Raw genomic sequence first — 72,089 nt, 5'->3', positions numbered from 1 at the left:
CTACACCATTTCCCAAGTTCACTATCCAGTTTCCTCCTGAGCTTCACATGCCCACAGTGACACCTTGTTTGACAATGCAAACTTTATTCATTTTCCTTCTTCCTGGTTTAAGTCACCCCATCTCCTATTATTCTTTACTAGGTCAACTTCCACCATATACTGTTATCCAACCCACACATGTGGATAAAAAGAATGAAATTTAGATGTTATCAATTTAAAATGCTAAAGTAAATCTCTAGAAGTAATACAGCATAGCTATGACTCAACTTTGCTCCATAAGAGGAGATATAAATTGAAACAATGCTTTGAAAGAGTCTTACAAAGTTTAGATCCAAGCCTGGAATGTAGCTCAGTATTAGAACACTTTGCCTAGCATGTGTGAAGCCCTGGCTTCAATCCCCATTGACAAAAAAATAAAAATAAAAAAAGTTTTGATCCATTATTGTTATCTAAGATTGCAAATGATGTCAAAGATATTTAAACTTAGGAAATAGTAGCGTTTGGTACATACTTACAACTTTTTAAATGGGAAACTATACAATGAGGTAAGGAAGACTTAATGTTTGGTGTCCAGAAAGAAAGGCTGTACATAGGATCTCCTATTTCATGGTTGTGACCTTAGGGAAATATCTGTTTCTGCATCTAAAGGATAGGGACATATATACATGAGAAAGCACTTATGGAAAAAGCAGGTATGTAAAGAAAGAAAGTACTTATATTTGGTAGATAGAAATTAATCAATAAATGCAAATCATCTTACCATTTCCCTTTTGGAATTTCTAAGGTTCCACTTTGCTATTCCACATCCTTTTACCCTTCTAAGAAAATCATGGGCTCTATAAATACTGCTGCAGAAATACACTGCAAAATTAGATGGCAGGAAGGAAGAAGGGTGGGGAATAGTGGGAAGAAGTTCTGAATTTTCTCCAACTGCTCATATTATTTTTGCTATAATAATAATTTTTAGAAAATTTGATAACACAGTTATATTCTCTTTATCCTCTGTGGTTAGCACTTGAGAAAAAAAAAAACGGTGTGTTTCTCTTGGCAATTTGATACCTCCCTCCTTATGTACATGGATTAAATCCACATATTTAACCTATGGGTCCAAGAGCAGAAAGTGACCAGCATGATCCAGTCTTAAAGAAAAACGATTTCTTTTAGGGGGACTGGCACACTAAATCTATCAGTTTAAGACTTTAAGCTGGCAGGTTTGGGCTAGAGTTGTCTTCACTTCTCTCCCACTCGTCACTTCTCCTTTAATCATTCGATTGATTAAAGCCTTTCTTCTTGTCCACCAATCTGCTCTGTACTCAGGAGACACAGTGAACATGTAAACAGTTCACCCATCTGCTGAAGTCCCCATTTTGGGTAAATAAAAGCCAAAGCACTTACATGACAGCTGAAGTCTGCAGGGTCAGACTGTACAATCTCCAGGTTTAACTCTCCCATGTACCTACTGCTATGGGTCCCCCCACACACACCTCTTAAAATTCACATTGAAATCTGATGGCCATTGTAGCAGTGTTGGGAAGTAGTGTCTTTAAGAAGTGATTAGTGATGAAGACTCTGTCCTCCTGGATAGATTAGTCCATTCATGGATTCATAGGTTACCATAGGATTGGATTTGTTATAGAAGTGTGCACTATGACATATGCTTACTTTGACTCACAGTGATGCTCTCTGCCTAGATGTATCTCACCGGTATCAGTGCCATGCTCTGGACTCTTCAGCCTCCGGAACTGTGAGATGAAGAAACCTCCATTCTACTCTCAGCAACAGTCTTACAGCAACAGAAAACAGACCAAGAGTCCCATTCTAATTCAGCCACTCAATTTCAGTGGAGATCTTCACAACCACGGAGCTAGCTAGTGTTAAGGACCTACATATGTACAACTTCTGCTCTGAATATATGTTCCCCATGGCATTCATACATCTGGTTTCTTGCCCTTCCGTCTTTACGCACCTCAAACCATCCTTACCGATCCACACTACTGAAGAGGCATCCTTTAGCCTTTATTCTCCATCATTACATCCTGAGGCCTTCACAGTGCTTAATGCATGTAAAATTAGATAATTGTTTATTTGCCTGCTTAGATTTATTTACCAAGCCATACTGCAGGCTCCTTAAGTGTAGAAAATGTGAACATTTTTTACACTTAGTATTGAGCATGACATGTAATAGGCATCACAATCAATATTTTTGAATTAATGGATAAACATGTAAATCATAAAGCAGTGGAGAGAAGGATTTCCAACTAAAAGTCATTAAGAAATTGAAAGGGAGGAATTAGTATGTTTTAACAAAAAACAGTATATGTTGCAAAGTCTTTTTCAAGGGTCTAGATTTTTCCAATGTGACCCTCTGACTAGTTTGGCAATATGAGGGGTTTTTTGGGCATGATGTAGCAAAGTGTTTCATGCACAAATTCTTTTTGATCAAAATATCATGGAAACTGTGCTGATTATGTTTTTATTATGTATGTATGTATCTTTGCTCAATGTATTTTAAAAAATCTTTCAGTTTGTATAGCACATGAAATTGGGTAAGGCAACCAATGACCTTGATTCAAAATAGTTTGACAGCAATGAAGTGCAATCTTATTTACTTTTGTTATCACTGCTATTCAGACTATCTGCACAATGCAGGACTGAGGGCATAGGGCAAATAGTTTTGAATTCAAACTGCATCATTTACCAATGGCTGACCTTGTACAAGTTACGTAACTTCTCAGGAACACCTTTATCGTAAGGTGTTTGCAAAGCCCGGAGTTCTGTAATTTAGATTCTAGTGCCATGTGGGTCCTGTAATCAACACTCAGTAAAATTATTTTTCTTACAATTTCTTTCTCTCTGCTTTACTGCTGTTTTCGTCTCTGCGTTATTGCCATGGTAATGAAATGATCGGGTAGGCTTTAGCAGTCTACAAGGGTATAAAGCTTCCCAGGTTTAAGGTGACCGTGATGCTTCTTAGTGGGTGGCAACCTGGTATATGCAGATACTTTGCAGTGGCAACAACAGCCCATTTATTTATTTAACAAATGTCTTTTGAGAATCTCCTCGATGCCAGGGACACTCCCAAGTGCCAAGGATACAAAAGTAAACAGAAAACTTAAAGGGCATACCTTCATCAAACTCAAGTCTATTTGGAGAAGCAGACAGGATACAATAATAAATGCAAATGGGCAAATGGCATGATGTCACATGATGCTTGTAATAAGACATAAATTGGGGTAAGGGAGCAGACAGTGAACTGGGTAGTGCCAGAAATTGCTCTTGGATGAGGTGATATTTAACATAAACCCAAGAGAAGTGATGTGAGCCCTGGAGATTTCTGAAGGAAGAGCTCTCCAGGCTATGATGCTGGAGAAGAAAAATGGCTGGAATATTCCAGAAGTAGCAGCAACATTGTATGGGCTGACGAGGAGCAGGTAAGAGTAATAGTGGACAGAGTCACAATCTCATTTTTGCCATGAGCATATGTTGGTCTATAAGAAACTTTAATGTGACCTGTTTTTTGTTTCTTCCAGTTAGAATGTGAAAACAAAGCTCTTATACTAAGAGTGAAAAATCATTCACAATCTCACATTATCATTATTTTTTGTGCCTAAATATATACTGAAAGTACTTACGGGGTGATTTATGGATTACTTCTCTCAGAAAATTTTCTTCTGCACAATTTTATAAATAGACAAGCAAAACTAAGATGATGTTAGTTACATTTTTTCAGGCAGCGCTTGATCTGTTTACTAAATTAGGATTCTTATTTTCTTATTTTATTTTTTATTTTTGTGTGCGGTGCTGAGGATCAAAGCCAAGGCCCCACAGAAGCTAGGCAAGCACTCCTCCAAGGAGCTATACACCCTAAGCCAAATGGGATTCTTCTTTAATTAAAACTTTCCATCCATGGGCTAGTTTTAACTTCAAATGTGGGTTTCTTGTAGGCGCTCTGTAGTACCTTGGACATCTGTGTTACCTGTATAATATTCTGGACAAATTATCTGACTTCCTGTCTTCCTCTGAGCAGTGGGACTGCTATTCCCTACAGGAGCTGACACACTGTGTGACAGAGTAGGCACTTTACAACTTTCTCTTCCCTCTTGAAATCTGCTCTTTTTCATTTAGTCCGAGTAGAAGGTTCTTGATCATGAATCACTACAAATATTTCCCAGAATTTGGGAATAGTAAAGCCAGGCCAAGGAGAATGATCGAGTATGCTGTAATCACTCTTGATTATCCTCTACTACCTGGAGAAATGTGTGTTCCGTATAGCCAGTGTCAGACAAAACATTTTGATTGAAGTCCTCGTCAGAAAGATCAGTACCTGCTTGAGAAATGAGCAGCAAATTGACTAGGAAGGGATGGAGATGGAGCTTTCCGTAGTGGCAATAAACCCCGTCCTTACAGTTCTGTAGCTGGACATAGCTCAGTTCTGACAGATGGTGCTGTGGGGAGTCCTTCACTGTTAAAAAAAAAATTTATTTATTTACAGCTATAGGCTGTAATTGAGGACATTTAGCCTTCTGGTCTCCAGTCCCCAGGAGAAAGTGGTTAATTTGCAAAGGGGGAGAGTTGGCGTTCCCTGTAACATTGGAACGAATACACTCTATCTAGGAAGAGATTGTGGTTCCAATCTCATTTCAGAGTCCTTTATTATGTACCTCATCCCCTACCTGACCTGCCCTCCTGTAAAACAAAAGGCTTATAGAACACATCTGTCTATAATCTAATTCCAATGCTCCATGTGTCTATAATTTACTTTAGAGTTACCCAGGTAATATGCAAAAATAATTTGGGATGTTCAACCCTGTGGTGACATTTAACATCTTAGAAATCCACTCTTTCTGCTGCGACATCTATCAAGAAACATGACAGCCCCGAACAGCAGTTAAAGTGAAAGAGAATTTATCAACCTTCCCATTAACTGCAAATTTATGGAATGTTTGAAAGTTGCAAGCGAACTCTTAGGGCCGTGTTCAGGGGGTGGCCTTTAACTTGAAATAGATCTGTGGCTGAACTGCGTCTTTGAGACTTGGTGTTTTAATGAGGTTTCATCTCTTTTGAGCAGAGGGAAGGCTAGCAAAAAATGCCACGTCTGCTAGACCCTTGATACAGTTTTCAGCCTTTGAGGAGGTGGTGCCTCTATGTTAAGAGCCCACAGACTTTTCGTCATCCTTCTGTCGCTTGCAGTACCCAAAGACTTTTCATGCACAGGTCAATTACCTCATGTTCTCCAATTCCCTCCTGGATCTAAAGATAAAGAGGTAATGGACATATCCAAACTTATGGCACCACATTACCTATTCATTTACTTTCCTGACATTTCAAAGTGATCCTCTACCTTTGTGACCTTTAGAACAATAGATTATTTATGTAGGTATTTCAGAAGATGTACAGAGCATTAAAATTACTGAAGCATTTTGTAGGCTGGTAGGGACATGGGAAGACTCAAGTGTAAGGGGAAATGATGTTCCCTCTTTTAGTTACTTTTGAAATGGCTTAAATCATCCCCAGAATAAAGGTTACACTAATAAATGTCTCATTTGTTTTAAATGCTCTGAAATGCGAACACTTCCATGGAACATATAAAATCATACACAGTAAATGGGCTGTGGTGCGATACTGTGAGTTGCAGTAATTCCTTTTTTGGAGGTTGCTCTTTTATTCTCCTTCCCCTTGAACCAAGTTCTACACTACAGCAGCAGAAGGGTAGGCAACACAATGTAAGGCAGATAAAGGTATTTTTGAGTTTGCAAATCAATGAAAAATGCAGTAACTAAAAATGTAGTTTCCACTATTAGTGTTGCATAAAAGGGATGCAGAAAGGGAACCGTGCTGTTCTAACATATCCTTCCATCCCTTCCTCCCTACCAATTACAAGTGACATCTAGCACACTATGCAGTACTCTCCAATATTTCATGCCTTTGTACATGAATTGTCCAAAATGTTTACCCCCCCCCCCTTTTTTTTTAACCTCATAATCTTCTCTTTTCCTTTGGAAAACTACTCTTGAAAAATCACAGCTGCACCATAATTAATAAAAGCCTTGAGTGTTTTCTCTGTATCAGGAGTTTATTTTCACAGGGTACATCCTAACATATATGCTCATTCTTTCTGAAGAATCAGTGTCAGACCACAAACACTGGCTTTTGTTTTGTGAACCCCTGTGTTTTAGGTACCTTTCTCATTCCTGGGACCAAAAGATCTAACAAGAATAATGTAGAAAAGGAAATGTTTATTTAGACTCATGGTTTCAGAGGTTCAATCCATGGCTGACTCCATTGCCTTGGGTGTGAAATGAGGCAGAACCTTACGGCATAAGGGCATGGCAGAGGAAAGCTGCTCAGGATGCCTGTCAGGAAGCAGAATGAGACAGAGCTCTGCTCACCAGGGCCAAAATATAATCCCCAAAGGCACACCCCGAGTGACCTACTTCCAGCGACACCCGCCTACAGTTAGTGCCCAATTAATACATACCATTGGATTAACTCACTGATTATGTTAAAACTCATACTCTGATCCTTCCACCTGACAACATTCTTGTATTGTCCCACACATGAGCTTTGGAGGGACACTTCCTATCCAAATCGTAACCCTAACCCTAACTTATATGAATCTTTTATCTAAGAAAATATGGAAGTGGAGGTGACGGTTCCACATGACATTTGTAAAGATTATAAAACATTTTAAAGCAGCTCTTGGTGTAAATTATCCAATAATATTTAGCTGCTTTCATCATATGTCTGTTAATACATGTGCAACATGCAACATGCAACTTAACTAGGATATCTAATACTGGAAATATTTCCCTCCTTCGTGTCTTGTCTGAGGTAACGATTATTCTTCAGCACAACTCTCATGTGGCTGGTCCTTTGGCCTCATTGTCCCAGCACTCTTAGCCTTCCAGTGCTCATCCATCCCTTCCCGGGAGCTGACGTGATTTCTCATTTTCTCATGCAAAGGTAGATTCAATTAGGGAACTATTTTATCTTTCTCTCCAAACATTACAAGATGCCATCTTGATTCTTTGGAATTGTTTTGGTTATTCTACAATTATTGTAGAGACAATTTGTCTATTTCATGACATTTGTCTCCTCTCCTAGTAAAAATAATTAAAACACAATAAAAACTCAGCCTGCAACATTTCTCATGAATACATCTGTTCAATAAATTGTTCACCATCGAGGCACTGCGCTAAAACAGCGACTCATGGCAGGTGCATGCAGCAATCCTGGGGCTGCTTATGGCTCCCTTTGGTGCTTAGTGAAAGTACCATTTTTAGAAAAGAAAACAGTAAATCAAAAAAGAAAGCTGATTTATAAGACAGAAAGAAAAAGAGAACTCTGAGGACATAATTTGAACACCTGGATACAGCTATGCAACTAGCCATCTTTATGATATATTAAAGAATGGCTCTTACTAGTAGTTCTAGTAATAGTTATAGTGCTTTTTTTTATATTTAGTTCTGTCTAGTTCTGTAAACTGGTGTTGGAAGAGCAATTTAATACTCATACACCAGATCAAGTATCCTCATGTGCAAAAGGGGCATGATGCCACATGGCAGTAGTGATGTCAAGAGTGGGTTCTTTTTCACGTGAGTTCTGAGGTGCTACCTGAAATATTGGGCAACAGTAGTTGAATAGCACAGGTAAGATCTGTGTTCTCAAGGATGTCATATATCTAGATGAATAACACAATCTACATGTCTGGATCATGGTAGAAATACAATGAAGACTTTCTTTTATGCCTTCTAACATCATCTGAGAACCCAATGCCTTTTTTCTGAATGCAAAGAAAATATAATCTGCAATAGATATACGAAAATGGGAACATTAGCTAAGAAGGTGGGAGATGTTCTCGAACATATCAGGTATCTTCAACTATTTGAGAAAATGCCAACAAGTAAGAAACAGTATGATCTTACAGGATTTTAAAGAAGACAATCGTTGACAGTTCTGAACACTCACCGTGGCTAAACGTAAGAAATTCTTTGTCACAGTCAACGACCACGTTTTACGTGGAGCCAGTAACCACACTTGTCTTATGTGGCCAAACTCCATGCTTATGACAGCAAGGATACATGCTATACTTACTGAACAAAATAATGAAGAATTTACTGAGTGAGTGATACTATCAAGTGTGAGGCCTCATATAAATGTATTTTCCCATTCATTTGAGCTTTTCTTAAGAATCTGAACAACTGCCTCTTAAAAGTCCCTACTCATTGGAATTTCGAATCACATAAGGACTAAGAGAACTTTAGGAATCCGTTTACCACTCGGCGCTCAGATCCTTTTTCTATGATTCCACACTTTATCGTGGGTTAATTTTTTTCGTTTCTTTCAATTTTCCAACATGGAGCTGTTCTCCGTTCAGTTCACATCAACATTACTGTGTTCTGCTCTATTAGTCTCTTAATCTCTTTGCTAATTCCCATATGTTGCTGCATCATTTAATTAAGGGCTACACTGCTGTGTGGCTGAGGCTCAGACAGTGTCCTTTCCTGCTGTGAGCACACCAGGCTCTGGGGAACATGGAGGGACTCACTCGCCTAGATTTTAGAAAACCTGACCTAGCTCATGATTCTGGAGAACTCTGTGAAAGATGTATGCTTTTATCAAAAGTAATCAAACCCCTACAACGATTGACATTTACTCCACAGTTTTTCAACAAGAAGTAAATTCTTAGTCTAAAAGATGAACACTACATAAATGCTTCAGAGGGCTAGAAAGCCATTATAACCCAACACATGGCTTAAATCATTATATAAGAATGGCAGTAGCCCCTCAAAACATCAGATTCCTTGCTGATGAAATGAGTATGAAACAAGTTATAATTAATTTACATACATTTATTTTTTTAAATTTATTTAGGTAGCAGGGATTAAACTCAGGGCATTGAATCACTGAGCCACCTCCCAGCTCAATATTGTATTTTATCTAGAGTCAGGGTTTCACTGAGTTTCTCAGCTCCTCACTGTTGCTGAGGCTGGCTTTGAACTCCTGATCCTTCTGCTGCAGCCTCTGGAGCTGCTGGGATTCCAGGCATGCATCACTGTGCCCGGCTTCCCTCTTAAAATTTTCAAACTACTTTGCAAAGCATTTTCAAAAGTAAACCTAACACTAGCTATCCTATAAGCTGTATTTGCAGTGTAATTTACAGAAGACCTGTTTTATAAAGTTGATTGGATTTTTAAAAATTGCATAATGCTCTATAAATTATTGAAAAAAAATAGATTTTTTCACATTCATTAGAATTACAAAATCCACACTTAACACACAAAAAAGAAACAGCTCTTGATTATACAGATATACTGAAAAAATGGATCAATAGTTCACAATTTTTCTATACAAATTAAGATTTTTTTAAACAGGATTCTCTGAGTACCTATAGTATGTCACTACTATTGTCAATGCTAAGGAAAAAAAAAGACAAAATGCAAAGACACTGAAACTGCTATCAAGGCATATTAATAAAGAGGAGGATCATTCTCTGTATTATGTAGACTATACCTGTAATGCTGTATACCAGTTGGGTTCATCCCAAATTAAGGGAGTGACTGTTCTTGGCTACTGTTCCCATGCTTTCAAAGGACCCGAAAATCATGAATAATAAGTATTTGCAAGAACTGGCGTTTACCCTGATGAAGGAAATAAGAAATCTCCAGCATGTAAAGAGCTTAGAAGTCACTACTTCCACTCCTGCAACAAGAAAAGGCTACAAAAATTTAAGAACAATATACTTAGGGACACTTGTGAACAGAGTTTGCAGGTCAGATCCACACTCTGAAATCCAGGGAGCTAGGCAGATCCAGAGACAAAACAAAATCTCCTTATATAAAGGAGAAGCAGCTGAAACCCTATACAGGTGGAAATGTCTTCATGGTAATATCGTAGACTGTGAGACACTGATGGTCTACCAGTCTTAGGGGATACCACACCTCCAGGGTCTTTACTTCCAGCAATGTCATCAAGTTCTCATGGTGAAAATACAAAAATATCCCTGCATGGTCTTACAGGGAAAAGGAAGAATAGTCATTGGTAACATGCACAGAACCATATCTACTATTCTCCAGGGATAAAATATTTACCATGGCCTTGTTCTAGAACATGGGAAAAGGGTACAACTCCCACGTGTAGTCTCTGTTACCTAAATGGGTTGAAGGAGGTAGAAAAGAAGAAACATTTGTGAGTCACGGTAAAGAAATGAAGATGCCCTAAAAACCTCAGATTTAACTGAAAGATACAACTTCCCTCCCCCCAAATTTCATCGCCATACCAGTAGAGAATAGCTGAAGTTACATAAAGCATTCTATGAAAGAGTACTTAGGGAAGTTGGAGGAATACTTAAGGAAGTTCAAAGTCAAGAAGAGAGATAAAAACAAAAGAGCACTAGAGGACATTATTGTTTTGTTCTGTGTGTAGGTTTTATTTTTGCCTTTTTTTTTTTTTGGTGCTAAATAACATACAAGTAAGTTAGGTAAATGCTCTAGCACTGAGTTACATTCTCGGCTCAGAGACTGATTTCTACAGCCCTGGTTAACATTAAACAAAGGCCATTTCCTAGCCAGATTAATGTAATTCCAACATCTGAGGGCCAAACTTGAGGTCTGTGGTGTTTGTTTCGTATTACATAATGCATGTCCAGCTTTTAATAGAAAATCACAAGGCCTTCAAAGTCAAAAAACAGTCTGAAGTCAGAAGAGACAAAGCAAACATCAGAACAAGAATTATATATAATGGATTTGAGAAATTACCATACGAGGAATGTTAGTGATTATGATTAATATGTTAAAGGCTCTCACAGAAGAAGTAGACAAGTTTCAAGAGTAGATGGGTAACATTGAGACAAAGAGACCACCCATTGGCAGCCAAGAAAAGGATCTCAGAGAAGAAAAGGAGAAAGATTAGGAAATCAAACTCTGACCCCAGCAGGTTTCAGCCACAAGGACAAGCAGCCCCTAGACATGACCAACTGCTTGTGCCAACAGATCCTCACCTCCATCCTTGTGCTAACAGAAGCTTGGAAATCACTTTTCTCTATATTTACTGAAGACTCACAGAATAGAGGTGATTGGCTCCCTCTGTGAATGCTACATCCACCCATCACTTGCAGAGACTGATCAAGGCCATAAAAAAACCCTGGACAACAGACACTCATTGTCATTCCTCTCTTGAGACCTTTCCCTTTTTTAGAAGCTTTGCTTTCTTTCTATTACTCAAATAAATCCTGTTACTTTCCTCTTACCCTTGTGTCCATGGATTTCATTCTTCAAATTTCAAAGACAAGGAACCCACCTGATGTCCACCCAACCTGTTACCAATAGAAACAAAAGAAATGGAAATTCTAATCAAGAATCAAAAGGAAATGGTGTAAGTCAACAACATGGTAACAAACATCAGGAGTACCTTTGATGGACTCATGGGCAAACTCTATACAAAGAAAGAATACAAGTTTGAAGATTGGACAAAAAGGCATACTCCAAATAGAAAAGGGAAAAATGAATGAAAAACTAAAACACCAAAGACTGTAAAATAATTTCAAAAGGTACAATACAGCATAATTAAAATATCTGAAGGTGAAGTAAGAGAAGACAGAGTAGAAGAAATATTTGAAGTAATAATGAATAACAGCAAAGAAGTCTTTAAAATTCATGTTCTGTAACTCAGAGAAGCTCAGAATACAAAAGAAGATCATATCCTCCTACCTTCAAGAAACCTATATCTCGGCATATTATATTCAAATGCACAAGATAATGCTGAAATAAATTGGCAAAAGGCAACACCAATAAGATGATCAAGGAAAAGATTCATAGCACACTTCTCATCAGAAATCATGCAAACAACATTACAATGGAGTAAAATATTCAGTGCTGAAAGGGAAAAGCACAAACCTAGAATTCTATATAAAGCCAAATTAGGCTTCAGAAGCACATGAGGAATGAAAGTCATCTCAATTTACCCTAGAACTCCAAAGCAATCACCATCGAATCCCGAAACATTCATTTGCAGATATTGATAAACTGGTTGTAAAGTTTGTCTGGAAAAGAGAAAGACCAAGAATAACTAACACAATACTGAAGAATAACAAAAAGTTAGGAGATTTATACTGCCTGGTTTCAAGACCTACAATAAAACAACAGCCAACTAAAAAGCAGACATTTGGAATAATGTTACAGAACACAGCCAGGAGAAACTCTCAAAAAATGGAGTCTATGTATCTTTGGCAAAAGAAGAAAGGTCATCCATGGGGAAACGGAGAGTCCTCACAACAAACAACATTTCCTAAAAATGTTACACAAAATAATAGTTATAATTATAAAACTTTAGCCAGACAATAGATCTTACACAAGAACTAATTCAAATAGATTAGGAGATGTAAATTTAATATGCAAATCTCTTAAGACTATATCACCTTGGGTTTGGTGGTCAGATTTATATTCAATACCAAGAAAAAGCTATGAGAAAAAGTTCCTAAGTTGAACATTAAAATTATGTTTTAAATAGTATCTGCAAAAAGTATTGCCAAGGGAATGAAATATGCTACAGACAGGTAGGAGACATTTTCAAAGAACATAACTGATGAGTGGGTTATATTCAAAATGGACATAGAACTCTTAAAACTCAATGAGAAAACAAAAATATTTTTAAACCAGCAAAAGATCTTAAGATGGCCCAGCAAAGAAGATACATAGCGACAAATGGAAGCAAATAAAATGAACTAATGTGAAAATATGCTCAACATCTTCGTCATTGACATATTATAAATTTTTAAATGAAATACACTCGTATGCTTGTCGAAATGGCTAAAATCCAAAAATTTGTTCATAGCATCTCCTGGTGAGCATGTGAAACAACAGGAATTCTTATCCATGGCTGGCAAGAATGAAAATGGTACAGCATTTTGGAAGACAGCTTGGCAGGTTTTTATAAAAATTAAACCGAGTCTTACTATATGATTCAGCAATCATACTCTTAGGTATTTATCCAACTAATTTCAAAATTTGTGTCCATATAAAAACTGGCACACAAATGTTTATAACAATTTTATTCATAATCATAAAAACTGGCAACAACTAAAATGTCCTGCCAAGAAAGAACTGGTAAATAAACTCTGGTACATTCTTATAACCGAATATTATTCAGAGATGAAAAGAAATGAACCAATAAGCTGTGAAAAGACCTGGTTGAATCTTCAGTGCATATTACCACACAAAATAAGCCATTCTGAAAAAGCTTTATACTGTATGATTCCAATTATATGACTGACTATCTTAAAAGGATAAACTGAGGTTCATAAAGAGATTAGTAATTTCCAGGAATACAGTAGGTAGGAAAAAGGAGAAGACTGAATGGATAAACCACTGAGGATTTTTAGGGTGGTAAAACTACTCTGTATGCCAGCTTAATGATGGATATAAGACAGTTAGTATTTGAGAAAATCCACATAACTCCATAGTAAAAGAATAAACATTAAAATATGCAATTTCTCCAATAAAAAAAGACCATTCAGGACACTGGAGAATCTCAGGAATATTATATGGAATGTGGCCCCCCAAATCATTACAAATACAATCTCACTGAACTGGATGGTGCAATAAGATCTGATCAAAGTAATTAAAAGGAAAAAGCATCTCTATAACTAAAGATTCATAACTACTGCATTCTAGTCGATAAGGTTGTTTTCCAAAGGTGTATGAGTTAACAACTCTAAATCCAGTGAACATACACATTGAAATGGAACAATAATTAAATTAACAGGCATAGACTGATCATCTCCATTGAAGAATGTAAAACAAATGTTCTACATAATATATTAGAATTGGAGACTTAAATATAAACTAATGTTTAACTTAATGTATCTATAGAAATAATTACAGGTATGTATCTCTCTCAGTTGAGAGATACTATAGGGAGGAGCATCCCAGTAGTAATGAGCGCATCTAACACCCAGAGGATGACTTCTATTACCATTCTGCATTAAATAAATGATGATTCTTTTGATTAAAAGAAAAATCATGTTTTTTGGGTACCAGGGATTGAACCCTGGGGTACTTAACCACCAAGCCACATCCCCAGTGCTTTCTTATGTTTTGAAACAGGGTCTTGCTTAGTTGCTTAGGGCTTCACTAAGTTGTTCAAACTGGCTTTGAACTTGTGATCCTCCTGCCTCAGCCTCCCAAGACACTGGTATTACCGGCATGCACCACTACACTGTGCTTAATGACTAATTCTAAGTCTGAGGCAAAGACAAAGCTAGAGTAATCTATACACATGATAAAGCAGTAATGGCTTACAATCTAAACTACAAGAATCCTGTCATTCTGTACTGACATAAATGATTAAATAAATAGTAAATGGAGAGATAGATAAATCAGATAAATCTCCAAAGCAGAAGAATTCCAATCTGTATTGACTTTGTACCTTTGACGTACAGCGCAAGTCCCTCATTCAAGTGTTGACTGCACATTGTAACAGCCTTCTTAAGAATACAGAAGGAGGGAGAACGAAAGGAATGATCTAATGTTGTCCACTAGAAAGTTATCAGGTGACCAATATTAACATCAACTATGCTGAAAATCTATGCCCTTGATATGATGAGAATCTTATTTTACCCAGGTCTTCTTTTGAAACTCCAAATCCCAGGATAATTATGAGAAAAGCATCAAACAAATCCCCATTGAAGCGAAGTCCACAAAATATCTGACCAGTAGTCCTAAAAACTGTCAAGGTCATCATAAACGAGGAATGTCAGAGAAATTGCCACAGGTGAGGGAAGTCGAAGGATATATGACTACTATATTCAATAAGATATCCTGGATGAGATCCTGGAACAGGAAAAAGGACACTTGGGGGGAAAATGAGGAAATCTGAATAATGCGTAGACTTGCTGATAATTCACCAACACCAGTACATTAATTGTGACAAAGTCCTGTAAAAATGGAAGATGTTGATAGTAGGGGAAATTGTGCAGGATATAGGGGAAGCCTCTGTAATACCTTCAAAATTTCACCCATCTGAAAGTATTCCAAGTTTATTTTAAAATGAAAGGATATGGCTGCCACCTCTACTATAGGAAGGGATCTAAGAAGAATGCACTTGGCTACTTCAGTGTAATTACCACACGAAATCTAAACCAGTGTGTGGTCACAGTCTAAGCCTTAACTCAAAGTGGAGAATAACAAAGTATCAACACACACACACACACACACACACACACACACACACACACGGCACTATTTACAAAAGCTTGACTCAGATGAAATATCTAAAAAATTCAAGAGACGTCTGCATGACTAACAGGGATGCTATACCATAATTCTAGCAGAGCATGGATGTTACATTATTGACTCCTGTGGCCTCTGGGCTAGCCATCTGTTTCTGCAAACGAAGTTTTATGGGAACCCAACCATGCTCATTTGTTTATGTTTTCTGTGATTGCTTTCTGGCTATAAGGGCAGAGTTGAGGAGTGGTAACAGAGCATGGCTTTCAATCCTAAAACACGTATTGTCTTGCTCTTTCTAGAAGAAGCTTGCTGACCCCTGCATTAGGCAGCATCACCACCCTTTTGAGCCCTTCAACACTATGATTCCCCATTCTCATCTTCTCTGTAAGAGCCCAGGTTATCTGCTTTCAGTGTTCATCCACATCCACTGTATTCAAAATGCCACCTAATAAATTGTCCTCTCCAGCCTGTCCCATCAACTTAACCAAAGAGAAAGCAAACATTGCTCCCAAATAAGCAATGATGATCATACAAAAGCATGACATCAAATGTCGCATTGATTTGGTCCCCGAGGACAGGTGTAAAAAGCGAATAACCAGAAACGCAGCGAAGCATACAATATTAGTGTACGCAACATTACCTGCAGCACATTGTTCTTAATCCATTTCTGCACCTCTCACCCTAGACTTCATGTCCTATCAGTGGCAGAGAGGTGATGTTAATGTTATCAGACATTTGATTTCACAAGCTCAGAAAGTGTGAGCTGCTCATTCCTTGCTTCCCATTTCCTATTAGAAACCTTTCTTTAATCTACTCCCTTCCATCCTTCCTTCTTTCCTTTCTTCCTTCCTCCTTTCTTTTCAATTCTCCTTAGCCCTTCTTCATTCATTTAAGAATGTACTGTATGTAAAAGTGGCATCTAGGGTCAAGAGATACAATTTCCAAAGGAACTCATCTTGGTTTCAGATAGTCTGAGAACAACTCAGAGATATACTGTGACTTATTAAATACTAGAACAAAGGTACAAATAAGGCTGTTGAGTATCAACAACTCCTAAAGGAGTCAATGCCGGGAACATTCTTCCTCCTACCAGGACCAGATGTAGAAGATCTTTGCTACCAGGACCAGATATGGAAGATCTTGGGTCCTTAAGACTTAACACTGGGGCATTATGACTCACAACTTGAAGGTTGTTACAGAAATCACAACCATAAAGAATGTTTTTTCCTTACTTTTTGTATAGTTCATAGTTCACAAGTCACTTTAACATTGAATGTACTTCAAAGAGAGGCTTGTGAAATACAAAGGACCTATCAGCCAGGAGAGGCGATGTGTGCTGTAGATGCATCCCTGCTGCCATTTTATTCCCAAATCTCTATTCCAGGATGCTGTTTCCCACTGAGTCTATTCACCACTCACATTTCTTCTCAGTAGGAGGCCTGACAGCCCCACAAGATCTGACATGCTGGTTGAAAAAAAAAGTGTGCAAAACTTTCTGTAAATTACGACACCTTAAAAATAGGAAAGCTATTCCACAATGGTGCCTGTGACTTGGGGAGTGTAATAAAGTGAGAATGAGTAAAAGAGCGCGAGTGAGGTTTATTACTCTGGGGCTTTTCATCGTAATTCCTAGAACCCCACTTTCATCAGACAGGTTACCCCGAGGGCAGTGATTACATCGTACTCATCTTTGGTCTCCCATGCCAATCACAGTGTACAGTACCCATGTGCTCAAATGACTGTGGCTTGATTGAATGAATTTTTCTTTCCCTTAACAGTGTCAATTCTCCTCAGGAGTCACTAGTGACTATTCCCTGGTGACTACTGATGGCTTGGGGCCTTTTCTACTTGCTCTGTATTTGCTAAAGCTAAATCCTGTGGCTGGAATGGTTGCGAATTTGATGCCACTGGTGTTTTTAAGTTACGATGCTGGCTCTGTTTGTCCTTTCTGAAGTGGGCTCACTTTAGAAGGGAATAGGATGGGGTAGGTTTTTTCAATGATTATTTTCTTTTTTCTTGCTCTTTTTTTTTTTATCCATTGATGTTTATCTGTCTAGGAAAAAAAGATCACCACCCTCAGGGTTAAAAATCTTCTGACTGAGTCCCAAAGATAGAAACTTCTCTCTTTTAGGATCTATCTCACTCTGAAGTCAAGAGTCACATTTACTCACAACATATGTATCTTTATAATTTTCATGTGTGCTTCCCATGCGAACCTCACAATACCTTTCTCTTCTTCCTTCTTTTTTAATTCTCTCTAAAAAGAAATGTAGGAATACACAACTCTGTACCTGGCTCTTTACCAAACTTCTCTGTGAAGGTTTCCATTCTCAAATAAGTTGGTATACCCAAATCTGGACAACTTTCACAATATGTACCATTTCACAAGATGTAGAAGCCAAATAGTTCCTCCCTGCCCAAGAGCCATTTTTGCTCCTTCTAATAATGGACTGAATTAATACAATATTCTAGACTAAGACGGGTATTTTAGAAATACATTTTCTCCATATCCAGTACACTCCCAGACAGATCAAAGGTGACTGACTCTCCTCCTTCCCAAGTGCTCCTATCCAGCATGAACTACCCTATATAAATCACCCAAACTATCTCTCTAGGAAAAATCATTTGAAAATATAATATCATTTTAGTAATTAGCTCTGCCCTTATATTTGTGATTTAGGATAACTAAGGCCAGTTCACAGAAGTTTTATGGGGGCCTCTCTGCTTCTCACAATTATAAATGTCGACGTCGATAAGAGTCCCATGAAGATCAATATCATTTCAAAAATTTTTTATCTAAAGATATCTCTAATTCTTTTATTATGTCCCACTGTGACCTTTGCAACATCATAAATTATCTCACTCTCAGTACTTTCCTTATAAAAATAAGGATCATCATACTTTCTTCAAAATATTAGTGAAAAAATATGAAGAACTTTCAAGAAAAATATTGGTCACAGTGACTACCAGTTAGCAGGGATTCCACAGAGGTTAACTGCATGGAATAATACAGACAGTATGAAGATAGTTATTAAAGGAACAATGGATCTTTTCTACATACAGATGAGGATGAGAAAGCTTCTTTATCACCCTAGCATATTACATAAGTAAATGGACTTTCCACTTAGCCAAGGAAAATACCCTTTTGTAGAGAGCTAATCAGACATGGAAGGTGACTATTTTCCACCAAATGATGACAGGATAAAATTTACTTCATGAAGGAAAGCTGCTTTGAGTATGTTACAGTTTCTCAAGTTCTCTCATGTTCGTTCTTCTCTGCTCACCCAAGTTGCATATTTCAAGATACCTAAGTGCCCTGTGAAATGCAACACTTATATATTATTTCTGTTAAAATTTTTCTCATTAAAAATCTTTAGGAGCATATTTGATTTTTCTGCCCATCACTGTATCAAGGAAAAATCCAGAAGAGTCCGAGTCTCCTGAAATGCATATTGTAGGGGATATACATTGAAGTTGATTACACTTTCCTGAAAGGGAGTCTCCTGGATAGTCTCTCAAACTATGTACTCCTAGTTTGACACAATTGTAATAGTTGCTATTTCACGGCTCAATTTATAAATTATTTCTGATATCAAAATAAAAGTGTCAGTTACTAGAGATGGACACATTAAAAGATGAGGAAATTAAAAGTAACAGGAAATTAACAGATAACACAAAAATAATCAAAAGAATTTCAATTTGAGGGATACTGGGAGAAGAAACACTAAATAGTTCAATACTACTTTTACTCTTTAAGGAAATAATAACACGTTACTGTTGTTTAATTAAAAGCAACAGTTTGAAGAATTATCCTGGGTGAGTTCAGCAAGATGGCAGAATAGGAGCCTCTGGACTCTCCCCCCACCCACCCACAGATGCACTCAACAAACAGCCACAAATGGGTTGATTATCTGAGAGAAATCCAGAAGCTGATTGAGAGCCCCTTTACCATAAAATGCTCACATCAAAATGGGTAGAAAAAGCTGAAATATACTCTTACTACCAACTCGAAGCACAGCGCCATACAACTGGGAAGGAACCTTCAACTTGTAGCTTCTGCCTAAGGAGCAAACCATTTCAGAGGGCCTATCTAGCACCTTTGACCTTTATGGCTGCTACCCAAGGGCATGACTCCTGACACACCTCTCTCTCGAAGCTGGTATGTCTCAGCATTCCTAGTGCACATGGACCACATAGAAAAAAGAGATGGTTTTAAACACACATACATACACACACACACACACACACACAAACTTCTCTTGGCCCTTTCTCCTGGCTCATCATAGAAACAGCTGGCAATAAAGCCCAACTCTACCTCTGTTTCTTGACTTGTTCAGCTACTGCCAGAGGAGCTGGCTTCTCATGTTCCTGTCTATCAATGCTGATAGGGCAGGCAGTCACCAGTCCCCTGAGAATTAAATAGGCAAGTGGATACTTCATGTGTCCTAGAGATTTATTTGGCCATCTGGGCACTTTTCAGGGACTCTTACCCTAGTTTACTTCAGTAACAGAAGCATCCAACTTCTCGCTAGGAGGAGCGGGACCCCCAATTTTCTAGCTGCTACCAAAGGACTGGCCACTAACCTGGCTGTTTCTGAGAGCTCATGAAGCCTAGCATTTGCTAGGGCCATGGGGGATGCCCGAAAACCAAGCCATAGTTTGAAAGAGACATGATCTTAATGGAACTACGTGTGTTTTCCACCACCCTTCTCCCTGTCTCAGTACAGAGCAAGCAGGTGACAAAGTTGAATTTCTAGCTCTTCCCCAAGAGAAGGAACTGGACCACATATTTGCAAATCTTGGAGTGCTAGTAGACATACAGATTCAGGACGACCGAAGGACAACAAACAACTTGGATCCAAAGAGACCATGACTAGACCATGACTGTACGCCTGAACTGTCAAAAAATAAGCACAAAGAGAAAATTTTGAAAACATTGACAGAAAAGCAATTTGTTACCTACAAGGGAACTCCAGAAGACTTGCAGAGATTTTCTTTTTGTCACAAGATATGTCCCATGCTTGTTTAACTATGTCCAAATGGATTCTACTGTCATGCATAACTAAAAAGAACCTTAAAAAAAGAAGACAACTTGCAGACTATAGACAACTGAGCTGATGTATTCCAAAGTATTGAAATTAGTTTCAGCAAGTAACATTTATCCCTGGAACTCAGACTTGTTTCCATATGTAGTAATCAATGTGGTATGGAACTTTAACAAAATGAGAAATAAAATAACCACATGATCATCAATAAATATGAGAACATCTCATCAAGTTCAAAATCGAATCATGGTTCAGAACTCAAGAGAGTAAGTACAAAAGAAACCTAACACAATGAAAATCATTTTTGAAAAGTCCACAATTGATATAAACATCAGTAAAACTAAAATCTTTTTCCTCCTAAGATCCAGTACAAGCCAGGATGCCAACCATCACCACTTCTATTTAACATAGAAATGACTAGAGCAATTTGAGAAAACAGGCAAATAATAAAAGATATCTATCCGCAGAAAACATGATCACATGTGTAGAAAACACCAAATATATTCCATAGAAATTTTGGGGCTTAATAAATTCAGTAAAGTTCAAAGATACTAAATCAACATACAAGCATCTGTAGTACTTTTTATACTAATAATAAACTATTTTTCAAAAAACAATTATATATATTTTTATATGTAGCAAAACATGTAACCAGAGAGGTGAAAGAAAAGATTAAAAAGTATAAAATGCCAATGAAATAAATGCAAGTAGACACCAATAAAGTAAAAGATACACAATATTCACAGATTGGAGCAGTAAATGCTGTTCAAGTGTCCATATTAACAAATTGGTAATATACACAATTCAATGAAATCCATATCAAAGTTCCAATTCCATTTAAAAAAAAAATAGAAAATACAGCTGAAATTCATATGGGACCACAAAAAAAAAAAAAACCACCACAAATAGCTAATTTTGAGCAAAACGAACAAAGCAGGAGGTATCACACTTCCCGATTTCACACTACATAGCAAAGCTATAGTAATCAAAACATGATGGTACTAACATAAAAACAATCATATTCTAGTGGCACAGAATTGATAGCCCTTAAGTAAATTCATTCATGTATCTTTTACAAGGCTACTAAGAATTTAGAATGGGGAAAGTACCATTTCAACAAATGGGAAAGGTAAAATTAAATAGTCCAGAAGAAAAAAATTAAACCCTATTTTACACCATATATAATAACTCAACATAGATAAAAGATTTAAATGTAAGACTTGACACTGTAAAACTCATTAGAAGTTTACTTGGGAAAACAGAGAAAAAGTTCTTTCACATTAATCTTGACAATTACTTTTCCAGATATAAAACCAAATTGGCAACAAAACAAACAAGAAAGAACAATAAGAAACTAAGAATTTATGCACAGCATGGAGAAAAATTAACAAAATGAAAAGGCAAGCTACAACTGGAAGAAGGTATTTGCAAACCTTATACCAATAAGGTTTTAATGTCCAAAATATTTAAGGAACTCATAAAACTCATTACCACAAAAACACATAAACATTTGTCCATTTAAAAAAAATGGGTTATCTTCCACAAATAAGTAGGAAGCTATAGTATTTGCACATGTATTTAATTGTTCAAAAATACATATTATATGTACACATATGTAACTAGCAAATGACTTGAATATATGTATCTCATTAGAAGACAAATAGTCAAAATATATATATTAAAAGGTGTTCAACAACACTAATCAAAGAAATGCAAGTCAAAATCACAATATCATCTCACACCTGTTAGAATGGTCATATCAAAAACTAAAAGTGTTGATTGGCAAGGACATTGAGAAAATGGGACCCTTATGCATTGTTGGTCTCATTATAAACTGTTACAGCTATCAAAGTTCCTTAAAATTTTAAAAATAAAACCAGCAGATGGCTTTTTATGATTTTATTTTAAAATAATACAGACTTTACCACAAAACTAAAGGAAGGGACACACATTATAAACAAGACTAGCATTCAAATTTATTTTAAGACAGATTTTTTGTTAACCTCAAGACAAAATATCTTGTCGACTAATTACTAAAGATGGAATTTGCCCAAAGGGTATGTGCTTCTAACTTGGATGTATTTTTCTAGTTAGTCTTGCAAGAAAATTTAAATGGCCTTTTCAAAAATTAATTTGAAGTATATCTTACATTAATGGATACTCACTTCTAAAATACATTCCTTTTGACTTATCACTCTAATAATTCCTAGAAAGAAGGGAGTGTTGATTTAAGACCCAAAGTAATTGCTGTCAGGCCAAGGACCTAGATTCCTTTTTTTTCCAAATGTCTTTGGCCAAGAATTAAACTATACATCTACTCTACACACTGAGAACTATGTAAAAAAAATTTTGCTTAGCTTTAAGATAGGGGAATAATTGTAGCCTGCATTACAACCAATCTGTATATTGGATCCTTTTCAATGTGTGTGGATCTTCCCATCAAGAAGTAGAATTTGTGTGCCATCATGTTGATTCTGTACTGTCCATGTGACCCATGTTAACAAATAGAATGCAATGGAAGTGACATCAGGACAGTTCCATGTCAGAGAATCAGCAGCTCATTCTTGCAACCTTGCCCGCGCATCACAAATTGGGCAAACCTGCTGGATAGCAAGAGATATGTGGCTCAGTTTTGCCTCCATCAATGGTGAGTCGATCCTTAAATGAAAGTGGAGCCACAGTAAACCCAGCCAAGTCCAAAAGACACCATACCAACTCACATTGCCCAACTACGGAACCAAACTTATAACTACTATTTTAAGCACTAAGTTTGGGGATGTTTAACAAGAAAATGATACGTTCAGTATCGTTCTCATAACATTTAATTTTTTTTTAAGGAGGAGAAAAAACTCCTATTGCTAGAAGACGGATTTTTTTTTTCTTCTGTAACATGTGGTTGTTGGTCTGATTCTTCAAGGAGAGACTAAAATTGAATGCATAACATTTACAGATGAGTAGTCCAAGCAAGCAGAAGAACCATCCCATAGTGATCAGTTTGGGACACGATTAGAGGCATGTTTTGTTAATGACGTAGGGTTATGGCACTTACAGAGTTATTGTAAGGCTTAAACAAATCAAGATACAAAGCCCCCAGAACACGTACTAGTTATAGGAAGTAGCTGTCTTGGATGGTACGTTAAGAGTTTGATTTGTTTTGTTTACCTACCAGGTTATTTTGTGCTGTATATGCACATATCGATGTGTATTTAAATACATAAGCACAGAAGACAGGAAAATGGAATTTCCAGGAAAGGCAAAAATATGACCCTAAGAGTGGCATATTTGGGCTATTCCTCTAAGTATTAGTCCTTTTACAAAGAATTTTAATACCATTTCTTTTTGGTCCTTATCCACAGCAGACTGAATAATTAGCACATATTTACTGAGTAACTTGTGTTTTAAGCATTGTTTTAGACCCACTTAAATAATGGAGGAGCAACTGTAGGTAACATTACATTTAAAGACCTTGAAAAATTCTATGTCTCAGCAAGATTCCCTCTTAAAACAGGGTCCTAGTTTTAAATTATTCTACTAATTTTTCTAATACACTAACTTAGGGTCCTTTACTTCAACTTTTCAATTATGTAACAGGAAGAAACAAACACCAAGTGATAAAAATACTTGGCAAAATCAATCACTGCTAGATTCCTTTGCTTCAGAAGGTAAGTCACAAGGCTATATCCACGAAGAACTTTTCATAAACACAAATCTATAGAGTGAATAGAAAGGAGATTCAAGTAGGCTTGTTTGCATTTATAAAGTTTGACTCTGCACACTTCATGTGGCAAAGTTACTCCATACTGTGTCAATATATTGACATTTTAAAATCTGCTTTTTGATTTTTATTGTTGATTTAAGAAAGGGTTTTGTAACCCTGGCACTATTGACATTTCAGATTGGAAGGGGGAGAGGCTTTCCTATAGAAAATTCAGCAGCAACCCTGACTGCAGGGAACAGGGACTGTGCTTCATTCATGTATTTATTTAGAATGCTGCTTGCAGTAGCATGAAATAACACAGGAGTCTAAGTGACTTCTCTCACTCTTAGCTGTAAGTGATTAAGCACATGCAATTATAATGCATGTCAGTCCTTTTCAAACACTTAGAATGACCAAATCAATAACAGAACAATAGGAAGCAGATTTTCCTTTTATAGAAATGTATGTATTGCATCCATTATTGTGTTCAGAGGGGAAAAATTCCTATTTGTTTAGCAAACACTGGAAAGAACTACATGTTTTTATCAAAGACTTCCTTCTTTTATTTGCAAAGTACCCATAATTCAACTCTGCTGAATTTTTAATGTGCAGCATTTCATGTGCAATAAGACCATTATGTTAATATAACAGATGTCTTTCAAACTGTCAAACATTAATTACAATTAACTAGAGTGTTTTTAAAATAAGATTAAATTGTGACTTATTTTGAATTATAGTTCAACAAGCTAATGTCTCCCCCGCTGCCCCCCCACTCCTGCCAAAGACTGAATGTTTACTAATCGTGGTAAATACATTTTTAAAAAACTATTCTCTCAAAAAAGTGATAATATTACAACATCAATTTTTAAAAATTACCCTCTGGGGGAAAAAAGTGATATTATTTTGTTTGTTGTCTTTGAAGCAGTTCTCAATCTTTCACGTGGAATGAAATAGATGTTTACTACATTCATAACACATATGTTTGTGTTTGGCAGCGGCTAAAAAGAATACCAATTTTCAAATTCTTACCCCTATTTATTAAGGATTCTAAAATCACCAGGTAATCCTTGATCAACTTATAATAATTTAGTTTTGATAATATTTAGTGTCTTCAGAAAAGCAGAATAGAATCTTCAATTTTTAGATTCTTCAAACAAAAGGTTCAAAACACTGAGACTACAATGACATACATGTGGGTACAATCAATGTTTACCTCATAAATGCAAAAATCCCTCATAGCAAGCATCTGACTCATGTCAATTCACTTGTCATCTTGTGACTTATAGCATAAATATTCCCTATAATTTAAATAGGTAATGAGCGGCTGTATATTCAACTGTACAATGAGGAAGACTTCACTCATATGATCAGCAGAGCTAATATCTGAATACAACCAATCGCTCCGAAATGGTAGGAGTTAAAACTATGCGTACCCTTGAAATTTTTGACCAACTTTTGAACCACGTTTAGTCTCAAATCCTTGATGTACCACTTACTATCGAAGTGAACATAGGCAATTCATCCAACATCTACCTTCATCTAATCTTCTCATTTATAAAATGAGATAATTTAAATAATCCCAACTTATCACTCTGTTGTTGTTCTCTGTTCAATAGTGTGTATTTTGGTCAGCACTATCCCAGCACTTGGCAAATGTTGAGGGCATATAGTTTCACTGAATTTCCACATGAAAAGTTGTAAAATTTGACCTATGACATATTCTGTAAAATTCTTTTAAAATCCTTGGTATTTATAAACAAGGAACCTAGTCATTCTTGCCTCACCCCTCAGTACCAGGGATTGAACCCAGGGGCACTTAACCACTGAGACACATCCCCAGTCTATCTTTTCTATTTTTTGAGAGAAATTCCAAATTGCTGTCACTGGGTTTTAATTAGTCATTCTAATGAAAGTAGTATAAAAAAATTACATGACAAGAAGAATCTCTAATAGCTTCCCAATAATGTCCTAATCCCATAAACATATGGATGTTACTTTCCAAGACAAATGGGCTACGTCAATAAGCTCAGAGTTACGGACCTTTTATTTAGGACTTATTTTTACACACAATAAAAATAGTGAAATGCAAGTTAAACTTCTATTTTTTACTTTCAAGATGGGTGAGTTAACCCTGTACCATCTCCCTCTGTTAAAATATATTTTAGCACTTTCAGACTTCTTTTCTAACATCATTTTGGTAGAGTTTTCAGATTGTTTGTTATTCCCCTAAAAAGTAAGGCTGGCTTGAATGAGACAAAATACACTAATACTCAAGGGACATTTTTTTTTTCCTGACTACGGCAAGCAGAATGATGTTCTCCCAAAGATGTGCAAGCCCTCATCCCCAGAATCTGTGAATGTTTAATTTTAAATGGCAAAAGGGACTCATGATAGCACAAGGCATTAATATTTTTAATGAACCGATTTTAAAACAGGCCCTGGGTTATCTGGTAATGCCCTGTATAATTATAAGGGTCCTTTAAGGAAGAGCGAGGACATGCATGAGAAAGATTTAGCTGTCCATTGCCGACTCTGAAAATGAAGTGGGCACAAGCACAAGAACACGGGCAATCTCTACTGTAAGAAGACAAGCACATGATTTTTCTACACCCTCTGGAAGAAAACAGCCTGACCTTAGCCCAAGGAGACTGGCTTTGGATTTCTGATCTCTGCAACTAATACAAATTTCTGTTTCCTTGAGCCCCTCAGTCTATGATCATTTATTATGTTAGGATAAATAAAAAGCTGTATTCATTTATTTTTGCTTTCTCCTAAGTATAGATCTTTTAATGTAATTTTTTTCTTACTTGAATCCTTCCTTTCTAAATGAAAGAAGAAGAATTTTAATTTGTTATCCAGTTCAATTCAAGTCCATCTCAGCCAGCCTTTCCAACCTGATCTCCCAATGTTTCTCATCTCAGAGCTACAAGGATTCCATAAACCTTAGAGCACCATTAGCACAACACTGGTTTTTTCCTTTGCTCTTAAACTCTTTGCCCACAATCTCTTATTGTTACAAGAGAGAAAATTTATACAAAACATTAAAAAATGAACTTTGTCCTTATGACTGACCTATTCAGTAATAAAGCTTATATAAATCAAAGTTTCATTCAAAGGTCTTTATACAATATCCTCAATTATCTTGTCTCCACCCTTCATCTTTGTGTTTTTCCATTGACTTTATTCTTGATCAAATCCTCTTTTGAAGATAGCACTAAGTATGCATTCTAAGGTTGAATAAACCAGTACTAATAGGTCTTTCTGAATACTTTTAATAAACACATCAAATAAGGCTCTGGTTTGCACTGGGTTTCCCAGGAAGTGGAGTTTGAAATTTTTTAAAAAAAATTATACATATATTTAAACTTTTTGAGCAGTTCCAAGCACTGCATTAAAGGGAAGGAGGAAACAAAAGCACGGCAATTAAGATGTATGGCACTGCAACAGAAAGCTTTAAAATACTTTTCTTCAGAGTATGTTACAAAGAAACCCAGATGTTAGCAAGAATAAATGAATACAGCTTTTTGTTTATCCTTTCTCTTAAATATGGGTCTTTTCATATAATTTTTTTTCTTACTTGAATCCTTCCTTTCTAAATGAAAGAAAAAAATTTTTATTTGTTATCCAAATTATGCTAACATAATTCTTTAGTTCCATTGTGTACAATGAATCGAACTACATTCTGCTGTCATGTATAACTAACTATTATCCAAAGCACATGTATGAAGACAGGAATGGTGTGAATATACTATGTATACAACCAGAGATATGAAAAATTGTGCTCTGTATGTGTAACATGAACTGTGATGCATTCTGCTGTCATATATAACAAATTAGAATTTAAAAAATCAATACATAACAAATTAAAAAAATACTATCCTTTGGCATGTTCATCTGGCACGTAAGTTTTTTTCAATCAACTTTTCTGAGAAATCTCATCTAAGACTCAGAACAAGGGGGGGGGGAAGGGAACAAGACCTGCTCAGATCCCCCTTTGCATTATGTGGTGTCCCATGCCCCAGACTCTAGTATCATATCCAAATCTCAGAGTGGAATGGAAACCATCACAGGAAGAGTATTCACCCATAAAGAGAAAAAATAAGAATGTGGTTGAGAGTATCTGAAGAGCATCCTGCTCTGGTCATGTGCCTATTTCTGAACCAGTAATTCTGGCCAAGGATATGGTGTTATGACTGGGTAGACTTGCCTATCTCTAAGGCCAGGGGATCCTATTTGCTCACAAGCACCATAAGTGGATTCAGAAAATCACATGTGCTGTTATGACCAAGATGGGTAAAGCATGCTGGACAAGCTAAAGCAACAAACCTCAGTCTCTCTCAAAGTTAGATGAACCCAAGAAGTCCTTTGACACCCAATCCCAACAGTTATATAAAAAGTCTCAAGATCAGTCTGTTTTCTTCTTAATACCAACAGTACATCTCTTACATTATCTGGTAGAATTCCAGCTCTTCAAGTGCTATATAAAATTTGTTGAAAAGTACATATGTAGATATAAATATGGGTAGTATTTACTTGTGTATTTTAGGAAACAGTTAATCCTTCTAGAGTAGGCACTATTCTGTATAATAGTAATTCTTGATCAGACAATCCCTGCTGCAATAATAAATTTATTTAAATCGGGACCTTAGCAGGAAACAAAGTCCAACCCAAGAAATAACCAAAGGGACTGCATACATATGCATCAGCAGGGTCACTGAGGCATCTGGAGACTAGTACGTATAGTACATTACCATCCCAGAGACAAAATGAGCAAGAAGAAGAAATAGTATTACTGGAGCAGAATGGGATCTCCAGCCCCAAAGGACTGTTTGACAGTGCAGAGGTCATGGAAGGACACAGCCATACCAGAAACACCAGAAACCTCTTCCCCCTCCATCCTGTGATTTCCTCTGGGTACCTTGCAATGGCTTAGACCAAACAGATGTGAGGAGACTAGGAAGAGTCAGGGGAACACTCTGAATAAGCTTCCTAGGTATTTGGGCAGGAAAGAAATGCCTGCACAATGGATCTGAGTACCTGGAATGAAGGCTGGGGAAAAGCAGAAGCAGCAGCACACACATTCAATGAGGAACCATGTGTCTGGGAGATTGTGGATAGAAGGGAAAGACTTTCAGGAAAAAAGGTAAAGTAGAAAGATAGCCAGTTGCTCAAGGAGAGATAATGGCACACAAATGTGAGAAGATCTTAGAATGGGGAAAAGGTCAGATTGCCAGTCAATACCCACTCGCTGAAGGCAGAGTGTGTAAAACAGTATCTACATCACTTTCCCCCTAGAGCCTGAGCCACAAATGTGAGCAGGTGAGTAGTGGCGGGTGAAGGAGTGACCACTGGGATGAACCCAAGTTCCCCTCGTGCCGATTTCTACATAAATCAAGAATGGCAGACGCAGTGTAACTGATCACCATAAAGCAATTCTGGTAGATGTTATCTTGAGAAATATGTCTGAACAATTCAATCTTGCTGGATTCCGTTTTTTTTTTTCCCTCAATGAGTCCTTTGTCATTATTTAAATTAACTAACACATTCTGGCCTCAGATGTTAGATAAAAATCTACACCAAGATATGTATGTGTTTTTGTAATATTTTTAAATTCAAAGGAATTGGCATATTAGTAGTTCTCATAATTACTACCTTCATTTAATTTAAATGAAGTTCAGAAACAAATATAATATCAGGTAAGACAAAAACTAAACAACCTAAATATAGTGTCCATGATTGTGAGAAATGATTAACATTTTAAAAATGAACACATCTCAGGACTTTTCCATTGAAATTCCTCTGAAGTATTGAAGTATTGAATATCCTCTGTAGTATTCTAGTCAATAGTAGTCTCTTTAAAGCCCACCAAAAATATGTCTAAATTACACAAATTAAATCACTTATGGAGAAACTGATGTTTAGTACTACCCCAATACAGTTTATCAGCTCAGGCAGAGGTCACTGTAATATATCATTATCGCAATAACTTTTCTTGAAGTTTTTTTTTAATGCATTTATATCTACAAAAAGATACTGTATATGCTATTTAATTTTTATTTCACAATAATTCTGTGAAACGGGGACTTTTATCCCTACTTTATAGATGGGGAACTCACTTCAAAGTGTAATTTGCATAAAGACAGATACTAAACAGTAGTTTGGTATTAAACAGGTCTGACTTCACAGCCTATACCTTAAAATTATTATGCTTTGCTGAATACTCGGTGTGTTTTTTTAAGAAGTAGTTCTTCACTTATTTTTGTGAGCTCATAACCCAACTAATATTGAGGATCTAGCTTAAGTGTCTTATTCCCTAGAACAGCCCATTTTCTCAGCCAGAAGTCATTGACCCCACAATTGACTTTCTAAGGTTTATAACTTGAGCATAACTAATATTTGTTTTGAACATGCCAAGATGGAGCTACTGTATTTTACAACTATTTTTATTGAAAAAGCAATATATATTCAGGAAACTAAAAATTTAATAAGTATACTGTTTGTTGAATTTTTACAAAGGAAATATACCCTTTTCACTGGAATCCAGAACAAGAAAGAACATTGTCAAGATATTAGAACCTCATTTTGTTCTTTTCTATCATTATTCCTACTATCACCCTCAAATGTAATTAAAGTTTAATTCTAAGAACATAGATGAGCTTGGGGCAGATATTAAGTACTTTACAGGAAACCTTTTTAACACTGTTTAACAATGGGCACAGATTGTCTAAAGAATTTAACCAAGAAAAACAGTTGGTGATAGGAGAGCAGAGATTCAAATTCTAGCAGTTGGCTGCAGAAATCACTCAATATAAATTTTGCATGCTTCCTAAGAACAACAGTACCTTATGCCTGTTTTTTTTCCCCTCATTAGTTGTGGCTGTAACTTATTTGTCCCAGAAAGATAATAAATTCCTAAATGATAGGGCTTATGTCTAGTTTAATGTTTTGTTTAATATTCAGAGTGGCCTCTGTCATATCTACTCAACAAATATTTGCTGGTTGGTTAAATGAAGCAAGGAATGAAATGCAACAAATCACACTTAAGTGTTATGCATTGATACTTTAAAAACTTAGTAATAGTAAAGTGATCCCCCACCCCCCCATGGTGTAAGGCAGTGAGTGCTTTTTTATTTCTTATAACCACCAAAGAACACATTTCAACAAATCCCAAATCACTCAGCATTTTTCAGTAATTGGGTATTTTTCATTAAATATAGTCATGTAAGCAGTGAAAATCTGCAGAACATGTAATGGTGTCTGATGGGATTTAGAAAAGTAGAATTTCCCCTTAATATGAATAGTCTCTACTCAGGCAGCATCTTTCAGCCTCAGATTACAAAGTACTTAACTGTTTAATTCACTTGTTTCCTCTACTGACATGTATTATTGCTGTAAGCAAGATGTCTTTGATAAATACTTCTGTATCACTTCCTCCGAAGTAGCAATTTCTGTTAGGTGTTAAAACATATCCTTCTCTCTGAACTTGCAAGTAATATTTCCATTTGTGGAAAAGATTAAGCAAAGAGACAACAGCAGCAAGTGGCAAGGTTCATCCTTTAGAATTAGTACTGGTTATGCCATTAGAGGTCAAGGAACTGAAATCATTATGGCCCAAAGAGGTAAAATAAGTTAACCAATGGCACCAGCTTGCCAAGGAATACATAGGATAAATCCTGCCTTCCATGTTCATTTCACTGAATAAATGAACCATAATCTCCCCTGTTGCTGAAGACCAGCCAATGGATCACTTCTTCTGATCCTGTTCTATCTTCATCATCTCTCTCTCTCCTTAATTGAGATGAATCAAGAGGGTCCTTCTGCTCCAAATATTTCCTTTTCTTTCCTTGTCTCTGTGTCTCACCCAAAGAATATGGACACCCACAGAATTTTGACCATGTGATGGGGAAACAGAAGTCATAAACTTCTTGCAATCAGGATGAATGTTTACTATGATACCCAGGGAGATTCATGGAATTTGCTTCTATCCAATGAAGGGTCACATTTTTATCCTAGATTCTATTTGAAAGAAGTTCCTCATGCTAGACCAAATTTAAAATATATCTCCATGCATACTTAAATGCAGTAGTAACCATGTGTGGCAACAAACAGTGAGAATTTTCTGCAAATAGACACAGAGTTAAAACTTTGCCCAGCTCCATACAGTAGCCTGAATAGTACCAATCCCAATGCCCCAAACCAAGAAATATGTTACCATATGTGATAAAAAGGGGCTTTTCAGATGTGAGTAAGGGTCTCAAGATTGTTATTCTGGATAATCCACATGAATAAAATCACGGTATTATTATAAAAGGGAGATGGGGAAATCAGTCATGAAGTCCTGAAAATCAGCATAATAACAGAAGCAGACAGAGATCAGAAGAACATGTGCTGCTATAAGCAGGATGAGGCTATAAGCCAGAAAATGAAGGAAGCCTCTGGAAGCTGGCAAAGGCAGAGAAATGAACTGCCCACTTGAGCCCATAAAAGAAGCACAGCCCCACTGAACCACTTTAAGTATCTCACCACCAGAACAGAAAGAAAATAAGTGTGTTGCTTAAAGATGCTATGTTCATGGTGATGATTTTTTACATCAGCAATAGGAAATTAATATTCTTCGTTAAATATGATAGGACAAGAAACTTAGGAGGTGTTCAAATGGTAGATTGGGGATGAAGAGAAGCCCAGAATAAGGCAGAACAACACTTCGATAGCTAAAAATAGATTAAAATTTTCTATCAACTATATACAAAGACAAACTGGAGAAACTCCTTTATCCTGTGTAGTATTTGAATATAATATAATGTTCAATTGTACAGCATGGTAAAATTCTATGTAGTTTCCATCATACAGACTGGTTCCTTCATTTCAAACTTAATATTTTCATCTTACCTAAAACCTCAAGATTTACTGAAGATTAATGCCTAGCTTTAACTGATTGTTGTACAATTTGAAATTATAAAAGCATAATATATTATGCTAGTTTAGGCGTGCATGCGTGTGTGTGAAGCATCATCTCACTACATATTAAAAGAATCACTATTAACAAGGGAAAATAAAATCCCTTGAACAAAATTTAAAATTTAAATATCATGTCTTTACCTTCACAAAATACTTTCAGTCAGCTAAATTTTGGAAGTTCTACAATGTCACACTGAGGCCAGTTACAAAGAGAACTTTTTATGGGATCGGAATAGGCAAAAATCAGGAGGCAAGAGCAAGCATGTGATAAACTGAATAGGAGCCTCCCCCAAACATATCCAGGTCTAATGCCAGAAATGTGTGAATGTCATGTGGCAAAAAACACACTTTGCAGATTTGATTCCATTAAGAACAATGAAATGGTGAGATAGTCTTGCAAATTCCAAGTGGGCCTTAAATGTAACTGCATCATCTTTATAAGATGGGGATTTGACACACATGAAAACAGGAGGAAATATAGCCACAGAGACAAGGATTAGAGGTATGTGACTACAAGCCAAGGAGCCCTGTGATGAGAAGCAGATTCCCCCTGAGTACTTTCAGAGGGAGTACAACCCTCTACCCTCCCTGACTTCCGCCCAATAATTCTGATTTCAGACTTCAGGCCTCCCAAGTGGGAGGACAGGAAGTTATCTATATTTTCAATACCCAAATATGTTTTAAACTCACAATCCAACAAATAAATGGTGGGTTTTTTTGAAGCAGCAGCCATAGGAAACAGATTCTAGTATCCCAAAAGCAAGTACCTAAAAGTTCTAACAGTTACCTAAAAATGCTACATTAAACCAAAAACCCAAAAATCGCAACAAAGGTCTAAAAAATGCTGCTACAAGGAATACTCCCTGACCCCCCAAATGTTAAAGTGACTTTGGAATTGGGTAATATGTAGATATGTAATATGCTAAGGTAGGAAAAGCCTCTTCTGTTGGTAGAAATGCAGGCATTAAAGACTCTGTTGACAAAGGCTCAGGAGGGAGTTAGGAGCATGGGGAGAAAGTCCAAGGTCATTTAGAGGAAACACATTATCATCAACCAGGTAGTGACAGAAATATGAAAGCCAAAGGCACCACTGGGGAGATCTAAGAAGCAAATGCCTAAATGCAATTTGGAGAACTGAAGAAAAAGAATTCTCATTAGATGCAACCATCTTCATGGTTACCGATCTTCATGGTTACCGGGAGACTAAGTTCCAAACCCCACTGTGTGTCTAAAAGCACAAATGGCACTGAACCCTGTATGTTGTTTCCTATGTGCTCTGCAGCATTGCCACATGCCAGAGTTAATCTATCCTTTCCTATTTTATGAGCTGGTGCCTCCTTTCCATCACTACTGTTACTCTGAGATGTGGCAGCTGACCTGATAGAGGAGAGGTATGGTGCAAGACATCCTGCTACTCAGAATGACACATAGTTTAAAAATTTATGAATTCTTTATTTCTAGAATTTTCCATCGAATATTCTTGAACCGTGTTTCAGTTAGCAAGGTGTGGTTAGGCCTCAAAAGGATCAAAAGGTGAGAGTACCTCCTCACCCAGCATGTAACTCATGGATTTCCTCAAACACATCAGCAGAAATCCAGAGCAGAGATGAGATGATGTCAGAAAAATCTTGTAAAATTGTTAAATAATATTATCAGGATCTTTTATAAGTTTTATGCTATAATCCACAAGTTTCAATACACATTATTTTTTTAAAAATCATGTTAGCATCCCATAAATTAAGTTTAATCATCCCCATTATATATGTACAATATCAGGATTTTCTGGTTGCATGCAACAGAGACCACTGCAATAAACTTAAAAAAAAAAATGGTCGTTAGTAGAATGTTACCAGGCAACTCCCAGGACTGAAGGAGAACATAGAAAAATCACAACTTGGAAGGAGAAAACCAAGGGATTTTTGCATGTTTGGCCATCAAGATAGAAGGATAGTGTCTTCAGGAGGACTCTATAGAATAAAGTAGGTCTCAACCTTTTCCACATCTGTTTCCCTTTGATCAGTAGTTCATTTCCCTGCATGAAGAGGCTGGTAGAGGACCCACACTGTGTGCTGGAGAGGAGAATCCGTGAATGGAAAGTTTCCTCAAGAAATAGTCACTCCAAAGAATAAAGTAGGGTGCTCACAGAAGTTGGAGTAGATGCTGAACAAGATTGTACTCTGACACTCAAGGAGAATGTTCTCCATGATCCCAATGAGGTACCCCAGGGCCTTCTCTAAAGCTATCTATCAAGATAGTGGCTGAGCCCTTAGAGTATTTAAGCATGTAGAAATACCTGTTTTCCTTCTACCCTCGAGTTTCCTTCCCGCTGTATACACAAGAAGGAAATTGGGTAGACTGACCTCCAAAGTCTTTTCATCTTTAATGTTCTCCTAGTCTGATCTAGCCTGTTACTTTGACACACTGGATGGTTTTTCTCTTTGACAATAGATATATTCACTTCATTCTTATTTACATAGATTTACATAGACAGAAGCTATGTAGTGACAAGGTCTCTTCAAGGCTGGAATTCTTCCTTAATAACATGAACAAAATAGCATCTGGTATCAATCTTGTCCCCCTGACTTGACTGTAGTGATTTAAAGCTTTTATTTCTTTGAATTCAAAATCTAATTTTTAATGCACTTTCTGTCAGCTGTCTTCATGGATTCCAAATGAGTTTCTGTCATCCTGACAGACTTCCAGATAAATTGAAACTTAACTGGGGAAAAATAGATGTTAAAAACACAATTTATCTCTCAATAGAATAAATAGGATATACATTTTGGTTATCCACACTGTCCCACCATCACCGCCAAATCTATCATTGGCTTCTCTGTATTGCTGAGCTGGGGACCGAGTGTGATGATCAACTCTTCCTGAAATTTCTCTGATAATAGATTGTAGGCAAATTGCCAGGCTGACTTTGAACCCACTAAGCATTACTCCTCTGCAAGCACTCTGACCTGAAGAAAAGAACTCAAATCATCCTTTTTCCAGCAAACCTAAAATTACTGAGCAATCCAACTATTATTTCTTCCAAGTATTCACTTTAATTAGGTGAGTAATTATTTTACTTAAAGAAAAGCCATTGTGATGGCCAAAGGTGGGTGAGAAGGCAAATATTAATGGTTGTCTTTCACTGTTACAGAACAAGGAGACAGGGCAATCAAACTTGAGAGAGAAAGAGATAAGAAAAAAGCAAAGACAGAGAAAGATCAGGAAAGAGGCCTTTAGCAAGTTTCAGTCCAGCATACAAATGTTCAAGTACTCAAGCCATTTCATACCCGCACCCAAAAGTGCTCTGTTCTCTGAGAATACATAGCCATCCACGTACATAAAGCAATTTACTGTTCAAATGTGAAGTTTCTTCTCTCCTCAGAGTCTTAAAATGTACTTTAAGTACCAAGAACTTCTCTCATACATGGGGAACCTGAGGCTCCATGGGGACAAGTCATTGTAGCTGTGTCACACAGAGCAGAGAACCGGTCTCTGCCTCCTCAGCCCAACGTAATTTCCACCACCCCTCGTTGCCTTTATGGTAGAGTTCCTTACTTGACTTGCAGCAGATGTCAATCATATTCTTTTTCCTATGGAACTTCCCCAAGAAAGTTCATTGTTTTGAGAATGTTTTCTACCATGGAACCCCATAATTTTTCCACACAGACTTGCAGTAAGGCACTAACACTTTAAGTTTCCCCAAGAAACCAAAATGCCACCATATTTGTTGTTTGAGAAGGTACGGCCTGGGTATAATCTGACTGGCCAAAATTTCCTCATTCTCCAGTCAGGTGTTGTGTGGTCACCTTCCGTTTGAGCAAACTTAACTCCCACTATTTCATTTGCTGTTTGTTCTTGGGCAACACAAAGTAGTAGTTTGGGCAACACAAGCTAGGCCCACGTCATTGACTTAAAGTAGGAATAGCATTCTTTTAAGGATTAAATGAGCAAATGCATATAATTTACATTAAGATGTTAATATTTATGGAAAAAACACATTTCTCCAAGGGAGAGCTGATGTATATTTCGAACAATCTTTGTGATATCTAAGCATTGTGCAGGAACAGAAAGGGTGTGCTGCAGAGTATCTGGCCCATGTCTACTCAGGACTCGGCAGTACCCTACTTGTCATTTCCTAAAGCAAGCTCCTGCAGGGTGCACGTTTATGATATACTGGGCAAGTGACAGGGCCACCAGGATTGCAGGATTTGACATTCCCAAAGGATAACCTTCAGCAAGTAATAGGTAAAAAAATTTGAAGGACAAATAGCCCCATTTCTTCTCCCTTCGGGTGGAACAATTTTAAGGATATCTTTTTAAACTAAAAACAGTCTTCAAAAAAAATAATCAGTTCCAAAGCAGTTGGATAAATCAAAGGGAATATTTTCATGCTCACCTCCTCCCTGTGCCCTCCCTTTGCAATTTGGTGGCAGCACAGCCTTCAGCAGACCATGTGGACATGCTCGGTAACTAACCATAGCATTTCATGGCCCTAGGAGAGGACCTAATGCCAAGAATATGTAAATAGAGGAAATTTTCTTCTATAAACTGTAATACTGAACTTACTAATGGAGGCATAAATATTTTTAAAAAAATAAAAAAAATTGCCTCGGGATTTTTTTTTAATGGTTGATAGGATGGGGGTGTGCTAGAGTAAAAAGATAGAAATTTGTTTCAATTCCATAGACTATGAAAACTTTGTAACATGTTTTGTTTATTTTGTCTTTGCTTCAAGCTTGAACTAGTTCATTGCCTGACTCATGGGACATATTAAACATCTTATGACCAATAAAATATCATTAAAAAATCTTCTGGTCTAGTGGTCCATCTCAAATGTCTACAAAAAAAAAAAGAGAGAGAGAGACATTATTAACGTTACTACAGGACTCTGAGGTCGTCGAGCAGAAGGGATCCTAATATCCAAACTTATATTTCCTGTATTTGTCAATCTAATTTTATCTGCGTTTGTCAATATTGTATGAATTTTCTACATACCAACAAACCACACAAACGCACACACACACACACAGACACACAAACACACATGTAGATATCTACACAAGGAAGCTCCTTAACTAATGATGGGGTAATGTGCTAATAAAGTCCAATGTGATGAGGTCATGTCCAATTTAACCCATGGTACATTGAAAATATTGTAAGCCAAAGTGCATTTAATACAACCAACCAACCCAGTATCATTCCTTATCCTAACATACCATAGTCAGTCTCAGCTCAACCTTTACACCAGCCTACAATATGGGCAGAATCATTTCACACAATGCGTATTTTATAATAGAGAATTCAATATCTCATATAATTTATTGAATGTATGCATCCAAAATAATTACCAACACAGTACTGAAATATTGGAACACCAATATTTCAGTTGTACTGTGTTGAATATTACCGATATCCCTCCAACCTCAATGGTGTGGCCAACTAGGGGCTAAGACTCATGCCAGTGCCTACTGTTGCTAGACAGTAATGCCTATTGCTAGCCCTGGAACAGATCAAAATTCAAAATTTGTTTTTTACTGAATGCACGTGACTTTCCTACTATCATCAAGTCAAAGAATTTTAACTTGAACCATCATAAATCAAAGACAATTTGTACAATTATACAGAGACACACACATTGTTGAAAATACACTGCTTGTGCTTGAATCCCAGTGCTGCCCCTTATGATCTGTGTAACCAGGAACAAGTTACTTCATCTGTTTCTTTCTTGTTTATAAAATGGGGATGACAACAGGACCTTCCTCACAGAGGATTAAATGTGTTAGTATACATAAAGCCAGAATAACAGAATAAGCACTGTTGACATTAGCATTATCTTAGCGCACAGTCCAATCTATAATATATACATATCACTAACACACACAGGTGGCTTGAGTTTCTGCACATGTATTTCTGAACACTCTACAGGTATAATTATATGCACGCAGTTTCGTGAGCAGACAATGTGACTTTGGTGATGATGTTGACTAATCCCATTTAAGAGGGCACCTCCTGCAGGGAGTTAAACAGGGTCTGTCCCAGTGCTCCATGATAGATCCAACCTTGAATAATTAAAAACCTTTTTAGGACCTCTTGAAATACATCTTGCAGAACCATTATTCAGTTCTCCCCTTATTGGTTAAATTTATTTGATTCTGATTTGAAATAGAGTGATCAATTCCCTTAAAAGAAACAAAAACTAAATAAAAATAATAACATAAATAATCATAAGCTATCACATTAATTGGATTCATTTTCCTCCTGGGTGTCTCTAGACAGCATATTCCCTTCCCTGATCAGCCTGCTGATGTGAGATTAATATTCAGCGCACCCTGCAGCTACTCTTCCCACAGAGTTGAGAGGTGAAGGATCCGATAGGGGAACAAAGATAACTCAACTACAGGGTATTGTGGCCACTGAGGAGTCCCTAACATGTTACTTCCAGTGAGAACTAAGGGAATTACCATTAAACAGGACTGAAATCATTGTCTGTTAGTTATAAAGATAGGAAAATTTTAAAAAAGGAACATAGAAATCTTAATTTAAATCCTACCCATGGCTACTGCCCTGTACTTATCGCGTATCTCTTCCTGCCCAAAGTCTGTTTTCCGGCCACAAACGACTACTGACACACACCAGCTTTTGTATTCCTTGTCTATTGTAAATTTTAATATTATCTCCTTATTGGAAGATGTTTATCTTAGTTATGTTTATGTCAAGATAACAGCAGGCTTGATTTAGTGGGAGGAAGACCAAAGGAAATTAATACTTACTTAGAGCTCACTGTAGTTTAGACGTTTTATCTTGTGTACGTAATCTTATTTAATCTCGCCTCCATTCTTTGAGATCATTTCCATTGTGTGAGTGAGTCAACAGAGGTTTACATGTGTTGAATATTTTGCCTAATGGATATGGATAAATTGCAAAACCAGGACTTGAACTCAGGCCTCTTAGCTGAAAGTGCCTGTCATTGTACTTTCAATGTATTGAGTAAATTGTAGTAATTTATAGAAGAAAAATCTAGTTTCTGCAATCAGAAATAAGAGAGTTTATATATAAATGACTCTGTGGAATGGCCATAGATAAAGAACAATTGCATACAGAATACCAGTATACAGTTCCAAAACATGGATTCCTTCTATCTCCTATCAGAACAAGTACTAAGTGTCCTCTCCGTGAATCTGGTCAGGTAAAGATTACTTTTCTCCATCTAGTGGAGCAGGAAGGATGCTCAGCGACTTCTGAGCAGGGTTTTAAGAGGCACTGGAACTTTCTCCATGATTGTGGAAACACTTGTACTTAGAGCCCTGAACTGCAGGAGGAGGTCTGACGTCCCTGTAGCTGTTGTGAGAGAGCCAACCTCCAAGGAGATGCTTCAGCTGACCCACCTCATCTCTGAATCACCCCATTAAAAAGCCAGGTGTATGACAGAATGAGACCCTATACACCCTTCACAGCCCAGGACCCAGATATTGCAAAACCCAGGTGGGCTCACCCTGTGCCCTGCTTGAATTCCTAAGCTCAGAATGTTTAAGCATCGTAAATGAGTTGTGTTAAATTACTGAATTTTAGAATGTTAGTTATGCAGCAAAAATAAAGGCATCCAAAGTTGTTACAGAGCTCTAAAAGTATGAGAAAAAAAAAAACAAAATTCTGTGAAGAAAACAAAGCTAAAATCATGTGGTCCTTGAATATAAATCTACCATAAAAAAAGATAGATTCCATTATTTCTGATTCTAAAAGAAATCCCAAAAGAAGGTCTTCTTTCAAGTTGGGGCTTAAAAGAAAAAAAAATGAATGCATAATATTTTGAGAGAATCAAAAATAGCAAACAATCTTCCAAAAGAGGAAATCATATGAATAAACTGTCTGGTATTTTAGAATGGAACTGAAAAAATCAGAGTATTTAATCAGTGGAAGAGAGTGAGAAGTCAGACAGGAGCATGTCATTAAGAATGTGGAGTATTCTGCTTGGAAGTTTAGAAATTATTCCAAGGGAAAAGGAGAACTCAAAGATATTGAGCTTTAGAAGCATATTTCTGATGTTATCTAGAGGATATGCTGGAAGTCAAGAAAGAGATGGCAGGAAAAACAATACATACTTTCAGTATTTGGGATCTCAGATAATAAAGGCCCCAAAAGTCAGTGATCAGAGGAACAGAAGGAACAGAAATGCTCAACTATCGTGGGGGAGGGGGAGAGAAGTGATTCAATCAAGGATTTAAAAAAAAACGAAGTAATCAACAATTCATAGTAGAGGAAATGCACAGTGATAAGAAATAAGACTCAAACATCAATTTTTTTATAGAGAAGCAAGTTTCTCCATTTTTGTTTATTTGTGCAAAGAAATCCAGCCACTGCCCACATGAAGCATAAAGTGCATTGGAGATTCCTTCTCTTTGACTTGCCTTAAACCTATCTGATACATGTAGATTGGCTTTTGTGTTCCTTTTATAGTTGCTTCTAGACATAACTAACCCTTGGAAATGGATTTGTTTTTCATCTGCCCACTTCTTTGACTACAACTCAATTTTGCTTAAAATCATCTTTTTAAAATGATGTGACTAATATAATTTTTTGCATTCTCTCATCTCAATACCAATAAATTTGTCATTATAAGCCTAAAAAAAAAGAAAACTGAATCAAGCTGTTCATGCTTGTTGAGGGACTGCATGTGCTTGCCTAATCATTGAAATGCACCTGCCGTATCTTACCCTTGAATATTTCTTTTCGCACCTCATGTAATTTGTCACATCTGATTATTGTTCAGTAAAATACTAAGAGATTGATTTGTTTATGGCAGTAATAGGGTTGCAGAGATGAAAAATACATTTTAAAAGTTATAAAAATTAGAGAATAAAACGAAGGAATAGAGAGATAAAGAAAAAATAAGAATTAGTTAACTTAAATGCTTATCGGGTACTACTTGCCCATAACTTTCTCAGTGCCAAGAGGGTAATAGTGAATTAAATAGACCCATTACCTACTCTCAGGGAATGTATGCTTTCATGGAAGGAGAGTTGAGTGAATAAGTAAGTAAAACTCAAGCATATTAGATGTGTACATGTACATATTAGATGTGTACATATTTATGTGTACATGGGCAACTAGTAAGCAGAACAAAGAAGAGAGGGACTCTTGGAACAGAAAGGTAGGCATGACATGGCCTTTGAACAGACACTCAAATAAGCATAAGGAGGTAAGAAGAGCTAATCACACCTATTTCTTGGAAGAAAGCATTTCAGGAAGAACAAATAAAGCATCCATAAGGCACAAGCATACATGACCTATTTGAGGAACAGCAAAGAGGCCGAGTTGTAGTAACACTAAGTAACCTAAGCAATGAAGAGTGGAGATTAAGCTAGAAAAGGGCAGGGCAGACAAAGCTATCAGATCATACACACTCCTATAAGTCAAAGCACCTTGGAGCAAATTGAAAATAGCCTAGATTATGATTTGGGCACTGTATCTGCCACTACCTAGCTTCTGAGATCTTAAAGATACTCAACATCTTCACCTTACTACCAAAGGAATTATACAGAATTAATGCAATTCCAAACAAAATCCCAATAACATTCCTCATAGAAATAGAAAAAACAGTCATGAATTTCATCTGGAAAAATAAGAGACCCACAATAGCTAAACCAATCCTTAGCAGGAAGAGCGAAGTAGGTGGCATCACTATACCAGACCTTATACTATACTCGGAGCAATAATAACAAAAAAAGCATGGTATTGGCACCAAAACAGACTGGTAGACCAGTGGTACAGAGTAGAGGACACAGAGAAACCCACATAATTACAATTATCTTATATTAGACAAAGGCGCCAAAAACATGCATTGGAGAAAAGATAGCCTCTTCAACAAATGGTGCTGGATAACTGGAAATCCACATGCAACAAGATGAAATTAAGCCACTATCTCTAACCATGCACAAAACTCAACTCAAAGTGGATCAAGGACCTAGGAATTAAACTGCAGACCCTTAGTCTAATAGAAGAAAAAGTAGGTCCAAATCTTCATCATGTCAGATTAGGCTCCTACTTCCTGAATAAGATTCCTATAGCGCAAGAATTAAAATCAAGAATTAATAAGTGGGATAGATTCAAACTAAAATGCTTCTTCTCAGCAAAAGAAACAATCAGTGAGGTGAATAGGGAGTCTACATCTTGGGAGCAATATTCCCCCCCCCCTTGCCCATCAGATCCAGCACTAATCTCTAGGATATATAAAGAACTTAAAAAGCTAAGCACCAAAAAACAAAACACACAAAAAAAAACAAAACAAAAAAACCAAAAATAACCCAATAAATGGTGCAAGGAACTGAACAGACACCTCTCAGAAGACGATATACAATCAATCAACAAACACATGAAGAAAATTTTCACTTCTCTAATTACTAGAGATGTTGAACATCAAAACCACTCTAAGTTTTGGCGATGATGTGGGGGAAGAGGCACACTCACACATTGCTGGTGGGACTGTAAAATGGTGCAGCCAATATGGAAAACAGTATGGAGATTCCTTGGAAAACTGAGAATGTAACCACAATTTGACTCAGCTTTCCCACTCCTCAGTCTATACCTAAAGGACTTAAAAACAGCATACTACAGGGACACAGCCACATCAATGTTTATAGCAGCACAATTAAAAATAGCTAAACTGTGGAGCCAACCTAAATGTCCTTCAGTAGATCAATGGATAGGATGGATAGGGAAACTGTGGTATATATACACAATGGAATATTACTCAACAATGAAAGGATAAAATCATGGCATTTGCAGGTAAATAGATGAAGTTGGAGAACATAATGTTAAGTTAGCCAATCCAAAAAAAAAAAAAAAACAAATGCTGAATGTCGTCTCTGATATAAGGAGGCTGATTCATAGTGGGGTTGGGAGGGGGAGCATGGGAAGATTAGACAAATTCTAGATAAGGTAAAGGGGTGGGAGGGGTTGGGGAGGTGGGGGAATGGGGGTAGGAATTAGATGGACATCATTACCTTAAGTACATGTATGAATACATGAATGGTGTGAATATACTTTGTATACAATCAAAGATATGAAAAATTGTGCTTTATTAGAATAAAAAATTTTTTAAAAAATTTAGTGTTGGAAATGTAACTCAACCACAAGTATGAGCATATACATATTCTATATGTGTAGATAAAAAAAAAATCAACGAGGAACGTAATTGCAGCTTTACTAAGAGGAAAAAGAAACCAAAGAATGGAAACCACGGCATTGACCAGCAATAGGAGATTACATAACTGATGTTATCATACTCCATGGATATTTTCTGTATTCATAATATTGACCCTGTTTCAAGCCATGTGTAAAAGAACTGCCAAGAGACTCACTCCATCGTAATCTAATGATTTAAATTTAGAGTTGTGCATAGTCTATTTCCTAGAATAACCTAACTTTGAAAGCCACCTAGGTTTTCTATAACTATGGAAATGTTTTGCATACTTCCGTTCGGTATCAAGACCTGTTAAAGATAGTTGTGAGTTTTCTCTGACTCTTGCTTGCCTGAGGACTCCACAAACTGAGGGGCTGAGGTTCACTGGGACTGTTTTAGAAGTTGAAGATGACTCTTGTTGAGCAAGCTGTGTATCCTGTTTGCAGACCTGGAGCAGATGTGCTGGCAAATTCAATTTACCTTAATTCATCCCAGTTTAATTAGCAGCTGGGTTACTTCTGGCTCCAGGAAAGTAAGAAAGTGACAGTTTGTATAACAGAGCCACTGCCCCTTGGAAAGGACTCTCCCCTCTGGAATGCTGCTTGATCAATAGAGAAATCTTACCATGTCGACACCAGAAGGGACATTCTTCTAATACCAGTTAATTTTAAGCAAAAGAGCTATTTTCAGCTTAAAGAAGACCTTGTGTCTTACTTGAATATATGCTTGTATTATTAGAGGGAAAGTGAGGAGTTAAAGATTGCATTGAGAATTATGTCTTTAAGAGTTCATTTGCAAATTATGCTTCATTTAGGAAATATGGGGGAAAGCATAAGCTCTTATGGAAATAAATCCAAGGTCGAGTGCACAAAATCAGTAACAAATCTATTATGTCATTGTATTAACCAAGTAGAACAATAGATCAACGCCCCCCAAAAGGTAAGACTAATCAAATTTCTCAAGCCTTAGAAGGCATCATTGTACAATTGGTACTTGGATGCACTTAGCTAAAGAAGCAGTAAGTTCCAGTATTCCACAGAACAGTGTGGGGAACAGCCTAGAGTTAACAGAAAACCATTGCATATTTTAAGAACAACTAGACAAGAGAAGCTTGAAGTCTCCAAATACATTAAGGATAAGGAGATGAAAATGTTAATTATCCTGATTTGATCAGTACATACTGTATTTATGTATTGAAATATGATTCTGACACTGTCCCCATACATATATACAATTATATATACATATATACAATTATTATAATTATTATAATTATTATACATATATACAATTATTATAATTTAATCAAAAATTTTAAAATGTTTAAGGAGATGAAAACCTGATTTGATCATTGCACACCGAATACCCAAATTGAATTGTTGCATAGTACTCCAAAAATATATACAATTAAAAATATTTAAAATAAACTACCTAAGGAAAGGCTATTTTCAGAGACACTCAAAAACAAGTTTTGCAAATTAAAAAAACAAAAACAAACAAAACCAGCCCACCAGTAGGGGTGTGGGGAAGAAGCACGTATTTCTTTTTTACCATTTACTGAGCGATGGAAATTGAATTTTCTGGAGATGCTCAATGAAGTGAAAATTCTGCTTGGCTATATAGAGGATAAGGGCTGCTAAGGACATCTTTTTTTTTAATGTTGTCCTTTTCAATATTCAAATATTTAGTTTGGGGATTATGTGATATATTCAGAATTGTCCATTCTCATCCATCTCCCTTCACCCTGGTTCCTTTTCTGAGCTGATGATACTCATCCTGGACACATTCTTTCTCACACATATTACAAGACCTACAAGTGCAAGCTTATATTGCTTGTTTTCTAATTAGATCCATAAGTGGATTTTTGGTGATTTCCATACTTTTGATGGCAAATGATATTCTTCAGATAGCAAAGAACGTACACAGAAAGATGTCAAGCTACATCCCTTTCTTATGAGGCAAAACGTTTGCTAGGTTAATGTGTCTGGGTACATGAAGACAATATCTCAAAATGGACTACAAAACATAGGTAATGTTTCTTATTATGTCAGAGTGCTTTTCTCCCTGAACTTACATTCTCATGTTGTGCTTATTTAAAAGGCATAAACGTAGATACTATAGTTATTACTAGAAACTATTTTCGTTTAAAGAAATAAGTCATAACCACCATGTAATCATCTAAGAAAATCATAAGTCACTGAGAAAGCAGAAAAATGCTACAAGATCAGTCAACAGGTACATGATCCTTGGTGTTAATAATAAAAAAAATGTATATATAGGTATGTCAGATGCAGTACTTGGTGCATAATAAACGATTGTATCAGGCACTATTATAATAAATGTGACCTCAGCTTTGCATATTATATAAATATGTATGTATTGTTATCTTCATTGAAACTCAAGTGGAAGTCATCATTATTTGCAGATTTTTATTTTTCAAAGAGTGGTTCAGCAGTCCCAAAACGTCAAAGGTCAAATGTACTTTCTGGTATGTGGAAGCCAGTTCAAAATAAGCGAAGGGGCAGGGGCTAAAAAAAAGTATAAGAAAGATCAGTGGAGTAAATGAAGGGGAATGAAGGGATGAAGGGGAGGGAGGACATCTGGGAAAGGGAAGAACTCTGGAATGAATCTGACCTAATTTTCTTATGTACATTTATGAATATGCCAGAGTGAATGTCATCATGATGCATTTCCACAGGACACTGATTAAAAAAAAATTGAGTAAATAGAAAAATCTGAGTAGAGAGAAGGAAATAGGGGGAAAGAAAAAAGGAGAGAAAGGAGAAGTACTGGGGACTGAATTAGAACGAATGATATGCTGTTCTTTTATGTCAAAAAGAATCCTAATGTTACGTTAAAATGAAAAGAGCCAACAAATATGGGAGTTCGTAACCCAATTGAGTCAAATGTATGAAAGATGCTATATCATGAGCTTTGTAATGTTTTGAAAAACCAATAAAAAATATTAAAAAAAAAGAGTGACTCAGAAAAAAACGTCGCTATAATCATATAATCACATCAAAAAATGGTGAAATAGAAATTTAAAAAATCAATTTGATTAATTTCGCATACTTCAGAGTCAACTCCTTACAAGAGGAGAAAGCAGACGAGGGGACAAGGCTGTAGAGGAAAGTGGGTGTCCGCATGGGGGGGAGCCAGACAGAGACTGCATGTGCAGGAAGAGTCCAGCGGCCTGGATCATCCTTACTTATGAACAGCTTCTCGACTGCCTGCTTTGGGATGCATTTCCCAGGTAACTAATGATTTGGGGGAGAACTATCACAAGTCAGCATTTGCAATAACAAGATGGTGTAATTTTTGTGATGTTACTACGATCACAAAAGGCCATGGCTCTCTGAGCAGCCAGTGACAAGCAGAAGATGAGTTTTGTAACACAATAGACAACTGAATTATTATCCATAACAGGGTCAGCATTCAGAGCAACTGGCACACTGGATCCAAAAAGGTCCAGAAAGTCTGATTTGTGCAAGACCTGTGAGAAAACAGTTGCCACTCACAGTGTTGTGTGGTTAAAAAATGAAGGCTGACAACCTTGGTTTTCATCTTGGTGCCCCATCAACCAACCTGTGTTGTTGGATCATTGAAGTTCTCCTAACTGGCTGGCTGGACTTTGAGTTCTCCATCTCTTTCTACAATATAGTTTCATACCCATGGCAGCCTGAGTGATGGTGGCTAATGGGAAACTCTGAATCCCACCCATCAGAAACATCGCATTTCTGTCCAGCGTGATGCTGCATGCCTATAATCCCAGCAGCTTGAGAAGCTGAGGAAAGAGAATCACAAATTCAAACCTAGACTTAGTAACTTGGGGAGACACTGTCTCTAAATAAAATGCAAAAATCAGGCTAGTGATGGAGCTCAGTGATTAAGCATCCCTGAGTTCAATACCTGACACACACACACACACACACACACACACACACACACACACACACAAATAAAATAAATAAAAAAATAAAAACATCACCCTTCTTTCCTCCCAGTTTACAAGATCCCAGCACCTCTTTTTTCCTCCACAAACGTAATTATTTTTGCATAATAATTGCATTTGCTATTATGAAATGTAATACACCACAAACCATTGAAATTTGAGTATGAGGAGGAAATAATTATTTCCTAAAACATGCTGAATGTTTAGGGGGAAAAATTTTTGAACAGTAAGGTCGGAAAACTAACTCCAATGACTTAGAATTCTTTTTTTAAGAAGTTTCTCCCACATATGAGTACAAATTCCTTTCTATTTCTATTGAAGTACTTGATTTTTCTTTCAGTAAACTGAAATTATAAATAACAATTTGCCTTTAGAATGTCTTTTAATAAGAGAGACTATCTGGGTGCTGTGTTGGAATCATACTATGACACTCACTGAAGAATGTAATGAGTGCAATGTGCATTTATTTGTATGTTTTTAACTGAAAATAAAACATCTGGATCATGTATCTTTCAAATGATGCTCAGCTTTCAATTAATTGATATGACTGGATCACATAAAAGGACCTCAGCTTTACATAATTTATGACGTTGTTAGGTGTATTACTCAAAATAATACACAAAGTCTATAGATTATCTTAAGGAGAAAATTTCAAATACTTCTATCTTCCCAATACTTGGATGTACTTTCCAACAAGCAGTAGTGTAGTGCTCCAGGAAATTCACTCCCATAGGTTCAACAGTCCTATTAAAGTGTTTCTGAAAATCTTGGTCTGGGGGCCCTGTGTTAGCTGGGACGTCCCTTCATACCTGAGCATTCATCATTGAGAAGGTTCCTTGGGCCTTCCCCCTTGACAGAGGTGATCCATCAGCCTTGGAGATCAAGGGCTTCCAAGTAGATGCTTCAGCCTTTTATGGGCCCTTAGAGATCACAGGCACCATAGGAGGTAAGTCCAAACACTTCCCCATTTATGTCACTGCCTAAAAGCCATTAATTTGATGAGAGAAACGAGAAGGAACTCTTTCCATTATTTGTAAAATATGGGACAGAAGCAATGAAAGAATTCAGAATAGTTATTAAACCATTTTAGAGGAGGTTTGCATTGATAATGTCAGATCTGTTTTAGGCAAGGGGAAAAAATCTGATTACCCATTCCCATTCCCCCAAATACTGTGGACCAATGAGTGATTCTAGAATCCATACACAAATGTCAAGAGACTGATTTCTAATTCCATATGGCAATATGATTTTTCTGAGTAAGGCTTCTAATAGCATTTGCTGGGGTTTTTTGCTCAAACTTACCCCAAAATATTCCAAAGCTATAGACAATATGTTTAAAATTCTTACAAGAGTCAAAGAGGGATTTGGCTTATTTGGAATATGAATTGCCAGGATAAGGACAAAGTACTATGTGAATATTTACAACAAATTCAGGTTTGTTTTTTACTTCCCATTTTAAGAGACTTTGGATTTTTTTTAAAGGCTACATTTTGTATATGTATCCGAAATTATGAGATTTCCAGACTTTATACTGTCATCCCAATGAAAATTTCCTATACTCTGAACTAGAGGAAAATTAAGTCAGGAGATCATGCCAAATACTATAATTATTCCACTTGCTACTACTTTGCTACACCCAGAGTGGAATTTATGTGCATGAAAATCTTATATCTAGAACTCATTATTATATTCAAATGTGTTACAACTCGTGTCTACACATTTTTCCAAGTCACTTTATCCATAATTTATAAGGGATCTACAATATTTCAGGTACTATGCCTAAAGTGGTAAACAAATCAGAGAGAATCCTCATTCTCTCAGAACTTTCAGTCTACTATAAAAAAATAAATATTTATCAAGAAATTGAAATACTTCTTTCTGAAACTCCATGGTTGTGAGTTTCATAAGCATGAGGATAGCATCATCTTTTTCACATCTGTGCTTTTTAAAGGGCATACGATTGATGCTAAGTAAATATTTGATAAACAGACAAAAATTATTTCTGGGACTATATAGTGGGGTGAAGGTAGAGTTAATACTTTATGAAATTGCAGGCTATTCGTTTTCTCACTAAAATATTTCACATACATCAAGTGATTAAAGAATTGGAAAGAAATGTACTACATTTCTGTTCCTTGCCAGGGTCCTACCCAGGCTCTGGTGTCCTCTGAATGCCAAGCCCCTTTAAGTATCTTCTGTAGGTCATTCACACACAGCTTCCCCAACTCATTGTGATGTGGTTTTCTCTTGTAAACATGGGACCTTGGAAAATCAAGTAAAATCCCTCCACTTTGCTGCCTATAGCACATGTCAGAAACAGAGAGCTCCATGTTCCTGGTGAATATCCAAATACATAATGTTCTTTCTGTTAAGGTTCTTCAGTGTCCCTGATCCCACGGTGTCACTCCTTCTGTTTTATCTTCTGAACTCTCTAATCTCACCTATGCTTTACCCTCTTGAGCACCTGCACCTCCCTGCCATTCTAGTATCCAGCTCAGATGAGAATAAATACAATTGTAATTTGTATGGAAATAACATGATAAAAAATGTATAAAGGTTAGATATGGATAAAGAAGAGGGAAAAAATTGCCTCAATACCATTAAACATCTTATTTTAATAGGCGCCAATAATGGTTTACATGGGTGGTCCAATCACATTCCTAGATATTACCTTTTTGTTGGTGGCGTTTTATTTATACCCTCATAACTTTGGGGACTATGTTAGAAAGGCAACAGCCTCTGGGTGAGGTGTTTTCTTTAATAATATTTAGAGAAAAAGTCAGTTATTATTCATTCAAATATTTAATGACAACCTATGTGTCAGGCAATGTACCTGAGAGAAATTCAGTACAAGCATCCTTAGGAATTTTGGTGGCAAAAGTCAACTACTTTCACAACTACTGTAATTTTTCATCACTTACATAAATAGCAAAGTGAAAGACAGTATAAGATATATACATAAAAAGGAACCTAACCAATATTAGGGACTGAGGAAAGGTTTTTGCGGACAAAGCAAAGTCTAAGCTAATCCATACAGCTAACTTAGAGTTCCCTATTTATTCATATCTTCAGTAATACATTGAAAACTTTGTTTGGCAAGCACATGGTACTGTCCCAAACATACCAAAAGAAGAGCGTGCACATAGAAAGCACAAAATAGTGAATGTTTCATGTTTTTAAGCTTTGTGCATGAAGAAAATATTCATTGACATAGGCAATACAACAGGAAGAACAGATTTGAAGAAGGCAATGTTATTTTGAACTTGAATTTGAGAAACTTGTCATCTATAAGGTGATACTTCATTCTAAATTCAAAGAAAAATATAAGAAAAACGATAGAAGTAAAAATTACCAGTAAGATCAAAAGTCTCCCAAATTCCAGCTTTTTCACAACCTGATTCACAATTAGGTTGGAGGTAGAGGTGTATCAACCACAACTGAATTCTAGATTACATAAGAAAGTCTGTATCTCATGAGCTTTATAGTAGTTTGGTTATTGTCATATTGTAATCCCCCAGTGGCTCTGAAGGCTGAGACAGAAGGATCATGAGTTCAAAGCCAGCCTCAGCAAAAGCCAAGGCACTAAGTAACTCAGTGAGACACTGTCTCTAAATAAAATATAAAATTGGGCTGGGGGTGTAGCTCAGTGGTTGTGTCCCCAAGTTCAATCCCAGGTACAAAAAAAAAATCATTCTGAGTTTATCAATCACTATGGAAAACTGAGCCATCTTGCAACTACAGCATAGAGATGCTAATGGGAACTTGAAATCCAAATCCCTGAGTTCATGGCTAGGTTCCCATAAACCTATCTGAGCCTAGCAAAGACTTAATTGAGCCTAACAAATCCTGGGAAAATTAAGAACAGAACTTTTCACCTGGAGAATACAATTGGGGGAGGCTAGGGAGAACGGGCTCTCCCCAACCCTGTGAGTCCGTGGCTTGCCAGGGTTCACAAGATCAGCTATAGCAGGTAAGGAAGTTGAAAGTGTGGGTATGAGAGCACTTGGCTCTCAGCTTGCCGGCCTGACCTGTCCCCAGCACCCAACCAGTCAGGTATCCACCAGATTCCCAGGTCCCCTGCACCTGTCCAGTCTGATATGCTCTGTACGTGCAGCATCCCCACAGCTTGCTTGGTCCCTGTGGTCCAGGCCTGTCCCAGACCTTCTGGCTTACGCAGTCCCAGTAGTCCCACAGCCCCCAGTTCCCTGACCCCACAACCCACCTCTCAGCCTAGGACACCTGCAGCTTTGCTGCCCAGCCTGCCCAGATCATCACAGATTGGCATCTATTAGGCTCTAGAAGTTTGTTGATTCAATACTGCCAGCAACTCACCATGCAATAAAGCAACTGGAACCTCACCAAACCTAAGTTCCTGCAACTGGGAACCTGACCTACAGAAACTCTTCTCAGAACCTAGTGTCCAACAAACCCTGGGAGTAGAAGGACAGCTCTGCCCATTCCGCTCCACACCAATATCTTAAGAAGGCAAGTTGGGAAATATTAAACCCCAACAGGAATTCCATGAGCAACAATAAAAAGGAAGTACTCAACAGCTTGTGGCCAATACTCCCATGTTGCATTCATACCTCAAGAAGAAATGGAAAGAAAATCAGTTGGGCACAGACAGAGCTCACTGATTATTTTGTGCACAAGAGTTGAAATGACTCCTAACTTTTCACCAAGATTTTTCACTCTTTTGTTATTATTAAGGTTGTTTTGTTTGGAGTATTTGATTTTGTTTGAATGTGTACTGATTCAAAGATACTTCTACACACACACACACACACACACACACACACACACACACACTCTTTTTTTTCTCGTTTTTAGCCTTTTTCTTTCTTAAGAATTTTTTTTTTTTTTTTTTTTGGTTTGGATGTGAGGTATCCTCCAAAAGCTCATCTGAGAGACAATGCAAGAAAGTTTAGAGGAGAAATGATGGGGTTATGAGAGCGTTAACCAACTCAGTGAATTAATCCCCTTATGGGGATTATCTGAGTGGTAACTGAAGATGGGTAGGATATGGCTGGAGGAGGTGGGAGTTAGGGACATAGATTTGGGGTATATATTTTGTATCTGATGAGTGGATCTCTGCTTCCTGATCATTGTAGGAGCTGCTTCTCTCCACCACACTCTGCTGACATGATATCCTGCCTCACCTCAAGCCCCAAGGAATGGAGCCAGCTGTTTATGGACAGAGACCTCTGAAACTATGAGCCCCCAAATAAACTTTTCCTCCAATAAAATTGTCCTTCTCAGGTCTTTTTGTCCCATTAGTGGAAAAGTTGAGTAAGACAATATTATCCAATGCAGTTTTTTTAGAGTTAAGATTTTTGATTAGCATTTTTAGATTTATATAGTCTTTGCCACTACTCTACTTCCCTTGTCTCCCTCTCTTTTTCTGTTTTTAACAGGTAAGTTTCTATTTGCTCTTCCTTTATATTTATTTCTATTTTTATCCCTTGTCATTAACACATCCTAAATTACCAGTGCATCTGCCCTAGTCACCCTTTGAAATTGTGAACACATTTATACCCTCTTACCTCTTCATTTTTTCCTCCTAGTCAACTCTATCCTTAACACCTCTTACCACTAATTGATGTAGGTAACATTTGCCCCTACAACCAATGCCAAAGCAGCAATTAATACAGTGGAAGTCATAGACAAGTCCTATTGTTTGATTTCATGCCAGACACAATTTGATTATTCACTGTTTTTACTGATGAAAACTGCTGATCAGATTATTTCTGAATATTCTGAACATTTACACTGCAGAAGTCAAAATAGGAATTGAATACGTATTCTATTGCTACCTATTGTTCACATAGACTGTTTCTAATATCGGGCTCCCCTCAATCTGAGGTGCTAGAAGCATAGAGGGACAGTATAAATTCAGAATGTAAAACCTCTACAGCTTCAGATCCATCCAGATAGATGGGTAGACATACAAACAATATGAAAAAGCGAGGGAACAAACCATCTCAAACAAACAACAGACTCCATTGACACCACAGGGGAGGAAATGTCAAAGAAATTTAGAAAGTTCATGGTTAAACTGATCTACAAGACAAAACATGACCTAAGAAATGAAATCAGAAAATAAAAGAGATCCTGAAGAAGAATCAATCAGAAATCTTCCAAATGAAGGAATCAATAATCCAAATTAAAAATCCAATGGAAACTATCAACAGACTAGACCATTTGGAAGACAGATTTTCAGGCTTCAAAGAGAAAGCATATAATCTTGACAATTAAGATGACTTTAGAATAAAGATACTAAGTGATCATGAATGGAACTTTCGAGAAGTATGGGATAACATGAAAAGGGCAACTTAAGATTCATCAGGATAGATGAAGGGTCTGAAATACAAACTAAAGGAATACACAATTTTTTTTTCAATGAAATAATATTCAAAAAGTTCCCCAAACCACAAGAGTTAAATAGAAAATCAAATATAGGAATCATACAGGACTCTCAATATACAAAATTACAATAGATCTACTCCAAGACATATTATGAAAGTGCCATACAGAAAAAGGATAGAATTTTAAAAACAGCAAGAAAAAAACAACTAGTCATATTTACAAGTAAACCAATTCCATCTTGGCCAATTTTTCAATGCAGACCCTCAAAGCTAGAAAGTTTTGGAATAATACATACAATGGATAGCAACCAAGGATATTATATATAGTAAAACTAAGCTTCACAATTGAATATACAAAAAAACCTTCCACATAAACAAGAGTTTAAGAAAATCCACAACTAGAAAGTTAGCAGTGCAAAACATTCAATAAAATATTTCATGAAGAAGTGGAGAATAAAAATGAAAACAAGCAAAGGGAGAAAACACTAAAGGAATAATCCATGAACAATTTAATTAAACTTAAAAATGAGAAATAAACCAAAATGACAGGAAATAAAAAGCTTCTTTCAGTATTACAATGATTGTAAATGGTCTAAACTCATAAATCAAGAGACACAGGCTTGCAGATCATAAAACAGGATCCAACAATATGCTATCACCCAGAGACTCACCTCAAAGATAAAGGCATCCACAGACTGAAGGTAAAAAGATGGGGAAAAAATAGACCATTCACATTGTCCTTGTAAATAAGCAGGGGTTTTGATTTTCATACCATATAAAACAGACTTCAAATCAAAGCTAATCAGAAGAGACCAGAAGGACATTTCATACTACCTAAGGTCATAATACAACAAGAAATAACAATTATAAATATTTATGCCCCAAATAATGGGGCAGCTATGTATATCAAACAAAGTCTCATCTATATCAAGAATCAAATGGACCACAACACAATAATACTGGGTGACTTCAACACACCTTTCTGAACACTAGATAGACCATCCAAACAAAAACTAAATAAATATATAGAACTAAAGAATACAATCAATAATCTAGACTCAGACATATATAGATTATTTCATCCATCAACGACTGAATATACCTTCTTCTCAGCAACACATGGAAAAATAGACCATATTTTAGGCCACAAAGCAACACTTAGCAAATACAAAAATAGAGCTAATACCTTGTATAGTTTCATAATGGAATGAAATTACAAGTCAATAATAAGACAAAAAGTAGAAACTACTCTAACATCTGGAGAATAAGGAAATCACTAATAAATGATGAATGGATAGAAGAAGAAATCAATAAAAAATACTTAGAAGTAAATGATAATAGTGATGCAACACATCAAAACCTTTGGAACACTATGAAGACAGTTCTGAGAAGAAAGTTCATAGCATTGAGCTCATTCACTAAAAGAATAGAAAGACACCAAATAAATATTCTAACATTGCATCTCAAGGTCCTTGTATAAGAACAAATCAACACCAAAATCAACAGCAGACAGGAAATAATTAAAATCAGAGTTGAACTCAATGAAATTAAAATTTCTAAAAAAGTTTTTTGAAAGAATAAATAAGGCCAGGCATAGTGGTGCATGCCTGTAATCCCAGAAGCTCAGGAGGACTGTAAATTCAAAGCCAGCCTCACCAACTTATGAGGTCCTAAGCAACTCAGCAGGGCCCTGTCTCTAAATAAAACATTAAAAAGAGCTGGGGAAGTTGCTTAGTATTTTAAATCACCTCTGGAAAGAAAAGAAGAAGGAGAAGAAGAGGAGGAAGAGGAAGAGGAGGAAGAGGAAGAGGAAGAGGAAGAGGAGGAAGAAGAGAAAAAACTCAATTAAAATTTGGGACGAAAATGGAAACATCACTAACACCACTGAAATTCAGAGGATAAACAGAAACTACTTTGAAAACTCATACTCCAATAAGCCAAAGAATCTTGATATATTGACAAATGCCTAGAGACATATGGCCTACCCAAATTGAATCAGGAGGATATAGAAAATTTGAACAACTCAATTTCTAGCAATGAAACTGAAGAAGACATCAAAAGCCCACCAATGCAGAAAATTCCAGGACAAGTTGGATTCCCAGCCAAGTTCTACCAGGCATGTAAAGAACACACACCAATCCTCCTTAAATTATTCCATGAGATAGCAAAAGAGGGAACTCATCCAAACTCATTCTATGAGGCTAATATCACCCTGATTCCCAAACCAGGCAATAACACATCAAGAAAACTTCATACCAATAGCTGTGATGAACACAGATCCAAAAATTCTTAATAAAACACTGACAAATTTCACACAAAAACACATTAAAAAGATTGGACATCATGATCAAGTGGATTCATCCTGGGGATGCAAGTTTGGTTTAGATATCAATAAATATAATTCATCATATCAACAGACTGAAAGAAACGAAACACAGGATTCTCTCAATAGATGCAGCAAAAGCATTTGAGAAAACACAGCAGCCAGTCATGTTTAAAACACTGGACAAACTAGGGATAGAAGGAACATACCTCAATATTGAAAAAGCTATATATGACAAACCCAAGGCCAACATCATTCTACAGGGATTAAAAAAAAAAAAACTATTTCCTCTCAAAACAGGAGCAAGAAAGGATGCCCACTTTCACCACTTCTATTCAACTTAATCCTTATAACTCTAGCCAGAGCCATTTGACAAAAGAAAGAAATTAAAGGGACACAAACAGGGGGGGAGGGAAGCTCTAATTTTCTGTTTCCCAATGACATGATTCTGTATTTAGAAGACCCAAAAAACTCCATCAATAAACTTGAAGAATTCATTAATAAATTCAGCAAAGTACCACGATACAAAATTAACATACACAAATCACTTGCATTCCTACACTCCAATGGTAAAAAAGCTGAAAGAGAAAGGAAAACCATCCCATTCACAAGAGCCCCCCCCCCCCCGGCAAAAAAAAAAAAAAAAAAAACAACCTTAGGAAATCAATCTAACAAAAAAGGTGAAGGATCTCTGCAGTGGAAACTACAGAACCCTAAAAAAAATAAAGAAATTGAACACCTTAGAAGATGAAAAGATCTCTCATATTCTTGGATAGGCAGAATCAACATTGTCAAAATGGCCATAATACCCAAAGCACTTACACAGATTCAGTACAACTCCCTTCGAAATTCCAATGATGTTCTTCATAGAAGTTTTTAAAAAGCAGTCGTGAAATTCATTTGGAAACACCAGAGTCCCCAAATAGCCAAAGCAATCCTTAGCAAGCAAACTAAAGCAGAAGGCATCACAATACCAGGTCTTAAATTATACTACAAAGGTATAGTAACAAAAACAGAAGAGCAATGGAATAGAACAGAAGACGCAGACCAACTCCCAGAAATACAGTTACCTCACACTAGACAATGGCACAACACACACACACACACACACACACACACACACACACACACCCTGGAGGAAAGACAGCCTTTTTAAGAAATAGTGTTGGGAAAATTTCAAATCTATACGTAACAGAATGAAAGTTAGTCCCCATCTCTCACGCTGTACAAAACTCAGCTCTCAGTGGATCAAAGACCTAGGATTAGACTAAAAATCTGGCACCTACTAGAAGAAAAGGTAGGTGCAACACTTCAACATACTGGTACTGGGATTGACTTCCTGAACAACGCTCCTAAAGCACAAGAAATAAAATTTAAAAAAAAAATCAATAAATGGAATGGCATCCTTAACTAAAATGCTTCTTCACAGCAAAAGAGACCAAAGTGTAAAAAGCAAACCTACAGAATGGAAGAATATCTTTGCCACCTATACCTCAGAATGGGCATTAATTTGCAAGATACACAAAGACCTCAAAAAGCTTAATGGTAACAATAAAAAAAACACAAATAACCAATTAATAAGTGGGCAAAGGAATGTAACACATTCTTCTCCAAAGAAGAAATCTGAACAAGTATCAAATATATGAAGAGAATGTTCAACATTTCTAGGAATTCTAGAAATGCAAATGAAAACCACAATAAGATTTTACACTACTCCAGAATGGCAATTATCAAAAATACAACAAAAAATAAATGCTGGTGAGGATGTGGGGAAAAAGGAATGCTAATACATTGTTAGTAGGACTGAAAATTAATACAGTCCCTCTGGAAAGCAGTGTGGAGATGCCTCAAAGTAGAAATGGAACCACCATTTTACATAATTATTCCAGTCCTCAGTTTACATTCAAAGTACTTAAAATCAGCATAGTAGAGTGACACAGTCACATCAATGTTTACAGCAGCAAAATTCACAATAAATAAGCTATGGAACTGCCTTGTAATGCCCATCACCAGATGAATGGATAAAGAAATCATGATATACATACCTAATTGAGTATTACTCAGCTATGAAGAATGACTTTATTACATTTGCTAGTAAATGGATGGATTTGGAGAATATTGTGCTCAGTGAAATAAGTTAATCCCCTCAAATCAAAGGCTGAATGTGTTTCACTTATATGTGGAAGCTAAACCACAAATGGGGAAGGGAAAGAAGAGGAGTACACTGGAATAGAAAAAAGGGAATGAAAGAAAGGTAGGGGAATAGGAATAGGAAAGACAGTAAAATAAATCTAACATAAGTATTTTCTTATGTGTATAGAAGGACCTTAAGTGAACCCCACAAGCATACCCACCCACAAGAACAGAGTTCTAATTAGAATAAGATATATCCTATACTTGTATAATTTTATCAACATGGATTCTATCTTTGTATAATTAAGAATCAATAAAATACAATTTTTTAAAAATGTGTTCAACAAAATTATAGATTATGAAAATAACCAGAAGGGTGTGATTGCATTCACTTTTTAGTTTTAGTAAATGTCTGATATTTAAGGGCTGCCTACATAAGTTATGACTGCAGAAATATTTATGAAACATAAGAAGTATTATAATGACATATACAATTAAGTACATATAGTATTAGAAATGTTACAAACATACAGGGTATGTGCATTATCCACAAACTGGGAAACATTTGCCTGTTACCTCTATCATGACAATGATTGCTAATCAAGTTTTATTGACAGGTTTCTATGAGATATTTTGCTAAGATCTTTATATGATCTCACTAATCCTCAAATTAATCCTAAAATATCATCATCTCCATTTTCAGAGGAGGACATTAAAACTTGAGGCAGTTCAATGATTGAACCTCTTCTATGATACCAACATCCATTTACATAGCACATGATCCTCAAATAATTCACATTTTGAATCAACTTTAAGAACATTTTAAAATAAATGTAAGACACCAAATGTAGTGCTTGGTATATAATTGCTCAACACATTTTAGTTCTCTGATCCTTTACCAAATAAATGTAGTGTATGAAATCGAATGGTGTCTCTGCCTGTATGCATTTTTCTCATCAAGTTTAACAGAAATCATTCATTATTTGAAATAGGTTATATATTAACAAAGCGAGTTGAAGTGATTTTTCCAAGTGATGTTTCTGAACTCTTAAGTGATGAGACCAGAATGAAAACTGAGTACATGATTTCCAGATACGATGTTCTATTTCCTTTCAGCATAATAGGGGGATTTCTTTTGCATCAATGAGAAGGTGGGGTGAATTTTGTTTTAAGAAACATAAGAAAATTTCAAAATACCTTTAAGACCACGTAAAATGAGAGCAGATAAAGAAATGACAGGTGAAATGAACGAAGGGATTGATGCTACAATGGTAGGCATGTCAATCTGCTTGGAGAGCCCGCAGTTTTAGAAACAGTGAATGGTGAATGTACTCTGTAGCGGCAGCTTTCAAAAATGAAAAATGGATTGTAAAAGTGTCTTACATTTCAACTAAGTGTTCAACATATATAAAATGGGATGCTTGCAGGAGTTTAACAGGATTAAACCAAGGATCATACCAAAATGACAGCTCCACTTATGGGATGAATTGTAAAGTCACAAAAAGTTACAGAGAGAGGTCAAGCCACAGCAGGAGTTTATTGCGAAAGGATTGATGAAGTGACATTTTCCAATAAAGGGAGATGAAGATCGTTTTGAAAAATAAAATCGGAACCCTATTCTGGGCTTCTAGGAAAAAGTATAGCAGCATTGTCAGGAATCCTTGAAAAGGCACAATTATATATATATTTTTTTAAATAGATGACCAAACAGCTCAAAATATTCCTATTCCAGTTCAGAAATACAAGTATTAAAAAGACATCACCTTCCTCTTGGCCTGTTAACTGGGTTAGTTGTTAATTAAATCCATGTGCCAAAAATGAATAATATCTGAAAAATTGTCTAATTAGTATGCACACAAGGTAACCTAAAGGTTTTGTTTTCAGATCTAAAAATACAACATAGCACTGCAGAGGATGCAATGTATTAATTCCTGACACATTTTACTGCACTTGTGTCTAAGGATTTAAACATTACCTCTGCTTTTTATTACTATTTTGAGACCCTGAGGAATTTTCATGATTGTTTTTCAGTGACAGTATCTTTTCTTAATTTACGACTTTTCAGCTCAAAGACTCTTCAGGACTGATTTGTACTAATTGCCATCCCTCACGCTGAAAAAGTGAAGGTGACAGAAATGTACGAACAGGCCGTAGAGTCTAAGGAAGGAAACAAAGTCAATTCATCGAAGAAAGTGAAATGACTTACTGCAGATCCCATTACCCTTTAGGAACATTAGTGCATCTATGCATTTTAAAAGTAAACTGACTCTGAATTTAAGGGATCTGCTGAGCTGACCTATCTTGCCCTATTCAAATGCTGCTTTGCAAATACTTCCAGTATGCATGAACTTTCCTTGATTTAAACCACGAGAGACTAGCAAAACTGAAGCAAATACCTATCCTCTGTTTTTCCCAGTTCAACATCAGTATGTATGCTTATTAAAATAGAACTGTTGGTCCCTAAATGGTGCGGGTGGGGGGGCGGAGAGGACGAGGGGAGAAGTCCCCAGAAAAACATATCCCAGGAAGGACATTAAATTGGCACTCCAGGAAGACCTTTAGAAGAAGCAGGAGGAAGAGACAAAAGAACCAGTTTACTTGTAAACCTCCCAAGCTGACTTTCAAACCCCAGGTGAAGACACCAAAGGTATCAGATTTTTCTAAGGCCAAGCTAACCTTTTTCAAGAATGAGACAGTGGTTGATTCTAGAGACCCTGCTGAGCTAAGCAGTAGCTACACGATTTTTGTTGACAATTTTGGTCATTGTGAGCATTTTTGAAGATTGTAAGTTTTAAAGCTGAAGCATATTAAAATCAAATAATATCTTAACAGTGAATAGGATTAGCAATTTAACAAAAAAAAATTAGATCATTTAAAACCAAAAATCACAGTTACCGATTTTTGGAAAAGGGAGTGGGGAGAATCAAAACCACCTAGATGTTTTCCAGCTGAATGGGTCACTTTTATTCATGATGTTCAAATAGTCTATAAAATGTTTGTGTTATGTCCAGGAACAGCAGGTATCTTGTGGAGCAAAAATATCAACTTTGAGAGAATGAGCAGCAACAATTCATGTTTTCAAAAGTGTCAAAACACATACTTTTGATACCAGTGATCAAAGGCTACCTGATTTTTGTGTTTCTTTTCTTTCTTTCCCTTAGATTCATTCTACTTTTGATGATAAAACCCCCAAAGTAATGATCTGTTAGAGATACAATCTAGAAATATTCAAAAACTCAGAGAAAAAGTGCTTTAGATTTAAAAAAAATGAAGATTTTTCTGATTGTCACGTAACAAAGCCCATCTTTTTAGGAAGAAAATGCAAAAGATATTTAAAAAAGAAATCAGAATTTTAGAATACATATGCAGAAAGGACTAAAGCCTGCCAGTCCGCCTTTTGTCACTCTGACCAAAATACCTGACAACAGTAACTTACAGGAAGAAAGGTTTATTCTGGCTCACTTTTTAAGTGGTTTAATCCACAGCAGGCAGACCCCGTAGCTGTGGGCTCAAAGTAAGGTACAGCATTATGGCAGAGGAGCACAGAAGAGGAGCAGGTGCTTTGCTCCAGAGAAATGCCAGGGGAAGGCTGCAGAGAAGATAAACCCCACCAGGGCATGGCCCCATGGTGACCCACCACTTCTAGCCATGCCCCACCTGGTTTTCACCTCTGAACAGGGGACATGTCCTATTATCTAAACCATAATAGCCTATGCAAGCTTCCTGGTGCTTTTACTTGTATTAGTGGTATTAGTGAGGCATTTCCATCCTTTAGGATAATACATAACCTGCTAGGAGTCACAGTTAGGTGCTCTCCAAGGTCTCATGCAATCCTACATAATTCTGCCAACACACTGTGAGTCTTATCAGCAAAGTTCGCCAATCACCATACAAAATGCTGACAGCTTCCACTTTAGAAGAAACCAAACCCAAATCTTCCTTAGGAATCATTTTCTGCTCCAGGTTTCCAATCCCTTGACTTCCTTTAAAACCAAACCCAAGTAATGACTATCTCACATTCTTCACCTCCACTTTTATCATTTACGCTCATCTTTGGCCTCTTTCAATCCCCCTCCTTCCCACTATTTTATCTACTACTTCCCTGTCTCCATGGTCACCGCTTCTTATTCCCCACTCCCCTTTTTATTTCCTTCTTTTTAACCCCAGGATCTCCTCCCTTTTCTTCTTCCACCTCCTCTTCTCTCCTCTGTAGAGGGACTCCCCTGGAGGTGACCTTCAGTCCTCATTTCATGATTTAATGAAACATAGTTTATGTCTCGGGCATGAACCCAATTTCTAACCTTTGAACTTGCACATCTTATTGACTGACAACATCTCCAGTTTTAAAAATATTTTCCTCTGATACAAATCTTCATCTTAGTAGCTATATCTGTACATTGACTAATACATACTATCATTCTAAACAAAATACACACTGACATTAATACATTATTTTGAGTATAATATATTGCAGCAGGCCCTAAAGGTGCTCACTGACTCATGAGGAGGTTTGTCAAAAGAACTACTTGAATTTTCTGATTATTTTTATTTTAGTTTATCTCATCTTGGTGCTGGGGATTGAACTCAGGGCCTCGTGCATGCTAGGCAAGCACTCCACTGCTGAACTGTTCCCCTAGTCTCAATTTTCTGATGTGTTCAAGTAGAAATCAAGGGGTGGAAATGCAAGTGATACCACTCACTATTACCCCAAGACATCCACTAGCAAAATGCTTACTCCCTGAGGTTTTAGTTCCAGACGGAGAAATGCTTTTACCAGGAGACACAACAGTGGTTCCATTGAGTTCAACGTTAAGATTCTCACCTGGCCACTTTCTGTCTTCATGCCTCTGAGCTATTACACAAAAGGAGTAGTTTTTCAACCTTGGCTGTGGTGATTGATCTGTTCTACCTAGGGGAAACTGGACCTACTCCACTGTGGCAGTAAGGAAGTTTATATCTGGGATACAGGAGATCCCTTAGTATGTACCACACTTTATAACTAAGGTCAAAGGAAAACTATAACTCAATCCAGGAAGGAGTCACACGAAAGACTCTTCAGGAATGAAGTCATTTACTGCAAACAAAAGGAACACAGAATAGACAGAAGGTAATTATCAATACCAGCTACAACCACGTGATTAGTTACAGAAGAAAGAATAGTAAATGTCATGAGTATCCCCTCCTTGTTTTCTGTGTGCATATATATTTATAGTAAGTGAATATCTTTGTTTCCTTCATACCCTTATTCCCCCATCATGGAATATAAGGTGTATTGCTATTAGACAAGCAAATAAAGAAGTCAACTATTCTTCTTGGGAAGCAATTAGTGCATTTTTGGTTGTAGACATAATTCTACTGCACATGGTACAACTATTCTAACATTATTATTGTTTGCTTTTAGAGATTGAATATGGGTTAAGGTTTTAGTCAGTTTTTTTTTCACTGTTGTAGCCAAAAGACCTGATGAGAACAATTTTAGAAGAGGAGAAGTTTATTTGGCATTCACGATTTCAGAGGTCTCAGTAAACAGATGGCCGACTCCATTGCTCTGTGCCTGAGGTGAGGCAGAATGCCATGCTGTAAGGTATGGAGGATGAAAGTAGCTCAGGACATGGAAATCAAAGCAGAGGGCACTCCTCTCAACAGGGATGAAACATGCACCCAAAGGCAGGACCTCAGTAACTTACATTTGCTACCCCCTACCTGCCTACAATTAAACCCCAGTTAATCTGTATCAGTAGATAAAATCAGTGATTAGGTTATGAGAGCTGTAACCCAATCATTTTGTCACTCAACATTCTTGCTTTGTCCTACACGTGAACTTTTGGGGGATATCTCAGAGCTAAACCACAACTGTTAAAAAAAAGGTACACATGGGAATCAGATTGATGAGGAGTGGAACTGGGATTGTTCATTTATATTCCAATTTGACTAGGTTAAGGAATGCCCAGATAGCCGATAGAACATTTCTGGGTGTGTCTCTGAGGGTGTTTCCGGAAGGTATTAATATTTAATTTGGTAGACTAAGAAGATCTGCCTTCCCCAATGTGAGTGGGCATCATTCCATTCATTGAGGAACAAATAGAAAAAAAAGGCAGAGGAAGTGCAAATTCACTACCGGTTCCTCAACCGGGACATCCATTTTCTCCTGCTTCCAAATATCTGAGCTCTTGGTTTTCCCAGTCTTAAAAACCTGGCATGTACACCAGCAGCCCACCCCTATTCTCCAGCTCTTGGAATCAGACTGAAATAACCCATCACCTTTTCAGGTTCTCCAGGTTGCAAATAGCAAATCGTAATACATCTTATTTTTAGCCTCTATAATTCCATGAGCTGATTCCATACCTCCTATTGGATTTGTTTCTCTAGACAACCCTAATACACCTGTCATCTCCATTTAAATATTGCCTTTGATATAAATGTGTTCATCTTAATGTTATATAATAATCAATATACAATGACTATATCTTTCCAAGCAAAAGCAATACACAATGCCTTATAATCAAAGTAAATTAGTGAGTATAAAACAATGGCTATTGAGAAATAGAATAGTTTCAGTAAATCTAGATTACATGTTTGCTGTATTAAAGTACATATTTTCTGCTTGGCTCATGGAATGTCTTTCTCACCGACATGCTGAAAGATCTTTTACTTTTTATAATCTTATACAGTCTGTTATAGAGCATGGTAATGAGAAAAGTACTACATGTCATTTCCACAAAATTGAATTATACTAAAAGAGATCAAAGTTCTTTTCCTAATTTAAAAAACAACCAAAATTCAAAATTATTCATACTTGCTATGCAAAACTAGTCATAGTTGCTATGCAAGATAATATATGTACACACAAATTTTGGTAATAAATCTTAGAGAACTATCAGAAAACTTAAAATTCAGAAAGATTGAAATATTAAAGTGTTTAAGTCTGGGACTTACTGGGTTTTGTCCTACTAAACTGGGTGTTTACCCATTTTCTAGCTATAGAAATAAAAATAATCTGACCTTAGAGTCGGAAGAAAATTTCTATTTCGGGGATTTTGGTTTTGGTTCTTATCATTTGTCAATTAAATTAAAAGATAATTGTATATATTTATGGGATAGATTGTGATGCTTTGATATATGTATACATTGTAGAATAATTAAATAAAGCTCATAACATTTCTGTAACTTCACCTGTTACCTTCCTTTCAGAATATTTACAATCTGTGCTATTAGAAATTTTGAAATACACCCACATCACTTACCAAAGGAGATACATTCAGAGAAATGCATCCTTTGACAATCTTGTTGTTCTGTGAACGTCATGGAGTGTACACTTACAAGCCAAAATGGTTTGGCCTATTATGCACCTAGGCAATGTGGTACATACTATCATATATATAGTATAACATTCACTAAAATCATTATGTGGTACATGACTGTATACAATACATATTTATGAGTTTTAATTACCATGCAAAAATCTTGCTGTGTGACTTTTCTACTCATATCCTGCTCCTTTCTTACAGAACTTTACCACTTTTTTATTACATGATGTAATTCCCTGGGTTTATTTCTTATAATAGTGATGATATTATAAAATCCTAGAATAAAAGCATGTTTCAAATTAACTTTTTCATCAATTTTCTAATAAATCTTATTTAATCATATAGAAACTAAGACTTTGCAGTTCTATCAGTTAGCTCTTGCTGGTTAACAAATATTCCAAAACAGTATCTTATTAAAAAAATGATTCAGCTTCTTTTTATTGGGTTATCATTTTAGGCTTCATTGAGCTAGGAAGTTCATCTGGATTCTTTTGGGGCTCACTGAGGCATCTGCAATCAGCTGCCTGGGCCATTTTTGGCTAGGCTTACTTTCGCAGCTGGAATAATCATTATTCGATCCATATGGCCATACAACCCAACTGCAGCCTAGACTTATTCCTAGGATTATAATGGAAAGGCCAGAACTTTACAAGTCTCTAGGAGCCTAAACTCCCAACTGCTCCAAGATCATTTCTACTGCTTTCTATTGACCAAAACAAGTCACATAGCCAGCTCAAATTCAACTGAAAAATATTCTGACTGAAAAATATTCAACCTCTTGAAGTAGGATCTGGAAAGTCACATTGCAAAGGCATTAACACAGTGAAAGGAAATATTGTTCATTTCTGCAATCCACCGTAACAATTGTAGCATTTTCCAAATAGCATTGACAGTATTCCACACATTTTTGGTCTATTATTCCACATATTTTTCTGAAAATAGATAATTTTTAGTAAGAATTTACTATTATAATTGCCACTTAACATTTAATGAGGGAATCACTGATTCAGACACAGAAATAACTGAATAGGAATAATAGTTTATTTACTAAGTAAGTAAATACAATTCCTTTTCAGATGAAAACCCATGCCTGGGTGCTCCCATGACTTGCCTATGGATCAATAGCTGAATCAGCATTAGAAACTAGATTTCCTGACAGATACTCTCATTTTCTTTTTAGCAAACTAAACTACAGCCAAACTAATACTATGAGCTTATTTTTAATATTCATTTTCAGTTAGGAATGTTTCAAAATATTTTCACTATAATCCAAACATTTCTTCATTTATTATAAATAAATTCACTGGAATTTATTTTCAACTGACATATTTTATGATCTTTTAAAATTAATTATTCCCAAAGAGCTTCAATTTCAGTATTTGTTTTGAATCCAGACCTTTGTTGTCCTCAGACTTCTCAAGTATGTGTATTAAACATTCAAATACAAGCTTCTAAACATTTATACGTGCTGTTAGGTTTAAATAGCCCTAATTAAGACACTGAAAAAATAGTTCAACATGTACATATTGAAATATTATAGAACCAAAGAAATCTTGCAGAAATTATGACTTTCATTTATATAAAAGACTAAATATTAATTGCTTTCCTTATTCATCTTCTGTAATGAAACTTTCAATGATCTCATTAGTATGAATTCTGTCAAACAGATAGAATGATGCCAATAAAGAAAAAGACATTTTGAATCAAATTGACATGTCTACACTGATACTTTTTTTTTATACTGTAGTCTTGGAAAGTTAATCTAAGAATAAGTTATGTGAGTTCAGTAATAATGATGAAAAACAGATAGCACTAGATAGATCAACACGAACTACATTTCTTATTTGGAACTTAGTGAAAATTTCAAACTAGAAAAAAGACAAGCAATATGTCCACGTATTTCTGAGTTTCCAGGAGGGACTGCTTTGACCAATCATTGATTTATTCTTTTTTATGATTATTCATATTTATATTTATCCTAACCTAGTCAACCAACCACCAAGCTTTCTGTGCTGTAACGGCTTATATAGAACACATTGGAATTTCAAGTACTAATAAGTGAAACAACAGGTGCAAATTCACATTAGAGACTAGAGGAGAGTACATAATTATAAAAGGTGACAAATTTACAGCTGTTTTAAGGGGGAATAGGTTGCCAAGGCTCAGAACTTGAAGAAAGGAGCTGTATCCATCTTCCTCCATAATGAATCCTGCATGCTCAGGAACAAGAACTAGGCCATGACTCACTCCCAAGAGAGACTCAAGAAAAGCTGACTGAATATAAGAGTGTTACTCCTGAAACTAGTTAGCATCATTTAAGGTTACAATGTATTCCATGATTCTTAATTTAGAAACTGGTTGTATTAGGGAACTAGGAGTTTTCTATTCTTAAAACATACATAGACCTCTAACAACTTCTTTGTAATCACACATCAAACTCAAAGCTCAAAATATGCCAGCACACCTGTAATTCCAGCTACTAAGTAGGTTGAGGCAGAAAAATCACAAGGGCAATTTAGCAACATCCTGCCTCAAAATTGAAATATAAAAAGGGCTGGGAATATAGCTCAATGATAAACAGCACCCCTGGGTTCAATCCCCAGTTTAAAAAAAAAGGGGGGAGGAGGGATAGCTGAAAATGTGATCATAAAATGTATCAAAATAAAATTTCATATTTTAGAAATTAATTACTTAGCCTATAACCGAAGGCAAGTATATTCTATTTCACAAACATTGAGTTATTGTTTGTATATTTTTGGGCTTTATGACAACCTGACAAGTCATTTTATTTTGATAATTTTAATGTCAGAACAAGTAAATCTCAACACTTCAATTATGAGTTGAATCTTAGGATTAGATACTTGGGTTTTACTAGCTATTTTCCCCCTATCAAGGATGTATCAGCGTCATCTTCTGAAGAAGGAGGGATCTTAGTTTGTATGCCTCCCTTAAAGTTATAAGGTCTTTTTGAATTTCTCAGAAAAGTTTGTTTCAAATTTTAGAAAATAAGCTTCCCAGTACTAGGGATAGAATCCAGGGTTCCTGCACACCAGGGAAACATTCTCATGGAGCTACATCCCTACCCGTTTTTAATTTTCTGAGACAAGGCCTCACTAAATCACCCAGTTTGGCCTCAAACTTGTGATCTACCTGCCTCAGCCTCCCGAGTGGCTGGGATTACATGTGTGCACAATGGCAACCTGCTGGAAATTCAATTTTCAACAAATTCCAATCACAACTTCAGCAAAAGAACAAATTCACCAAAGATAATGGAAAGGAAAAAAAAATAATCCAAGTATAAATCTCTAGAGAAATTATCAAAGAAATGTAGCATACCTAAGCAGGTGAGAATGAGAAAATAAATATTACAACTTCAATTAAAAATAGAGTATTTAATGGACTGTAAAGGGAGGTGGGAATTAACTGGCTGATGGATTTCATACTGCCGAGTTAAATCTATAATATCTGTTTGCCTTGGTATAATTTAGAGTCTACAATTGCCTGGAGGTCACCTTTGAGGAAGCAGAGAAAAATCAATACATTTCACCATAAGTTAAGTAGTGTCATTTACCTCTATTAAATGAGGCTCTTGTGAATTAAAGGAAAAACACACAAAAAACAACCAGTACCAGCAAGGATTTTTCTAGTCTGTGGATGAACAGTCCCTGAATGGTTCTTCCTCGTGACCAGGATTCCTTGTAAGGGCAAGCCAAGCAAGGCTACTAGTTGGGGTACTAATGGGATACTAACATTAGGGTGGGATTTCCAAGGGCAGACAAGGTCATCAGAATCTAGGACCAGACAGCAACAGAAGACTAAGCGAAAGCTGTCAGGAAATCCTGAGGATCAGAGCAGGGGAAATCTGAGAGAGAAAAACTGATATAACCCAAGGAATGGCATGCCAAGACGAGGCAAAAATGATCAGAAGCCAGGTAGCTCCTGGATGGGAGTTGAGAATGATGATTAATAATGAAATTATTAACAATCAATTATTGGAGTTCAAGTGAGCTCTTTAATCAATCATTGTGCAATGGATTGAAGATACACAAAATAGATATGTCACCTCTCCAACAGTTTTCTCTGTCTTATTGGTTCAATTCACATAATTTCCTGTGGAATTTTCATTACCACATCACCTCATCCAGAAGTGCTGAATTAAATAAATATAGATCCTAACAAACGTTCTCATTATTGAAATCTAAGTTTTCCAGTGGAATTTTTTGAGACATGGATTCTATTTCCTGTTAAGACTATAAATAAACCTTCTCTCATCTTCCTACTCAAAGATAATTTTGATTTTGATTTTTCAGTACTGGGGATTGATCCCCAGGGTGCTACACCACTTAGCTGTATCCCCAGAGATTTTTATATTTTATTTTGATACAGGATTCTCACTCAATTGCTAAGGCTGGCTTCGAATTTATAATTCATGGTTTCCAGAATAGCTGGGATTACAGGAATGAGCATTAATTTTAATGAAGTTCATCCTGGCAAAATATTTCCTGCAGTAGGTTAACTTTAGTCAATATAAATAGACTGACTTTTTGATGACTTTGGATAACATTGTCTACTACAGAATATTCTCACAAATCTGTTAGAATTTAAATAAGCATTTCATCTTAAATTTAATGAGGAATTGACTGATTCAAAGTAAGATAATATGATTTGTGTGATAAGTCACAGATTTTGGATCTGATGAGTCATACAGTCAGTTCCTAACTTGTCTATTTCCCAGAAGTGTAAACTGGGAGAATTCCTGAGACTTAGACCATGTATATGAAAAACTAGGCAAGATTAAATATGATAAACTATTAAGCACAGACTTTAGTACAGAACTGATTACCACATGCTGCTATTTCTAGAATAGTAATGGTATTTAGTTACTAATTAGTTGCCTAGAAATAATGATTTATTGTGATAATGAATCATTTCTTTCAGGTATCACAAATTCCTGTGAAATATTAGCAAATATTTCAGAAACCAATAGCTCTAAACCAATAGGCTCTAAAACAGCATTTTTTCACGATATAATAAATAATTCAAAGGGAAACAACAACATAAATAGAAAAAAATCATTATCAGTTACCCTTGTAAAGAGTAAAGATGCACCTAATAAGAAGCTTGAGCCCAAAGCCATCAAGAGCGACTTCAAACAACCCTTACTCAGCAGATGAATTAGAAAAATAAGGCAATTCAACCAAGCACCCAGTTTGTCTCACAAATAAATCACCAAGTTCAGAATCAAATTCTAATTGATATGTTTAATATTTCTGTTGGTGTTTCTTTAACATTAAGTCATAATTATCACAATTACCATAGTCAGAGGTACAAAAACCTATGTGCTCTTGACAATCATGAACGTGGACTGAAACTTTCACCTACGAAAGTTTTGGGCTGTGTGAAGAATCTAATCCAATGGTTCTTCAATCTCAGTATCAGGAAAGTATGGCCAAATGTTTTATAAAGTGCCTTTTTGGAAACTATGAATTATATTTATAATTTTTAGCCTTATTATTAGGCTAAAAAACAAACCAGGTTTTTTTTTCATTCCTATTTTGGAAGATATCTCAATAGCAGTATCAAAAACTCACTCATTTCTTTACTTGAAACATAGTAAATATGTCTTTGGTTCTCTTCATTTGTGTGTCTAAAAATGTATGTCTGAAGTAAAAATACATTACTTGCTCTCAAACTGGACTATAAGTTCCCTTGTGTTATGGTTTGAATACAAGATGTCCCCCAAAAGCTCCTGGGTTTATACAGGAATACGCAGAGGTAGATGATAGGATTATGAACGCTTTAACCTCATCAGTCCATCCTAGTTTGAATGGACTGAGTGGTAACTAGGCTGGTGGGATGTGGCTGGAGGAAGTGGGTCATTGGAGGTGTGTCCTGGAAGGGATCAC

This window comes from Ictidomys tridecemlineatus, chromosome 15 (genome assembly GCF_052094955.1).
Source record: "Ictidomys tridecemlineatus isolate mIctTri1 chromosome 15, mIctTri1.hap1, whole genome shotgun sequence".
NCBI lineage: Eukaryota > Metazoa > Chordata > Mammalia > Rodentia > Sciuridae > Ictidomys > Ictidomys tridecemlineatus.
The sequence above is the reverse complement of the archived record's forward strand: the minus strand, read 5'-3'. Positions refer to the sequence as shown.